This window comes from Lithobates pipiens, unplaced genomic scaffold, assembly GCF_037356315.1.
Source record: "Lithobates pipiens isolate NorthernLeopardFrog02 unplaced genomic scaffold, aLitPip1_a1.2 Scaffold_101, whole genome shotgun sequence".
NCBI classification, from domain to species: Eukaryota; Metazoa; Chordata; class Amphibia; order Anura; family Ranidae; genus Lithobates; species Lithobates pipiens.
In genome coordinates this window covers 642,627-714,715 of record NW_027507688.1, presented here as the reverse complement: position 1 = coordinate 714,715, position 72,089 = coordinate 642,627, and the positions used below count along the sequence as shown (strand labels likewise).

The 72,089-nt window shown below is 48.3% G+C and overlaps 1 protein-coding gene and 1 non-coding gene across 2 annotated transcripts; both read left to right on the top strand.

The window, feature by feature from the left end:
- The first annotated feature begins 33,182 nt into the window (after positions 1 to 33,182).
- Positions 33,183 to 51,453, top strand: LOC143958085 (TOG array regulator of axonemal microtubules protein 2-like). Its single transcript, XM_077467540.1, has 7 exons — positions 33,183 to 33,245; positions 34,596 to 34,705; positions 44,598 to 44,756; positions 45,494 to 45,611; positions 45,958 to 46,064; positions 48,150 to 48,360; positions 50,919 to 51,453. The coding sequence occupies exons 1-7, from the start codon at positions 33,183 to 33,185 to the stop codon at positions 51,225 to 51,227; spliced, it is 1,077 nt and encodes a 358-aa protein (XP_077323666.1). The 3' UTR covers positions 51,228 to 51,453.
- Positions 38,132 to 38,203, top strand: TRNAG-UCC (transfer RNA glycine (anticodon UCC)). The gene has a single exon. It is a non-coding gene; the product is annotated as a tRNA-Gly (tRNA).
- Positions 51,454 to 72,089: the final 20,636 nt, after the last annotated feature.

The following is a 72,089-nucleotide window of genomic DNA, read 5'->3' as shown; positions in this document are numbered from 1 at the left end:
CTGCACAAAGTGTCATTTGTGCAGGAAAAAAAGTCTTTTAAAATCACTTGCGGCTATATTGTCGGCTCCCGTAATACAGAGAACATTCAATGAGTGTTCTCTGTATTAGCCGACAATTCATTCATTGATAAAAAAAAAAAAGCGTGGGGGTTCCCCTAAATTCAATTACCAGGCCCTTCAGGTCTGACATGGATATTAAGGGGAACCCTGTGTCAAATTAAAAAAAAAAATTGACGTGGGGGTCCCCCTAAATATCCATACCAGACCCTTTGGTTCCAGTGACCCCAATTTTGGAGTTATAATTGCTGAGAGTGACCCCAATGTTGGGGGTTATAATTGTTACCAGTGCCCCCAATGTTGGAGTTTTAATTGCTGCCAGTGACCCCAATGTTGGGGGTTATAATTGCTGCCAGTGACCCCAATGTTGTTGGTAATTATTGGTGCCAGTGACCCGAATGTTGGGGGTTATAATTACTACCAGGGACCCCAATGTTGGGGGTTATATTTGCTACCAGTGACCCCAATGTTGGAGTTATAATTGCTGCCAGTGGCCTCAATGTTGTGAGATAAAATTGCTACCACTGACCCCACTGTTGGGGATTATAATTTCTTCCAGAGACCCCAATGTTGGGGGTTATAATTGCTGCCAGTGATCCCAATGTTGGGGGTTATAATTGCCACTAGTGACCCCAATGTTGGGGGTTAAAATTGCTGCCAGTGACCCCAATGTGGGGTGTTATAATATCTGTCAGTGACCCCAATGTTGGAGGTTATAATTGCTGTCAGCGACCCCAATGTTGGAGGTTACAATTGCTGTCAGTGACCCCAATGTTGTGGGTTATTATTGCTGACAGTGACCCCAATGTTGGGGGTTATTATTGCTGACAGTGACCCCAATGTTGGGGGTTGTAATTGCTGCCAGTGAACCCAATTTTGGGGGTTATAATTGCTGCCAGTGACCCTAATGTTGTTGGTAATTAGTGGTGCCAGTGACCCGAATGTTGGGGGTTATAATTGCTACCCTTGACCCCAAAATTGGTGGTTATAATTACTTTGTAACCCCAATGTTGAGGGTTGTAATTGCTGCCAGTGACCCCAATGTTGGGGGTTATAATTGCTACCAGTGACCCCAATGTTGTTGGTAATTATTGGTGCCAGTGACCCGAATGTTGGGGGTTATAATTGCTACCCTTGACCCCAAAATTGGTGGTTATAATTACTTTGTGACCCCAATGTTGAGGGTTGTAATTGCTGCCAGTGACCCCAATGTTGGGGGTTATAATTTCTACCAGTAACCTCAATGTTGGGGGTTGTAATTGCTGTCAGTGACCCCAATATTGGGGGTTATAATTACTGTCATGGGGGGTCCAATCCGGTGGGTGTACAGTAGCTGAAAAAAGTAAGTACACCCCTCAGTAATGTAATTATCACCGGGGGGGGGTATTTTTAACCACTTGAGACCCGTGCTATAGCCGAATGACGGCTACAGCGCGGATCTCCTTTGCCGGGTCTACGTCTATTGACGTCGTCCCGTGCACGAGGGGCGCACGCGGCACGCTCTGTGATCGGCGAGTCTATGAGACTCGCCTGATCACTGATCCGAGCAAGGGGTCGATCCCGACCCCTTATCACATGATCAGCTGTCAGCCAATGACAGCTGATCATGTGATATAACGGAGACGGTAATCGGCTATTATTCCTCCTCGCGCTGACAGCGCGAGGAGAAAAAAAAAGATCCGATCACCAGCGGCCGTGATCGGGACATTAGTCCCGATCACGGCCTGCCCTGCCAGTGCCCACCTGCCCCCTCATCACTGAACATAATAAAAAAATAAGTGCCCCCGTCAGTGCCACCCTGCAGTGCCCACAGTGCCACCCAGCAGTGCCCACAGTGCCACCCAGCAGTGCCCACAACCTGCCTCAACAAAGGTGCTGCACCCCAGGGCCACATATCTGTGCCCATCAGTGTCATCTACCAGTGCCCATCAGTGCTCAGCAGGGCTGCCCATCAGTGCCACCTATCAGTGCCAATCAGTCTCATCTATCAGTGGTACCTATCAGTGCCCCTTAGTGCCACCCATCCGTGCCATCTTATCTGTGCCCATCGGTGCCGCCTTATCTGTGCCCATCGGTGCCGCCTTAACTATGCCTATCAGTGCCCACTAGTGCCGCCTCATCAGCGCACTTCAATGAATGAGAAAAATTACCTGTTTGCAAAATTTTATAACAAACTATTAAACATGATTTTTTATTTTTTTTTGCATCTTTTTTTGTTTGTTTAGCAAAAAATAAATCTCCCAGCTGTAATTAAATACCACCAAAAGAAATATCTATTTGTGGGAAAAAAATGATAAAAATTTCATTTGGGTACAGTGTTGTATGACCGCGTAATTGTCATTCAAAGTGCATCAGCGCTGAAAATTGGTCTGGGCAGGAGGAGGGGTTTAAGTGCCCAGTAAGCAAGTGGTTAAGTAAATAACAAGGTAGATTGATTTCCAATATTTCATCATAGAATTTGATCAGTGATTGTTTATCATCGTCATGGTGATGGGAATAATTGGTGTCAGTCCCCCCATGATGTGTGGGGTTCCGTGCTCCGGATTTCTGTGGGGGGGGTATTGGTTGGTGACCTGAGTGGGGGGTCCTAGCAATACAGACATCCATCTGTGGACTTATAACCCCCAACATTGAGATCACGGGTGAAAATTGCTACCAATAGGGAATCTAATAAAGGGGGTCCGACCTGCTACTAGCAAGGAGGAAATAATAAAGTGGCCGGTGAGTGTACAGTATATGCAGTATGTGACAAAAGTAAGTACACCCCTCAGTGACATTTCTTCTCTCTTTTCATGTGACAACACTGAAGAAATGACACTTGTCTACAATGTAAAGTAGTGAGTGTACAGCTTGTATAACAGTGTAAATTTCCTGTCCCCTCAAAATAACTCAACACACAGCCATTAATGTCTAAACCGCTGGCAACAAAAGTCAGTACAGCCCTAAGTGAAAATCTCCAGATTGGGCCCAAAGTGTCAATAGATGGCACACACATCCAGTGGCGGGAAATGTAAACAGTGTGACGTCCATCACAGGAGGTGGGACTTCGTTACTGCGGCCTCCCGGCCCGAGAAATTCAAATCCAGCTCCATGACACAGCGGGAAATCGCCGCTCTAAACGACCCAGACACTGGTAGGCTGCCTTTGATGGGCGCTGATATTTAAGTAAGGCTGCAGACACGATGCAAGAGAAGGTCAATAGACTGAGGACACGATGCAAGAGACGGTCAGAGACTGAGGACACGATGCATGAGACGGTCAGAGACTGAGGACACGATGCAAGAGACGGTCAGAGACTGAGGACACGATGCAAGAGACAGAGACTGAGGACACGATGCAAGAGACAGAGACTGAGGACACGATGCAAGAGACAGAGACTGAGGACACGATGCAAGAGACGGTCAGAGACTGAGGACACGATGCAAGAGACGGTCAGAGAGGACACGATGCAAGAGACGATCAATAGACTGAGGACACGATGCAAGAGATGGTCAATAGACTGAGGACACAATGCAAGAGACGGTCAATAGACTGAGGACACGATGCAAGAGACGGTCAATAGACTGAGGACACGATGCAAGAGACGGTCAATAGACTGAGGACACGATGCAAGAGACGGTCAATAGACTGAGGACACGATGCAAGAGACGGTCAATAGACTGAGGACACGATACAAGAGACGGTCAGAGAGGACACGATACAAGAGACGGTCAGAGAGGACACGATACAAGAGACGGTCAGAGAGGACACGATACAAGAGACGGTCAGAGACTGCAGACTGCATTTTTCCTGAGCTTTTCTTGCAGTAAAAAGGTGCCAATAATGGGCAACAATAACCTCATATTAATTAATATCCTCAATTTAATAAGTCAAATATAATACAATTGTATATAAAAATAAAGGTTTTCGGTTTTCCACTAAGTGCATCCTGCATTTTCGGTTTCAGCACCCCTAATTTTTCTGAATTATGGAGTGTCCAGAATCAGAGCCTGTCGGTGTCGATCGGACAAGGATCTGTTTCTGGCCACTTACAGGACACGGTGTCCCCGCACATGAAAATAAAACACACATCTAGAAACGGTGACACGAGAGATAATTATTTTATTACACGACTACTGAGAGATTCTACATCACTTCCATTAAACAAACTGCATTTCAATATATAGAATTTTTCTCTTTTATTTTTTTATTTTTTTGCTGATAGAAATCCACACTGCGGCACACCCGGGAGATGGCGAGGGGGTGGGGGCAGGTGGGAGGAGCCTGGCTCACCCGCTAACCCCCCCCAGCTGCTCTATGAGGCGCTGACCAGCGCAAGCTCCCGCAAAACACTGGACCCTGAAAATGCGGCATTACAAGCTGATCCGTATGATAAGAGGCTGCTGAAAGGAGAACAAAGAAGGAATATCGATCGACACATTTATTGTTCCTAAGTGAACAAATAGATTTTACTAGATCACATCCCCGCTTCTGCTCCCTTACCAGGGCTTCAATCAGGGGCGGATCCAGGGGGGGGGCAGCGGGTCAATTGCCCCCTCCGAGAATACCGGCAAAGCCGGTTCCGCGGGTCCAATCGCGGCCGGTTCCGCGGGTACCCGCGGGCCGGTTCCGCGGGTCCAATCGCGGCCGGTTCCGCGGGTACCCGCGCGGCCGGTTCCGCGGGTACCCGCGCTGAGTGGATGGGTGAGGGAGGGCTGCTGGCCAATCAGGCAGCCAGCAGGCAGGGGAGCAGGGAGATGACATCATCTCTCACTGCCCTGCATCCCTCCAGTCCTGCCCTCACTGTGTAGGAAGCTGTGTGCAGCAGAGAGATTGCAACATCTCTCTGCTGCCTATCTTCACTCTGGGACCCAACAAAAGACCACCTTAGCAGAAAAGTGACACAGTAGGTGACAATCCGCAATGTGTGGCAGGCTTCGTGGCAAGTGGCAATCCGCAATGTGTGGCAGACTACGTGGCAAGTGGCAATCCGCAATGTGTGGCAGACTACGTGGCAAGTGGCAATCCACAATGTGTGGCAGACTACGTGGCAAGTGGCAATCCGCAATGTGTGGCAGGTGACCTGGCAAGTGACAATCCGCAATGTGTGGCAGGTGATGTGGCAAGTGACAATCCGCAATGTGTGGCAGGTGATGTGGCAAGCGACAATCCGCAATGTGTGGCAGGTGACGTGGCAAGTGGCAATCCGCAATGTGTGGCAGACTACGTGGCAAGTGGCAATCCACAATGTGTGGCAGACTACGTGGCAAGTGGCAATTCGCAATGTGTGGCAGGTGACGTGGCAAGTGGCAATCCGCAATGTGTGGCAGGCAACGTGGCAAGTGACAATCCGCAATGTGTGGCAGGTGACGTGGCAAGTGGCAATCCGCAATGTGTGGCAGGCAACGTGGCAAGTGACAATCCGCAATGTGTGGCAGGTGACGTGGCAAGTGACAATCCCCAATGTGTGGCAGGTGACGTGGCAAGTGGCAATCCACAATGTGTGTCAGGCAACGTGGCAAGTGACAATCCGCAATGTGTGGCAGGTGACGTGGCAATCCGCAATGTGTGGCAGGCTACGTGGCAATCCGCAATGTGTGGCAGGCTACGTGGCAAGTGACAATCCGCAATGTGTGGCAGGTGACGTGGCAAGTGACAATCCGCAATGTGTGGCAGGCTACGTTGCAAGTGGCAATCCGCAATGTGTGGCAGGCTACGTGGCAAGTGACAATCCGCAATGTGTGGCAGGTGACGTGGCAAGTGACAATCCACATTTGGTGGCAGGCGACATGGCAAGTGACATCCTCAGGGCTCCCACTGATTCTGCATTATGGTGAGATGAACCATTTAATTTTATATTACAATGTATTCATAGAAATAATGCGCTTCAATCATCCTGACACCATAACAACCATGGTGCCGTAATGATTGAAGTGCCAATACCAGCCATTTCCCATATAAATTGCCCCCAAAAAAACATATTTTATAGCAGTGCCCCTCCCGAGACTAGACTCTGGATCCGCCCCTGGCTTCAATTACCATCAATAGAGGGGCCCAGGAGGTGGAAGCAGAAGAGGGACTTTTTTTTTTTTCATTTCTGGGGCGTAGGTGGATAAAGTCAGTGCTGCTGTTCTGCTACACCCCTTTGTAGGCGAGGTTGGGGGGCCTCATCAGGAAGGATATATGGGGCCCCATGATTTCTAAGTGGCCTTGCCTACATATACTTACCTTTCTGGCAGCTTGTTTCTTGAGAAGCCAATAAGTGGTAAAACAAGCCTTTTTTTTTGCACATGTTGTCCCTGTCGGTATCTTTTAATGTGAACAAAATAGGTCCACTTGGAGGTGTAACTCTAGCATTGCAGTATAAGGATGCTGAGAGCCTGGGGGGGATTGGCGTTCCAAAAGAGCCATTTACATGAGGAGCCCGGGCACACTGGCAAAGCTGTGCCCATTAAATGTTGCCATCTCTTGGGGCTCCATAGAGGTATAAGGAGACGTTGATGCCCATTGTGGTCTCCTGAGGTTGTAATTTGTGCCGTTCTCCTCCACAGTCACCGAAACAGCGCAGTGAGGAAATGTACGGCCAAACATCTGCTCAGGGTGATGGAGCTCCTGGGGGCCCAGAAACTTCTGTGTGGAACCAGAGAAAGTACAGACACCTTCCTCCGCACCCTCGTCAGACTGGTTCAGGATGGACAGCAGGACACCAGGTACTTTCATACAGATGTCACCCTCCCACCCATGCCATTTGATGGACTTTGACTTATTATGGGATTATTTTATAGCTCCCTTCCTTGGAGGGGCCCCTTTTCCTCTGCCCAGGGCAACTCACACATGCCATCAGGGCCGCCGATAAGGGGTACCACCAGGCCTCCTGTAGGGGGCCCAGGAACACAGGAGGGCCCAGAGAATTGGCACGGAGGGCTAGAAGGACAAGTACAGAACGATGCACTGTGTCTGTGTCTCTCCCTTCAGCAGCGGAAAGCTGTTTTCTCTCCTCTCCCTCCTGCCAGCTTTTAGCTGCTGGAGGGAGAGACACAGACACAGTGCATCGTTCTGTAATTGTCCTCCCACCATCCCACCGTACTGACCCCCCTCCCTGTGCTGACCACATCTGATTCCCCCATGTACCCCCCTCCTCCCCCTGCAGACCGCCCCCCTGAATCCAAAGAAAATTCAAAGGGTGCGGGGCCAGGGACACTGGATGTCCTCCTCTTAGGAAATGAGGCGGGGTTTATCTGACTTTCTGCAGCTTCTAATGCCCATTGTGAGAAGCTCACAGTGTGCAGTGACATCAGAGTAAGACATTCCAGTCCATGAGAGCCACTACAACTGTGCAAGACTGAAGGGGGGGGGGCGGAGGGAGGATTTAAGTGACCACCTCCCCCACCTACAGTCCTGAGTGTATTCCACACATTGTAATAATGATCACCCGTATTGCAGGTTTTACGGACGTCGGATGTTCAGCCTGGTCATGGCTCATCCCAAGTTCGAGGTGCAGATGGAACGTTTGATCCCATCACATGAGCTCCGTGACCTCATCGCCACTGTGAAGCAGAAAGTATGTGAGCTGTGTGATGTGCCTCATATGCCTCATATTTCAGGTTTTACACCAGGGGTCTCCAAATGTTCTAAAAACAAAGTGCCAGCTTACTGCCCTTCAAATGTGAAGGGGGCCGGACTGTGGCCAATGGGTATAGAAAATGCCCCGGCATCGGAGGGAGTAATCAATGGCACAGGCTTGGTGGTCAGCGGGAGTAAAATAATCATTGGTGTCAGTGAGAGAATTTGTTTCCCATCTCTGGTATCATTGGGAGGGATAGTGCCCACATCCGGCCCACGGGCCGCAGTTTGGAGATCCTTGTTTTACACAAACTTTATAATACATGATATGATGATTATTCCAGGAGCTGAGTGACAGCGTCTCCGAGATCCCGTCCGCTAGAAGCCAGCGTCCTCCTCAGAAGAATAGCGCCGCCGTGATGGCCCAGGATGTCCAGCAACCAGAGGAAAGGTAAAGTGTGTGTGTGTCTGTGTGTATATATATATATATATATATATACAGTGCCTTGCGAAAGTATTCGGCCCCCTTGAACTTTTCAACCTTTTGCCACATTTCAGGCTTCAAACATAAAGATATAACATTTTAATTTTTTGTGAAGAATCACCAACAAGTGGGACACAATTGTGAAGTGGAATGAAATCTATTGGATATTTTAAACTTTTTTAGCAAATAAAAAACTGAAAAGTGGTGCGTGCAAAATTATTCGGCCCCTTTACTTTCAGTGCAGCAAACTCACTCCAGAAGTTCAGCGAGGATCTCTGAATGATCCAATGTTGTCCTAAATGACTGATGGTGATAAATAGAATCCACCTGTGTGTAATCAAGTCTCTGTATAAATGCACCTGCTCTGTGATAGTCTCAGGGTTCTGTTGAAAGCACAGAGAGCATCATGAAGACCAAGGAACACACCAGGCAGGTCCGTAATACTGTTGTGGAGAAGTTTAAAGCCGGATTTGGATACAAAAAGATTTCCCAAGCTTTAAACATCCCAAGGAGCACTGTGCGAGCCATCATTGGAAGGAGTATCAGACCACTGCAAATCTACCAAGACCTGGCCGTCCCTCTAAACTTTCAGCTCAGACAAGGAGAAGACTGATCAGAGATGCAGCCAAGAGGCCCATGATCACTCTGGATGAACTGCAGAGAACTACAGCTGAGGTGGGAGAGTCTGTCCATAGGACAACAATCAGTCGTACACTGCACAAATCTGCCCTTTATGGAAGAGTGGCAAGAAGAAAGTCATTTCTCAAAGATATCCATAAAAAGTCTCGTCTAAAGTTTGCCACAAGCCACCTGGGAGACACACCAAACATGTGGAAGAAGGTGCTCTGGTCACATGAAACCAAAATCCAACTTTTTGCCCACAATGCAAAACGATATGTTTGGCGTAAAAGCAACACAGCTCATCACCCTCAACACACCATCCCCACTGTCACACATGGTGGTGGCAGCATCATGGTTTGGGCCTGCTTTTCTTCAGCAGGGACAGGGAAGATGGTTAAAATTGAGGGGAAGATGGATGCAGCCAAATACAGGACCATTCTGGATGAAAACCTGTTGGAGTCTGCAAAAGACCTGAAACTGGGACAGAGATTTATCTTCCAACAAGACAATGATCCCAAACATACAGCAAAATCTACAAAGGAATGGTTCACAAATAAACGTATCCAGGTGTTAGAATGGCCAAGTCAAAGTCCAGACCTGAATCCAATCGAGAATCTGTGGAAAGAGCTGAAAACTGCTGTTCACAAACGCTCTCCATCCAACCTCACTGAGCTCCAGCTGTTTTGCAAGGAAGAATGGGCAAGAATTTCAGTCTCTCGATGTGCAAAACTGATAGAGACACCCCAAGCGACTTGCAGCTGTAATCGCAGCAAAAGGTGGCTCTACAAAGTATTAACGCAAGGGGGCCCAATCATTTTGCACGCCCCACTTTTCATTTTTTTATTAGTTAAAAAAAGTTTCAAAAATCCAATAGATTTCGTTCCACTTCACAATTGTGTCCCACTTGTTGGTGATTCTTCACAAAAAATAAACATTTTATATCTTTATGTTTGAAGCCTGAAATGTGGCAAAAGGTTGAAAAGTTCAAGGGGGCCGAATACTTTCGCAAGGCACTGTATATATATATATATATTTATAGCAGGGAGGAGATTCCCTTGGACACTGCAAAGTTGCTCCATCTTTATAATGGGGGCCTTGGTGTGCAGCCGGCATTGTCCCCGGAGGGAACGTCATGGACAGCTATGGACAGCCATGGACAGCTATGGACAGCTATGGACAGCCATGGACAGCTATGGACAGCTATGGACAGCCATGGACAGCTATGGACAGCCATGGACAGCCATGGACAGCCATGGACAGCTATGGACAGCCATGGACAGCAATGGACAGCAATGGACAGCTATGGACAGCTATGGACAGCCATGGACAGCTATGGACAGCTATGGACAGCTATGGACAGCTATGACGTATGAGAACTTGTCCTCTCTCTGGATCCTGAGGATCAGTTTGGAATAAATAAAACATTCTTTTCTGTAGCATTACCAGACCTGCAGATGTGGAAGCAGAAGTGCAGGAATCCCCGGTCCCTGGAAGGCCGCCGGTCCGGGCAGCGGAAGTGACGGAGCAACTGAAGGAGCTCAGCAAACTTCTCTCCGCTAAGGAATATCAAAGCAAAATGGAGGGAGTGACGCTTCTCCTGGAGCGCTGCAAGAACAACGTGAGGTTTGTCACCTCCAACATCACTCCAGTAAGTGGAGAAGCAGAAAAAAAAGAACTATTTAGAAATAACGATCAATGAGATAAGAGGCTTCTGATCAGTTCAGTTCTGCAGGAGAAACATTATTGGCATCTTGTTATACATTGTAGATCATTTGTTATCCTGTATACACTTACCTCCGTAACCTCTGCTATTGTGGAGCACCCTGCTCTGTAACCTACCTACTCAATAAGCCTTTATTTTATAAAAAAAGAAACATTGTTTCCTGTGACTATAGTTGTGTAATTACTCATTCATATTCACTTTGCTGAAGAATCTGTTGTAGCATGACCACCAATGAGGTCTGTAGTGACCAATCACATTCCAATCCGGCTCTTCTGTAATCTTCAAGACATTTCGTATCTTCTCCAAGCCGCTCCATTCAAGAATCTCAGCAATGAAAACTTGGCAGAGGAATCCAACCTTTCCCTAATCTATCCAAATAAAAAAGAATAGATTTGGCTGGAGTTATACTGGAATGCAACGTCCACACCATCGCACTTCCCCACAACAAAACCGCGGCTCCAACTTGTCTTGTATACACACGGCCAGGGGCGGACTGACAACCTATGGGGCCCCCGGGCAATAAGAGAAGATTATGGGGCCCCCGGGCAATAGGAGAAGATTATGGGGCCCCCGGGCAATAGGAGAAGATTATGGGGCCCCCAGGCAATAGGAGAAGATTATGGGGCCCCCGGGCAATAGGAGAAGATTATGGGGCCCCCAGGCAATAGGAGAAGATTATGGGGCCCCCAGGCAATAGGAGAAGATTATGGGGCCCCCGGGCAATAGGAGAAGATTATGGGGCCCCCGGGCAATAGGAGAAGATTATGGGCCCCCCAGGCAATAGATTATGGGGCCACACAGTATACACACACACACACACATACATTATATACACACAGACACACAGTATACACACACAGTATACACACACAGTATACACACACAGTATACACACACACACACATACAGTATATACACACAGACACACAACATACACACACAGAATACACATACACACACTGAAAAGGTATTGGAGAGGCGGGGCAGCTATAATCTTGGGATTTTTTTAAAAAAAAACACAGATTTTTACATACTGTCCCTGGTTTTGAGGCTGACAACCCTGATGGGGCCCCTTAGTGGCATGGGGCCCTCGGGCAGAGCCCGAGTGCCCGAATGGTCAGTCTGCCCCTGCACACGGCACACAAATGTTGGCCAACAACTCCGAACGTAGTGGCGTACAAGACGTACGACGAGCTGATAAAAAAGAAGTTCTATAGTCATGTGATCTCTCCATTACCAACGCTAGTTTTTACAAGACCTGGCGCTTCCGGCTCATACTTGATTCCGGGCGTGCGTGAACTTTTTTGCGTCAGACTTGTGCACACACACGATCGGAAATTCCCACAACAAAGTTTTGTTGGTGGAAAATTTGAGAACCTGCTAGCCAACATTTGTTGGCAGAAAAAGTCCGACAACAAATGTCCGATGGAGCGTACACACGGTCCGACTTTCAGCCAACAAGCTCACATCCAACATTTCCCATCGGAAAATCCAACCGTGTGTACGAGGCATAAGCCCTTCCCTCATGAAGGCCAAATCCTGCCCCTTGTCAAATGCCAGCACTTTAGTGGGCAGTAGAGCCTCTGGGGCAAGTACTTATCCTCAGCAGGGGGTGGGGCTTATGCTCTTCTTGGGCAGAAGTCCTGGTCTAGGATCCAAGGGATTCTTCAGGGACCGATTTGAAGACCAATACAGGTACCTTTACCATTTATACGAAGCTGCTAAAAACCGCTCTGACCCAAAAGCGGTATATGGATGTGGAGGCTGAAAGGGTTAATGTTTTCACCCAAGATTCTCACAACTTTCACCCAAGGTTCAAATATTTTCCACATAGGATTCCATTAGAAACGAGTGAATCTTACGTGAAAGTCTTGGGAATTTTAAGAGACAACCTTGACAAATAGACCCCTAGTATGGGGAAGGTGAATTTCCAAGGGTAATGGGGACGCTATAATGGAAGACTCCTATAGAAGGTGTGTAGGAGGAACGTCACAAGCTGATCACTGGGAGATTATAGGTGGCTGTGGAAATGTTTAGTAAATGAACTTTGTTCCAAATTCTCATAACTTCATGAAACCGATTCATATTATACAGGATCCTCGCCAACAACCGTCATTTTATTACATCTTATTTTTATTATATTCACAGATATTTGATGCCTTTAACCCGAGGATGCAGGACGCCAACAAGAAGGTCAATCAGTACGCTCTGGAGTCTGCGGTGGTCATGATCCCGATTCTGAAGGACAGTCTGCACCATGTGTTAGTCCCTATGGTGACCGTCGTCACGGACAACCTGAACTCCAAGCACACCGGTATCTACACGGCCGCAGTGACCGTCCTGGACACACTCATGAAAAATATAGGTAAATCATTGCTGACTGTATCCGGTACTCTTCCTTCCCGATAAAGAGGACCGTCCTCCTCCATCCTATATTCATCATTCCTGGCGTTATAGCTGGTAACCTTTATTGGGGTTTTTTCCTTTTCTTGCAAACACTCCTCTCACATTTTTTGGGATGAATAAATTCTCATTGACTTCAATGGAGTAGAGTATGTAGCAACCTCATGACCTCCAAGGGCATATGAGGAACCTCAGGCCAACATTTCACCTCTGCATTTAGTTCTCAATGGAGTAGTATATGTTGCAACGCCATGACCCCCAAAGACATATAAGGACCCTCAGGCTAGCATTTCACCTCCTAGGTTTAGTCTTCAGTGGAGTAGTGTATGTTGCAGCACCATAACCCCCAAGGACATACGAGGAACCTCAAATGCGGGGCAGGCCAGTATTTTACCCACAGACCTAGTCCTCAATGGAGTAGTGTATGTAGCAATTCCATGACCCCCAAAGATATGTGAAGAACCTCAGACCAGCTTTTTACCCCCAGGACTAGTCCTCAATGGAGTAGTGTGTGTGTTGCCACCCCATGACCCCCAAATACATATGAGGAACCTCAAATGCTGGTCAGGCCAGCATTTCAACCCTAGGTCTAGTACTCAATGGAGTAGCGTATGTTGCTACCCCATGAACTCCAAAGACATATGAAGAACCTCAGACCAGCATTTCACCCCCAGGTCTAGTCCTTAATGGAGTAGTGTATGTTGCTACCCCATGACCTCCAAAAATATATTAGGAACCTCAGGTGCGGGGCAGGTGAGCATTCACGCCAAGGTCTAGTCCTCAGCAGGAGTGAAGCGGTGTGAACAGACGGTCAGTTTTTAGAGCATATAAAGAGTTTATTAGGTTTCACCCAACACTCCCGAAGGAGAGGGCTGGGGCATAGGACACCCATGGACTTGGCATTTCACCTCTACATTTAGTTCTCAATGGAGTAGTATATGTTGCAACCCCATGACCCCCAAAACATATGAGGAACCTCAAATGCGGGGCAGGCCAGTATTTCCCCCCCAGGCCTAGTCCTCAATGAAGTAGTGTATGTAGCAATTCCATGACCTCCAAAGATAAGTGAAGAACATCAGACCAGCTTTTTACCCCCACGACTAGTCCTCAATGGAGTAGTGTGTGTGTTGCCACCCCATGACCCCCAAAGACATATGAGGAACCTCAAATGCAGGTCAGGCCAGTATTTCACCCCCAGACCTAGACCTCAATGGAGTAGTGTATGTAGCAATTCCATGACCTCCAAAGATAAGTGAAGAACATCAGACCAGCATTTCACCCCCAGGACTAGTCCTTAATGGAGTAGTGTATGTTGCTACCCCATGACCCCCAAAGTTATATTAGGAACCTCAGGTGCGGGGCAGGTTAGCATTCACGCCAAGATCTAGTCCTCAGTAGGAGTGAAGCGGTGTGAACAGACGGTCAGTTTTTAGACCAAATAAAGAGTTTATTGGATTTCACCCAACACTCCCGAAGGAGAGGGCTGGGGCATAGGACACCCATGGACTTGGCTGTCACCAGGAGAGTGGCAAAAAGTACTTACAGCCTTCACAGATTGAGAACCTTTAAGCCAACCCAACATTCTGTGAAATTAGATACTAAATAGTTCAGTGACCGCCTCCTAGGGGAGAGACCACCACACTGCAGTCAGGGGCAAAGCGTCTGTCCAGTTTCTCAGATACCCGGATTGAAGTTGAGTTCTTCCATGGTGCTTTTACCCCTCACTTACCTCACCAAGTCCCAATCCTTGGCCTCTATCCAAACAAATGGTCACTCTACCCAGGCAGCGGGCCTAAGAGGTCCAGCCATCTACATCCTCCCACCCTCCATGATTAGTGCAGCCCCCCACACTCCATGATTAGTGCCGCCCCCCACACCATTCTCGGGGGCACTACCCAGCAGCAGGCAGAAGCAAACGAATACCAGAGAGTTCCAAGAACGACGAACTATCAATCTAGCTCTGGCTGACTACAGCCTAGTAACTCTAATTCTAAATCGATGTTCCTGCTCAGGGCGGGGGGGGGCTGCATTTAGATGACAGTTCAGAGGCTGCGTTTGGATTTTGCGTTGCATTTCTTTGCATGCAGTGGCTCCAATTGAGGGGAATTTGGATTGCAGGCAAAGCAAGTCCAACAAAGCCTTTCCTTGCCGACCACTGCGGCCTGCATTGGGACGCATGCATTTGTGCAGCGCTGCGTTAGAATGGAGAAGGTTGCGTTAGACTTGAACTCTTCTTCTGCTGTCAGACAGCGTGATGTAGTCGGGGGCGGGGAGAGACGCAATTTTTGGAATGTCGGTCACATGACTGCAGATTAGCTGCAAAGAAAGGAGAGAAAAGCGTGAACTGTCAGCTTTCCCTACAAACAGGAAATCTTTATTGACCATCATTTTTACATTACAGACAATCTGTGGCTTCTGCAACCATTCGCCAGCCGCATCCGCTTCCTCAGCGGCCGCGCCATGAGTGACGTGACCGAACGATTGTCAGGTAACTCACCTCAACGCAGGAAGTAGATTGACTGGAAGGATTAAAGGGGAACCAATGAGGATGGAGACATGGGAGATGCCGTGGCTTTAGAGTTCCATGTTCCTTCATTTTATAGCAAGAAAGGGAAAAGTAAGAACCTTTGTCAGAGTTTTGGTTGTCCGTCTCTGTCAGGGCGACTTCCAGAGACGTGAAGATCTCTGCGTTCCGAATCGGACACGTTTTTCATTATTTCATGAACCCGAATTTCCAAATTACAAGAGAAACAAATTTAAACTGATCCGAAATAATGAAACAAAATTCAGCCGAAATTCAAATAGAAAATTAATAAAAATTTTTATTTGAAAACAAGAAAGAATAAAATAGAGAAAAAAAAAAAGAATAGAACAGATTAGAAAAGAATAGAATAGAAAAAACAATAGAATAGCATCAGAATAATAGAATAAAAAAAAACAAAAACAAATAGACTATAATCACCTTCCGAAATTTGAATTTTGAATAGAAAAGAATATAATAGAATAAAATAGAAAGAAAGATAATACAGTCTTTCAAATTTAGAATAGAATAAATTCGAATGCCGATTCAAATTTTCCAAATTCGATCAAACTGAATTCAATTCAACAGAATTCGGAAAATTTAAATCGAAAAGTCAATAAACTAAACAAATTCCAAAAATGAGTGAAGCAAATTTATCAAATTTAACTAGATTCAATTATTTAACAAAACAAAACAAAACAATTTTTTTCATTCTGCACATGTCTAGTGATTTCTCCTCACTTCCTGTGACGCCTCTAATCAGGACAGGAAGTGAAGAGAAACCTCTGCAATGGAGACACAGCCAACAATAAAAACCTGCCAGAGGTTCCGACTTTTCTCCACTCTATCCAGATCTTCTCCAGCACTGCACAGTATTCCAAAGAATTCTCACACAGTCATTTATGGATCGTATGTTTTCATTTTAATGCCTAACAAACATACAACACCATCATACAATACAAACATACAACACCATCATACAATACAAACATACAACACCATCATACAATACAAACATACAATACCATCATACAATACAAACATACAATACCATCATACAATACAAACACACAACACCATCATACAATACAAACATACAACACCATCATACAATACAAACATGCAACACCATCATACAATACAAACACACAACACCATCATACAATACAAACACACAACACCATCATACAATACAAACATACAACACCATCATACAATACAAACACACAACACCATCATACAATACAAACACACAACACCATAATACAATACAAACACACAACACCATCATACAATACAATGGAGCCCCCTTCTACTCCACGGCTCTGGGAGGCACTGCTTAGCATCAGCAGGGGTGTAACCACAAATTATGGAGCCTCCTTCTACTCCAGGGCTTTGGGGGCACTGCTTAGCATCAGCAGGGGTGTAACCACAAATTATGGAGCCTCCTTCTACTCCATGGCTCTGGGGGGCACTGCTTAGCATCAGCAGGGGTGTAACCACAAATTAGGGAGCCCCCTTCTACTCCATGGCTCTGGGGGGCACTGCTTAGCATCAGCAGGGGTGGGGCCAGGGGATGTAATTACAAATAATGGGACTCTCTCCTACTCCAAGGATCTAGGGGCACTGCTTAACATCAGCAGGGGTGGAGCCAAGGGTATATAACTATGAAGTTTGGGGCTTCGCCTAATCCCGGGCTCTGGTAGGACTGCTCAGCATCAGCAGGGGTTTAACTAGAAATTATGAAGGCCCCTTCTACTTCAGGGATCTTTGAGACACTGCTTAACATCAGCAGGGGTGGGGCCTGCGGTGTGTAACTATGAATTATGAGGCCCCTTCCACTCCTGGTCCAGGGCTCTGAGGGCACTGCTTAGCATTGGCAGAAGGGCGACTAGGGGCATAACTACAAATTACGGGGCCCCCTTTTACCCCAGGTGCCACATGGGCCACTCTGGCTGTTGGTTATGCCACTGGGTGGAGCTTAATCTCTTTCTGGGCAGAATTCTTCATCTAGAATTCAGGGGGTTCAGCGTGGGGCTGGGACTGATTTGAAGACTGACACTGGTACTTTCATAGCCTACAAGGTGAGGCACATAGTGCTGTTGCTCTAACAAAAATTTTAGGCCACGTCTGATGGCATTTACAAGACGCCCCTGAAGGCGAATACTGTATTATGTGGCGGGTTCTCACCGCATTATTATTATTATTTCTATAATGAACCCCTCAACATTTCTCCATTGCCCCCCCAGGTCTTGTATCCTCTGTCTACCCCCGGAAGCCGCAGGCCGTGGAGCGTCACGTTTTGCCCGTTTTGTGGTTCTTCCTGAGTAATATAACCGGGAACGGAGTGCTGCCCGGCCGAAACGGTAACTTCAAGGACGTCATCACCAAACTTACCAATAACTTACACCGAGTGATGGGGCGGAGCCTGGAGGAGTACGCCTCTGGACAGTCCCAACACGCCACCAAAATGCTGGCCGACATTCTGGGGACCAATAAATAAATACCGACCCCCGATCCACGGTGCCGGAGGAGGCGGAGCACGGTGATGTAATGGGGGCGGAGCCTGCGTTCTCTGTATTTAGTGTAAATTCTGTATTTAAGATTAAAAACTATTATAATAGAAGAAGAAGAAGAAGAACTGATTCTTTCTATAGATTGGGAATTTATTAATACGGGATGTGATGCATCTCCGATATATATAACTGAATGGTAGCCTGTTAAAGAGGACCTGTCATGCAAAAGTTCACTATCCTAGTGACGGTACTGCTGTTAGAAATCACGGGGCCCATACAGCACAGAACCAATCCCCCTGGAGTGCAGCCGGAGGGAGCGAGAAGAGGAGGAGCCAATTTAAGATATTATTCAATGATCTGACACCATAGTAGAGTCTGTCCACATAGCAGCCCATCCTGATGGTAGGTATATATATATATATATATATATATATATATATATATATATATATATATATATATATTGATATGGATATTATATTTTACTATATACTGTAGTTATTAATACAACATGTGAAGTTCTGAAATGAAGACAATCTTATTCCTGAGCTTTCTGTATATTAATTTATAGTCAATATCTGAACAATATGCTGGAATACCCCCATTAAACCCTGATGGAGCTCATGTATGTATATACTGTATTATTGGAATTAGCATTAAATTGTATTTTTATATGTTGTTTTTGTCTTTTTTTTTTTTTTTATAATTCCAAACAATTTGAACTAATTATAAAAAGGTTGAGTTAATCAGATGAGTCAGAGGAATGACTGATCTCCCCCCTTCTCCTTCCCTCCCTGCCCGCTCTCTTCATAGAGGTTTAGGGAGTTTCAATTAGAGAGAGAGAGTCTGAAGGCAAACAGCTTCTGGTTGTTCTTTATAAATGCTCTGTGACACCACTATTGTGTGTGCGTTGGCTATTAATTGCTTACTTGTAAAATGAAGAATATGGTAAGTAAATTAAGATATATATATTTTTTTTTTTTTACCATTAGCAAATCAGTATAAAGACGTATAATTCATACAGAAGTAATACAAAGCAGTGTGCAAAAAAAAAAAAAAAAAAAATCATACATATGAAATAAAACCATTACAGTGAGATACTAAAGTGAGATATAATCACATTACATCGCATATACAAAAAACAAGTGTTGCGCTAAACATACATTTTGCTCATAAAGTGTTAGAAAAAGTACAATTGTGAAAAAACTCAAAAGACACAAATCCGTGAAATTGCAGATGAATCCAGAAGAGCCCCACCTCGTGCAGATACCTCCCCCACAAGCAGCATAGCCTCTTACCAGAGGGCCTGGACCCTTTATTACAGAGGCTTGATGTAATGGTCTTTGCCGGGGTAGTCAGCTGGAGATGTGTCCTCAGATCAAAGTAAGAATTTTCATTGGACAATCGTGGGGCTCCATTCACCCCATGACCTCAATGACGGGTTCCATGGCTTGAATCCAGAACTGCTCAGCTCTTGGCTGGATTGAGGCTTTTCAAGGTCTGAGCAGCAGTAGGGATTGGCGGAGCCGGAAGAGTCTTGTAGAGGGGAGAATTATCGTTTTATCTCTGGAGTTGATCCCTTTTTAATGTCAATATTCTGTTTGCTTTGTTAGCAGCAACTTGGCATTGCTGAGCCTATCGTCTACTAGGACCCCCAGGTCCTTCTCCATCCTACATCCCCCCAGAGGTTCCCCTCCCCCCAGGTCCTCCTCCATCCTAGACCCCCCAGAGGTTCTCCCCCCAGTCTATAGATTGCATTCAGATTTTTGCCGCCCAAATGCATTATTTTATATTTTTCTACATTGAACCTCATTTGCCATGTAGTTGCCCCTCCCCCCATTCATTTGTTCAGATCTTCTTGGAAGGTTTCCACTTCCTGCGGAGAAGTTATTGCCCTGCTTAGCTTAGTATTGTCCGCAAATAGAGAGATTGAACTGTTTCCCCCATACCCATCCTCCAGGTCATTTATATACAAATTAAATAGGATTGGTCCCAGCACAGAACCCTGGGGGATCCCACTACCCACCCCTGACCATTCCGAGTACACCCCATTTATCACCACCCTCTGAACTCGCCCTTGTAGCCAGTTTTCAATCCATGTACTCACTCCTATGGGAGTTATCCAGCCAGGCTTCAGGGGGACAGGAAAGGCCGACAGATCTGACATTTGTAATAAAGAATATTTCTACAAATGGCGCCCTCTATGTGACACTTCAGGGGCCACTTTAATGTAATCGGTGAGCTTAGCCCATGGGCGTCCGCAGCAGGGGGCAAGGGGAGTCAAGTGCCCCCCCCCTGGAATCCCCAAGGTGTTGCAGCAGCCAGCAGCGTCTGCCGCCGCCGCCGCCGCCGCCATGCTGCCTTTTTTTCACTGAGTCCACTGGCAGCTGCATCCTCCGCCCTCTCCTATGGATCACAGCGCTGGCTGGCTGGCTCTGTGTTCGGCGGCCGCGCTGTAACATGGCCCCCCCCCCAAGACCAGCTCGTGTGATAGTAGAGAGAATCAACGTTCCACCTATCACATGAGCCGGTCTGAGGGGGCGGGGCCATGTTACAGAGCGGCCGCCGAACACAGAGCCAGCCAGTGCTGTGATCCATAGGAGGAGATACTGCAGGTACAGCCCGCCTTGTGTGCCACAGTGCCTGGATAGGAGGATCGAAGGGGTGGGGGGGGGGGGCGATTCTCCTATCCAACTTATTTTACTGTCTCCAGTTCACCTTGTGCTCCCTGCCCCCCCCCCCCAGTGCTCTTCTCCACCACCACACTCTCCTGCCCCCCCCACAGTTCTCTCCTCCCCTGTTCTTGCTGCCCGCCCTGCTCTCCAGCTCTCCCCATCCTTCTCTAGCCACCATCCCAGTGCTCTCCCCCCATGTTCCCCCCCAGTCCTATCTCCTCCGTGCTCTTCCCCCGTTCTCCTCCCCAGTGCTCTCCCCCCTGTTTTTCCCCCCCGTGCTCTCCCCCTGTTCTTCCCCCCCCCGTGCTCTCCCCCTGTTCTCCCCCCCAGTGCTCTCCACTCCCTCCAGTGCTCTCCCCCCCAATGCTCTCCCCCTACCCCCACCAGTGCCCTCCACTCCCCCCTGTTCTTTCTCCCCCTTTTCTTTCTCCCCCCGTGCTCTCCACTCCCCCCCCAGTGCTCTCCACTCCCCCAGTGCTCCCCCCGTGCTCTCCCTCCTGTTCTTCCCCGCCACCAGTGCTCTTCAGCTCTCCCCATCACTCTCCAGCCCCCACCCCAGTGCTCTCCAGCCCCCCATTCTCCCCACCCCTGTTCTTTCTGCCCCCCCTGGTGCTCTCCACCCCCCCAGTGCTCTCTACCCTCCGTGCTCTCCACCCCTGTTCTTTTTGGCTCCCCCCAGCACTCTCCACTCCCCACCCCTGTACTCTCCACTCCCCCTGCATTTTGCCCCCACCCATGTGCTCTCCAACCCTACCAGTGCTCTCCACCCCCCATAGTGCTCTCCAGTCCCCCGTGCTTTCCACCCCTGTTTTTTCTGGCCCCCACTGGTGCTCTCCACTCCCCCCTGCTCTTTCTACCCCCCCAGTACTCTCCAGCCCCCATGCTCTCCACCTCGGTTTTTCTACCCCCCCCAGTGCTCTTCACCGCCCCACACTCTTAGCCCCCCCAGTGCTCTCAGCCTACCGTGCTCTCTACCCCTGTTCTTATTGGCCCCCCCAGTGCTCTCAAGTTCCCCCCCAGCGCTCTCTGCTCCCCACCCCTGTGATCTCCACTCCCCCTCGCTCTTTGCCCCCACCCATGTGTTCTCCAACCCTGCCAGTACTCTCTGCCCCCCCTTCTCTCCGACTCCCACCCAGTGCTCTCCACTTCCCCAGAACCAGAGCGCAGGCTGACTGGGGCCGGAAAATGAGGACGGCTGAAGGTGCAGGTGGCCAGGGACCACTCTATCTCACAGCAAACAGATCCTCTGGAAGGAGCACCGTCCCCATCCAAAACGAGAACAGACCCTGCCTGCTGCTGTCCATCATGGATATCCTGATGGCATGCAAGGTACCGTACCGAGCATCAACAACACCCCTTCCCACAGACAGGGACTGCAGACTGGGACATGGGGCACAGGAGGGTCTGCAATGATGGGCACAGTTGAGACTGCATTCACGGCACAGTAAAGCTGCATTTGATGGGCACAGTGAGGCGGCATTGTTGGGCACAGTGAGGCGGCATTGTTGGGCACAGTGAGGCGGCATTGTTGGGCACAGTGAGGCTGCATTGATGGGCACAGTGAGGCTGCATTGATGGGCACAGTGAGGCTGCATTGATGGGCACAGTGAGACTGCATTGATGGGCACAGTGAGGCTGCATGTAAGGGTGGAGTGAATACGATAATGTAAGGGACACTGATATAAAGGGTTTCCTCCTTATATATTTTTTTTTTTTCACGGTGAATAAAGTTCGCTTTATTGATACTTGACACACAGGTTACAATCCAGAAAAAACAGAGTTAAAACATACAGCAAGAAAAGGAATAGGAATATAGTATATTCCACGTGCAATACAAGATTTTTTGTACAAACTTCTCTGACATTAACCAGGTGAGGCCAGTGGACACCCAGATACCGCAGAACAGTCAATGTAACAAGGTAGCCACTGTACCCCCCATCAGACCCTGCAAGGGGGGAAGGGGGGGAGAAGGGAGGGGGGGCAGGTAGGAAAGGGGAAGGCAAAGGGAGAAGGGGAACAAGAGTAGGAGCATGACAAGGGAAAGAAAAGGGAGAAGGGGGAAGGAAGGGGGGAAGGGAGGGAGACCATCCCCTATGGACCCAGCAGTAGCAGTTCTGATTTCTATATACCCTCTCTATCTCCTCCCGTCCAGGGCAACCATATCAAATTTCTTAGGACACTTCCTGCTTATATATGTCATTATGTATAACGGTAGGGCCTTATTAATGATGTCATCCCACAAAGCCACCGACGGGGGGGAAGCAGAAGTCCAGCGAAGGAGAATGGCCTTCTTGGCATAATAAAGCAAAAACGCTACCAGGAGTCTGGAGTAGCGAGACCGCTGGTCCTCCTCCTGAATGCCAAGAAGAGCCAGCTCTGGGGACCGGGGTAAGGACAAGCCAAGACGCTCATGAATGGTGTCAAACACGTCAGTCCAGAAGCCGGCCACAGCCGGGCAGCTCCAGAACATATGGAAGAACGTTCCCATATCTGTTTTGCACCTGGTACAGGCAGGGTCTCTTTGCTGGTACAGTCTGTGCAGCCGCTGTGGGGTATAATAAAATCTATGTAGAAACTTGGTCTGAATTACTTTATCCCTAGATAAAATCACCAGGCCTAGGCTATCCTCAAAGCAGTCATTCCAATCCTCTCTCGCCAGGGTAGGAATATCCCTCTTCCAGGCCTCCCACAATTTCTCCATCTTAGGAGAGTCCACACAAATTAGCGAGATGTATAAGGACGAGAGAGGCTTGGAGTGCTGGTCCTGGGTCAATAGCTCCTCCATGGGGTCCATAGAGAGGCACGTGACTTCTGGCAGATGCGCCCTGGCTGCATGTTGCAGTTGGTGGTAGCGGAAGTACATCCACCCGGGCAATTTAAATTTGGTGGCGAGTTCCCCATACGACCCCAATCTTCCATCTATGATAATGTCTCCTACCGTCTTCACCCCGTAGCGCACCCACACTATCGGGTCAGGTACAGTCCGAAAATGCGGGAACACAGGGTTCTCCCACAGGGGCTGCCGGGGAGACCAGACCCCTGGCCTAATAAACCGTCTCCTAGCCAACCCCCTACACCCTAAGTGTCGTCCTAGTCGGCAGTGGAAGCCCAGGGTGTGCGCCAGGTCCTCTGTACACTAAATTGCCAAGGTTGTCCAAAGAACCCACTCCAGCTGCCTCAATGCAGACCGCGGCGTTTGTCCTAGAACGGGCAAACCACCAACGGACCGACACGAGGATCGCTGCCCAGTAATAGACCCTAAAGTTGGGTAGGGCCAGCCCTCCACCACTCACGGGTAGACACAGAGTGGATCGTGCAAGTCTAGGGTGGAGCCCCCCCAAATAAATGACCCAACACAACTATCTAGATCAGCAAAAAATACACCCGGGATCAAAACGGGGGAGTTCCTGAATAGATAGATGAATTTGGGGAGGAACACCATTTTCAACAGGTTGATGCGACCCAACAAATTCAGGGGAAGCTTCCCCCAGGAGGCACATCTAGCCTTCAGCTGAAGGAGGGCAGGCTTCAAGTTAAGGTCGTAATAGGTCGACGGGTCACTGCCCACCACCACTCCGAGATACTTAAATTCATTGACCCACTGGAGTTGGGTATCCGCTGCAGCCGCTCTCGACCCCAGGTCCAGAGGAAACAGGACAGATTTGGTCCAGTTTATTCTGACCCCAGAAAAACGACCAAACTCGTTAAAAATTTCCAGAGCCGCTCGTAATGAGGAGTCCGCGTCCTTCAAGTAGAGCAGGGCATCATCGGCGTAGAGCGACACCTTCTCCTCAAGGGAGCCAATTCTCAACCCCTCCACCCTCGAGGACGCTCACAGGGCTACCGCCAGAGGCTCCAGCGCCAGCGCAAATAATGAGGGAGAAAGGGGGCAGCCCTGACGGGGACCCCTCTCCAACTGAAACCCTTCCGATAGCCTACCATTAATCCGCAACCGAGCTCTGGGTCGCCTATAAAGCAGCTGCAGCCAACTCAGGTAATGGGAACCAAACCCATATGTGTGCAATACCGCCATAGGTATCCCCATTCCACTGAGTCAAATGCCTTTTCGGCATCCAGTGAGGCAATGACCCTGGTCCCAGCATTATCATGGGGATAGACAAATTAAGAAACAGATGCCGTACATTAATGTCGGTGCCCTTACCAGGCATAAACCCCGTCTGGTCAACATGGACAAGCTCCTCCAGGACCTGCGCCAGCCGATTCGCCAACACCTTTGCCAGCAATTTGGCGTTGACATTAATCAAGGTTATTGGACGGTAGGACGCACAGTCCTCGGGATCCTTACCTGGCTTGGGCACCAACACAATAATCGCCTCTGACATGGAATAGGGGAGCAACCCCCTCTCCAGAGACTGGGCAAAGATACTAGCTTAGGGGCGACCATCTCCTGATAAATGGAATAAAATTCCACGGTAATACCATCCGCCCCTCGGGGACTTCCCTGCCTGCATTTGGGCCATTGCCACCTGAACCTCCTCCAATGATATGTCCCGCTCCAGGTGGTCCACTGCCCCCCGGGACAGGGTAGGAAGTTCCACCCCGTCCAGGAAGGCCAGCAGCGCCGAGTCATTGTAGTCTACCCTAGTGGAATATAAGGCGCTATAATAGCACACAAACCTAGACAGGATCTCTTCCAGGTCCGGGATAGGGGTCCCCCCTCGTCTCTGACCCTGCCAATATGGGCGCTGGTAGAATGTCCCCGGGCTAACCACGAGAGCAGCCTCCCATTTTTATCCCTATACTCAAAGATTTTCTGAGCAGTGCCCAGCATAGAATTCTTAGTCATGTCTATCCTGTGCAGATCGACCGCCCTAAGTGCCATCTGCCATTCCTGATAGCTAGGGGGGGGGGGGGGGGGTGGGGTCCGCCACGTGTCTACTCTCCTTTTCTCTCAACAACCCCTCTAATTCCTCCAGCAACTGCACAGACCGTTTGCGACACCTGACAATTCGGGAAATGTATTCACCCCTCAGCTAGCCCTTGAACGCATCCCAGACCACCAGGGGTTCGGTAGAGTCCGCATTATCCAACCAGTAGTGACACAGGGCCTCCGGCATATCCTCCTGAACCCCAATATCCGCTATCCAATACCCCGACAGCCTCCACAGTCCCCTCCACAAGGGGAGCCCAAGGGACACCCCAAGGAGGAGGGGAGCGTGATTAGACACCCCCCTAGGCAGAATCCGCACGTTCGCCACTCGCTGCAGAATAGCCTGCGAAACATACCCCAGGTCTATACGGGAGAAGGTGCGAAACGTGGAGGAATGGCAAGTAAACTCTCTGCCCGAGGGGTGAAAGTGGCGCCAGACATCCATCAACCCAAAAGTATCAGCCCAACGTGTCAGACCCGGCGCCTCACGGGAGGACCAGTGGAGCCTATCCAGCTCTGAGCACGGGGCCATGTTATAATCCCCTATCAACAGAACATTCTCTACGCCATACCTTATAACTAAGTTCATAATGACAAACAAAAGGTCAGTATCCGCAGGGGGAGGCAGGTATATACCCACCAGGACATAGTCCACATTTGCGATGGTAGCATGCAGAACAACAAACCTACCCAGGGCCGTCTTTAATGTTGATTGGGCCCTGGGCAAACATTTTCTTGGGGCCCCCAACTGCTATTAGACATATAACAAATAGCAGCAAGACCCAAATCAGTTTACTGCAGCAGATCAGGCAGCAATTGCAATTGGTTGCCAGAGGATACAGCATATTAATACCGATCACTGACTGGTTGCTAGAGGTTACAACACATAATTTCTGCTTCCACATTCATTGCTAGAGGTTACTGCACATCATTACTGCTCACTGAGAAACGTAAGACAGGAGATGACCAGAGACTGCGGATCTAATACAGGAGATGACCAGAGACTGCGGATCTAATACAGGAGATGACCAGAGACTGCGGATCTAATACAAGAGATGACCAGAGACTGCGGATCTAATACAGGAGATGACCAGAGACTACAGATCTAATACAGGAGATGACCAGAGACTGCGGATCTAATACAGGAGATGACCAGAGACTGCGGATCTAATACAGGAGATGACCAGAGACTGCGGATCTAATACAGGAGATGACCAGACACTGCGGATCTAATACAGGAGATGACCAGAGACTGCGGATCTAATACAGGAGATGACCAGAGACTGCAGATCTAATACAGGAGATGACCAGAGACTGCGGATCTAATACAGGAGATGACCAGAGACTGCAGATCTAATACAGGAGATGACCAGAGACTGCAGATCTAATACAGGAGATGACCAGAGACTGCGGATCTATTACAGGAGATGACCAGAGACTGCGGATCTAATACAAGAGATGACCAGAGACTGCGGATCTAATACAGGAGATGACCAGAGACTGCGGATCTAATACAGGAGATGACCAGAGACTGCGGATCTAATACAGGAGATGACCAGAGACTGCGGATCTAATACAGGAGATGACCAGAGACTGCAGATCTAATACAGGAGATGACCAGAGACTGCGGATCTAATACAGGAGATGACCAGAGACTGCAGATCTAATACAGGAGATGACCAGAGACTGCGGATCTAATACAGGAGATGACCAGAGACTGCGGATCTAATACAAAAAACATCCCTTGTGACAGTAATAGGTGGTGACAGGTACTCTTTATGGAGGGACCCCTCCTTTACACTTCAAAGTATTCAGATCGCCAAAAACGGCGATTCTGAATACCGTATATATTTTTAAAACCGGCGCCATTGGCAGCCGAGTAAAAGGGAAGGATATAGTCTCACAGCCCCCTCCCCCTTGATGAAAACAGCCAATAGAGTGACAGTATGAGATGAATATATGACCACAACAGATGTATTGCAATGTAAAGAGATGTAGATTCTCTAGGCTATATGGGCCTGGAACACGGCCGCCAGAGTCACTCCCAATACAAAGTGAAGATGAATTATCTCTTATATAACACAAATGTATTACCAGTGGAAAGATTTTCATGAGATTGCTGAAAAGGGGCGGAGCATGAGCGGCCTTAAAATGATGCCCCCCCCTTGGAAAAAGTTCTGCGGACGCCCATGACTTAGCCCATAATAAGGCTGGAGCGGTCACTGTAACCATGGAAACCAAATGTAAGCTGTGGTGAAAAACTGGGATTTCCTATGGCTGCATTCTGTAAACACTTTTCACTAAAACTGAATCTAGAAATCTCTGATCTAGAACTGGAATTTCTATTCTGGGCGGAGCCGGCGAGATTTCTGCATTAAAAGCCCTCTACAGCTCCGGCCCTCGAGGGCCGCCTATGGACAAGGTGTTGGAGGGGACAGAATGATCCCACCGTACCTCCATGCCTGCCGTCCTCCACCTAGAGGAATCCTATGGGAGTGGGCGGAGCCTGGCCCTCGAGGGCCGCCTGTGGACAAGGTGTTGGAGGGGGCAGAATGATCTCACCGTACCTCCATGGCTGCCGTCCTCCACCTACAGGAATCCTATGGGAGTGGGCGGAGCTTGGCCCCCACGGACTGGAGTTCTGCACATCTCATTATGGAGAGTCCATCCGGATTGGATGTAGGCGCCATAACTGGGAGGAGTTATAATCCGCAGCCGTCCTCTCCCCTCCTCCACCTAATGACAGCTAATAGATGATCAATAAAGTCCCAGTACACAGATGGTGACCATAGCAACAGTCCCCGCCCACCCCCTGTGTCTGCAGAGCTCTCATTGGCTGCTGCAGATTACAGTTTTTTTTATAATAAATCCTGAGAGCTAACAGTTTAGACTGACCTTATTAGCATAATAACAGCCCCCCGCTAACAGTTTTACCGTATTTACCATAATATACCGACCTTGTTTTACCTCCCAAAGTGATGTCACAAGATATAAACCACTTGTCTTGGTAAACATGTCCCGCCTATTAGGGTGAATACAACTAACGGCTAACGGCTGACGGTCATATAAAAGGGCTGCAGCAGAGGGCTGGGCATCATTTGTACCGGAGCAATCCTGAAGGTAAGTTCACCTTTTCTCCTCTCCTGAGACCCGGGACAGATTTCCACCCAACATACCCAGAATGACCCCACATCACACATTTCCCACAATCCCCCGCTTCTCATGTATTCAATGTATTCATCCATTTACAAAATATATCAAAAATTTTTTTTTTTTTTTTTTATAAATTTGATAAGAAAAAAAATCCCTCCCGATCTCATTATTGATCATCGTTATTGGAGCTCATTGATATTACAGAGAGGATTTTATATGTTAAATATCAGATTGATCAGAGTCTCCATAACATGATTGATATTTATAAAAATTATATATATATATATATATATATATATATATATATATATTAAAAAAAAAAATATATATATATATATATATATATATATATATATATATATATATATTTCCCACAATTCCCTGCTTCTCATTTATTCATCCATTTACAAAAATATATCAAAATAATTAAAAAAAAATAACTGATGGGAAATAAAATCCCTCCAGACTTATGATTATTGATCATTTTTATTGGAGCTCATTGATATTACAGAGATTGATAAGTCTCCATAACATGATAGATATTATATATATACATATGTATATTTATTAAAAAATGTTCTATCTAATATTTCATACATAGATGTAATAGATTGATTATGTATATATTATATACAGTCACAGGTCACAAAGCTCCCACACAATGGGGGGGTGGGGTGATCTTTGTTATCAGTCATGTGATTTCAGTTACAAACCCCCCTGAATGGGGTCTGTCAGTGGCAGTTTATTTTTAGCTGATCCCAATGATATTTGAAAATGGCAGCCAGCCAGGCCCGGATTGGCCATAGGGCATACCGGACAATTGCCCGGTGGGCCGGGGCCGCTGGGCTGCAAGTCCATGGAGGGCACAAGGCTCTTTGAGCCCGCGCCCCTCATGCAGTCTCTCCGCGGTAGCTCGGCTCAGCCCATCGGTGGCGGGGGACGTACACAAAGGGGGGGTGGAGCTAGATGAGAAGCCTTCGGCCTCTCCGCGGCTGCTTGTATAGGTCAGCCATCCGTACCAGGGGGCGTGACTGCAAACTTGAAGCCAGATAACAGTAAACGTGAGTTCCGCCCGTGCTCTGCGCTCACCCCCCTGTAACCAGGATAGGAGGAGCGGTGGGGGGCGGCTGCATATAGAACAATCATTCTCTCCATCTTCCTCCTGCAGTATTGGAATGCCTGTGAGAGGGAGAGGAGAAGCAGGAGACTGCAGGAGGAAGATGGAGAGAATGATTGTTCTATATGCAGCCGCCCCCACCGCTCCTCCTATCCTGGTTATTTCTGCTGCCCCTCCCGGCTCCCCACACCACCCATGCTCTTTGCCTCCTCATGCTCTCTGCCACCCCCAGTGCTTTCCACCTCCCCCCTGCTCTCTGCCGCCCTCCCTGTGCTCTCCGCCACCCCCCTGCTCTCTGCCACCCCCCATGCTCTTTGCCCCCCCACGTGCTCTTTGCCAACCCCCGTGCTCTCCGCCACCCACCCCGTGCTTTCCGCCACCCACCCCATGCTCTCCGCCACCCACCCCATGCTCTTTTCCACCCCCCATGCTCTTTTCCACTCCCCGTGCTCTTTGCCACTCCCCGTGCTCTTTGCCACTTCCCGTGCTCTCTGCCAACCCCCTTCTTCTCTCCGCCCCCCCCCCCCCTGTGCTCTCTGCCGCCCTCCCCGTGCTCTCTGCCGCCCTCCCTGTGCTCTCTGCTGCCCTCCATGCTCTCCGCCACCCCCATGCTCTCCACAACCCCCCATGCTCTCTGCCGCCCTCCCTGTGCTCTCTGCCATCCCAGCATGCTCTCCACCACCCCCGCATGCTCTCTGCCACCCCCCCATGCTCTCCGCCACCCTCCATGCTCTGCGCTCACCCCCCTGTGCTGTTCATATCCCCCCATGCTCTCCGCTTCCCCCTCATGCTGTTTGCTTTCCCCTGTGCTCTCCACCTTCCCCAGGTGCTCTTCACATCCCCCCATGCTCTCCACCTTCCCTTTGTGCTCTCCCACGCCCTCCCTGTGCTCGCTACCCCCATATGTTCTTCAAATCCACCATGCTCCCCGCCGCCATCCCTGTGCTCTCCACTTCCCCCATGCTCTCCGCCGCCCTCCCTGTGCTCTCCACCAGCCCCCCTGTGCTCTCCACCTCCCCCATGCTCTCCCCCACCCTCCCTGTGCTCTCCACCTCCCCCCCATGCTCCCCACCACCCTCCCTGTGCTCTCCACCTCCCCCCATGCTCTCCACCACCCTCCCTGTGCTCTCCACCTCCCCCATGCTCTCCACCACCCTCCCTGTGCTCTCCACCTCCCCCCATGCTCCCCACCACCCTCCCTGTGCTCTCCACCTCCCCCCATGCTCTCCACCACCCTCCCTGTGCTCTCCACCTCCCCCCATGCTCCCCACCACCCTCCCTGTGCTCTCCACCTCCCCCCATGCTCTCCACCACCCTCCCTGTGCTCTCCACCTCCCCCCATGCTCCCCACCACCCTCCCTGTGCTCTCCACCTCCCCCCATGCTCTCTGCTGCCTCTTGTGTTCTTCTCTTCCTCCCTATGCTCTCGTCCCACCCCATGTTCTCAAGGTTCTTCCCTGTGTTCTCCATCCCCCCATGCTCTTTCCTGGTCTCACCTCACCTCGCCCCCCCCCCCCCACACACACACACACCTCTGCTGGGTTCCCCTCTCACAGGGGATCTGTCAGGGTGAAGAGTGGGGAAGGGGTCGGTTAACATGTCATGGGCTGCTCAATCCAAAATGCCTGGGCCTATTTTTTGTCCCAGTCTGGGCCTGCAGCCAGCTGTGTAATATGAAGGTCCTCAGCCTTGTGTTAGAGCTTTGTGAATGAAGCCTCTCTGATTCAATTGCCCGGGGGATGTGTACATCCGATTTGTACCCGTCTGCACTGACTTAGAAGATCCCATTATTTCCGGTTATACGTCCGCCCCGTTACATAAGCCCATTTCCAGCTGAACTCTCACCCGGCAGTTTCCCTTGACAACGACATCACCCACAATTCTCCATAGGGGGCACTCTGAGAGCCTTTACATTCCATCGGTTTAGAGTTATCTGTGAATGGCGGCCCCAGAACGATCAATGTCATTGGGGTGTGTGCGCCCCATCCCTAATATGTGCACCCCACACCCGCGCTTAAATTGTAGCCCCGCCCCCTATTAGTCTCACTGTTATTTAGCACCTTCAAAATGTTCCTCATTGAAATAATCTGCAACTCTTTATAAGAATTTCGGGGGGGGGGGGGATGGAACCTCAGTTGGTGATAATTACTGGCATCTGTGATGTGGTTGGTAGACTTTCCCTCACTTCTTTTCCTTCTGAGAGGACAGGAAGTGCGGGAAACTTTCCCAGGCAGGTCACAGAAAACAAGGAAAACCTCAGAAAAGTTTGAGCCCCGCCCCCAACTCCATACAAATCTAAAAGAAAATGTTTTGGAGTGAAGTTTTGCTTTACAATCTGAACGTCTACTTACCCTTTCTTTTTTCTTTTTATAGGTTCAAAGTGATTGAGTGATGTATTACAAAACTAAAAATATGATGTCGGAATTAGACGAATGGAGAAGAGTGGAGGAGGATTGGGATTTTATAAGGGTGACCGAAAGACAAGTGAACGAGAGGAGAGAGTTTCTAAACAGAGCTAAAGACATGGTGGCGGAAATTAAGAGAATGGCGGAGGATGAATGGAAGAAATTCCGCGCTCTGAAGGCACTCTCCAGAGGAGAAGCCGAGATGGAGGAGAAGAAATATGAGGAGGGTAAGGTGGAGGAGCAGACAGGCGGGGAGCTGAAGAAAGCAGAGGAGAGAAGACTTTTCCAGAAAGCCTATACACTGAAGGCATACTGGGAGAAGGAAAGAAAGATGCTTACAGCAGAAAGAAAAAGAGAGCTTCTGCAGAAAGTTCGGGCAAGAAAAGCCCAGATAGAGGAGAGTAAGGTGGAGGAGCAGACAGACCTGCAGCTGAAGAAAGAGGAGAGAAGACTTTTCCAGAAAGCCTATACACTGAAGGCATACTGGGAGAAAGAAGGAAAGCAGCTGACAACAGAAAGAAAACGAGAGCTTCTGCAGAAAGTTCGGGCAAGAAAAGCCCAGATGGAGGAGAGTAAGGTGGAGGAGCAGACAGACCTGCAGCTGAAGAAAGAGGAGAGAAGACTTTTCCAGAAAGCCTATACACTGAAGGCATACTGGGAGAAAGAAGGAAAGCAGCTGACAACAGAAAGAAAACGAGAGCTTCTGCAGAAAGTTCGGGCAAGAAAAGCCCAGATGGAGGAGAGTAAGGTGGAGGAGCAGACAGGCCTGCAGCTGAAGAAAGAGGAGAGAAGACTTTTCCAGAAAGCCTATACACTGAAGGCATACTGGGAGAAGGAAGGAAAGCAGCTGACAACAGAAAGAAAACGAGAGCTTCTGCAGAAAGTTCGGGCAAGAAAAGCCCAGATGGAGGAGGGTAAGGTGGAGAAGCAGACAGACCTGCAGCTGAAGAAAGAGGAGAGAAGACTTTTCCAGAAAGCCCATGCACTGAAGGCATACTGGGAGAAAGAAGGAAAGCAGCTGACAACAGGAAGGAAAAGAGAACTCCTAGAGAAAGTGCGGGCAAGAAAAGCCGCGATGGACAATCAAAGATACGGGGATCAATGGGAAGTCGGCCCTGATGAAGGCAGAGACAGACAGGTAAGTACATGTTCTTGCATATAGAATATATAAAGTGAAGGGGGGACATTGCCTTCATGGAGGATTACACATCAGTAGGAGGATATTATGCTGGTTGGGTATAAAATATCCGTATGTTATAGACACGCCCAGATATAGGCAACAGAGATTGTTGGGGGACCTTCTCATGTCCCTCATATGGAAATCCATAGAAGTGATCAGTAGGCAGAGCTCCTCCAATGATCAGATAGATTAGATCTAGAGCAGATATAACCATACAGGAAGGCAATGAATGGACTATATAGAAGGTGATCCTTCCTTCATTGTTGGATAGTGGAGGAATGAGCGGCAGGGAGGCTCCGTACCTAAAGACAATATATCCGAGTGAAATATAGGAAAGTTATCACGTCTGTAAAATAGGGGATAGATTTATAGCATTTTTATTATTGCTCTTTTTTTTTTTACCGGTTATGGCGGCGATCTGCCATTTTTATCGGGACTGCGACATTACGACACATCGGACACTTTTGACACATTTTTGAAACCATTGACAATTATACAGCGATCAGTGCTATAAAAACGCACTGATTACTATGTAAATGTCACTGGCAGGGAAGGGGTTAACACTAGGGGGCAATCAAGGGGTTAACTGTGTTCCCTAGTGTGTGTTCTAACTGTGGGGGGAGGGGACAGACTATAGTAGATGACAGATCGTGGTTCCTAGCTATTAGGACTCACGATCTGCCTCTCCTCTCCTCTCCTCACAGAACAGGGATTTGTGTGTTTTACCCGTTTGGATGCTATTTATGTCATTCCCTGGTGTGCTGGCAAATATCTTCCCTTTACAGACACACATCCCTGTTCTGCCTCTCGTGCCCATGATCGCATGCTGTCATCGCGTCTGCCGGTTTTGAGCATTGGCACCCCCCTGCAATGCAGCGGGCACGCGCATGCCTGCTATCCCGTTTAAAGGAGCCGACGTACAGTGACGACGGCTCGCGGGATCGTGCCGACCTGCCGCAGTATAATGACGGCGGCTGGTTGGCAAGTGGACCAAAAACAGTAACAGTTTGTTCCAGAGGAAGGCAAAAAAAAAACTGCGGTCAGGGATCGGGGGGCAGTTTTGTCTCATAAAGACAGACGGATTCCTCGGTGACCTCACACAGGCAGTTGTCGCAATTCCCTGGATCAAACTATTTCCTCTTCAGCTTAATCAGTCAAGCAATGGGAGAAATGCAGAAACTTCTACCAACCAATCAGAAATCATCTATTGCTTCACCTGCTTTGAACTGAAGGATGTTATATGATAGATCTGTTTTATGTCATCCTGGAGCTTCTATGATAACGAATATGACTTTTTTTTCTCTTTAGTTTTGGATTGAGAGTGAGATCCCCGCTGTCCCACCATCAGAACCCATCGACATAATGATACACCTCGATGATGGGGAATTCCATACAAGCAGCAGATCTCCAATCAACACGTAAGTTTCTTCATTGGAATTTCCTTTGTACAATGTGACATCACCAATGATGGGGCACTGATCTTTAGATCTGGAGGATAATCTGTAGTGATAGTAAAATTGGAAAAACAGGGTCATGGGAGGGATTTTTGCTACTCTTAATGGAAAGGTTATATTGTATTCTTTGCACAAAGCTCATCTAAGATTCCCCTAATGGTAAATGAATTATGTAAAGTGTTGGTGTCCATGGTAACCAAACTGCAATTATCATTCAGTTGGTTTCCCGATTTCTCGAAACTGATTTGGGATCCAGATGATCATTTGATGTTCTGGATTATTGGACGAGGCCAATCACTAATGACTGGAGATGACAAGTCCCATGAGCCCATGATACGAATTCCAGTCACTGGAAGAGAAAACGTCTGGTGGGGAAAAGTGAGAAGAGCCTCTTGGTTAGATGATGATGATTAGTGGTGAAATATGTAACTACCAGCAGCTCACTTTATGAAGAAATAACAAGAGAGCCAGGTCTGCCACCTATGCAGTAGGACCATATAATGTCCTTCCATCCAGCCATTAATGGCATTGCAGATTATGCTGAAGATCCAGATACTAATGTATTCCCCTAGGTGTATATTTGGGTGTGGGGTTAGGAGTGCCGAGTACAAACAGTGTTATTATGTCCTGGGGATTCATTGTACATGTTTTTTAGTTAAGTTGTATACGGCCAAGAAGCCTAGTTTAAGGATAAAATGGCTACATTGTCATGTTCCTTCTAGCCGTATGAGGAGCTATCTCTTTTTCCCTGGAAACACAGACTAGACCCCCGCATGGGCAATATTCAGCCATGTCCATGGAGGGTTCCTTATTTTCTGGCCAGAAGGTGGCAGAGGAAAGGGGGAGGCAAGACTCCAATACAGCACCAAGGCAGCGGCCATGCTTGCTTCCTTCTTGGCCCGGCACATCAGTCCAAGCTCACAAATGATCTCTCCCAGTCCTTCTAATGACATTTTACAACATCTCATAACTTTAGTAGCAAATGATTTACCTTCCAATTTCTCTTACAGGAGTGAAGAAGCTATGGTCACTGAGGATGCATACCCAACTTCATCCCGGCCTGACACAACCACACAACAGACTCACAATGCTGGACTATTCATAAACTTTCTGAGATCCATCCCGATTATCGGGAATATGGCCGGACCATAATAGTAAGTATCCTTTCCTGTAGTTACATAGTTATCTAGGATAAAGTCCCCTGTCTATGAAGTACGATCTCCCATACACGGGGGCAGTTGTGGATTAGAGGAGGGAGAACAAAACCCTTTGGTATCTGGAGGACATTTTAGAGGGGACCAAATCTCAGTTCATATGGAATTTTCCAAAGTTGCAGATCTTTGATGAATGTTCCTTTCCTAGTGTTATGAGGAAGGTGGGGGAGGGGGGTGCTTTGTCCAGGGGGAAGTATAGGGATTAGGAAAGGTTTTCCGGCTTGCTTGGCAGTGGTTGGTCAGCCCAGTTGGGACATCCCATTAAGTGTTCCTCTAACTTCCCTCAGGGATCCCAGTAAAGTAATGTTCTCCTCTATGGCATTTGTTCTCCTCCAGTACCTAAGATGACTTGGCTCATGGCACTAGCTAAACATATAGAGAGGGTTCCTCTACCCAACACCAAAACCTCCGCCAAGTATCTGGCCAGCTGCTTCTGTGGAGAAGACCACCTTATATAAATGGACATTTGGGGAATTGGCATAAACTGATCAGTACTAGAAAACTGAGGGACGTCTTTAATGTAGATGGAAGGCCATAGTCGTGTGTAACATTCTGTAATATCTCTTCTTTTTCTCTTTCCACAGAGCTAGTCCAGTCAAGTGGCCCATTGAACCACCGAATCAGCTCACTGAGGGCTCCATTCAAAGCAGAAGAACCAAAATGCAATGCAGGCCCATTAGGGGCACCAGGGCCCCGCCCCCTCTCTCCTCTCCACCCCCTATATGTATCGTGCTGCAATTCACCTGCTGCCTGACCCACCACTAAGATGGGGTAAGTGGCAGGCATGCAGCAGGCGGGTGTCCTCCCAGATCAGTCCGCACCACTGACCGGGGGGTCTAGGAGGTGGCTGTGTGTCTGTGCTGCTGGCCGTGCATGCCGGAGGGGGTGATTGGTTGGGAAAGTGCACTGGTGGGGGGGAGGGTGTTAGATAAGTCTGCTGGTGGGGGGGAGGGTGTTAGATAAGTCCGCTGGTGGGGGGGAGGGTGTTAGATCAGTCCGCTGGTGGGGGGGAGGGTGTTAGATAAGTCCGCTGGTGGGGGGGAAGGTGTTAGATAAGTCCGCTGGTGGGGAGGAGGGTGTTAGATCAGTCCGCTGGTGGGGGGGAGGGTGTTAGATAAGTCCGCTGGTGGGGGGGAGGGTGTTAGATAAGTAGGCTGGTGGGGGGATGGTGTTAGATAAGTCCGCTGGTGGGGGGGAGGGTGTTAGATAAGTCCGCTGGTGGGGGGGAGGGTGTTAGATAAGCCCGCTGGAGGGGGGGAGGGAGTTAGATAACTTCGCTGGTGGGGGGGGTGTTAGATAAGTAGGCTGGTGGGGGGGAGGGAGTTAGATAAGTCCGCTGGTGGGGGGGAGGGTGTTAGATAAGTCCGCTGGTGGGGGGGAGGGTGTTAGATAAGCCCGCTGGAGGGGGGGAGGGAGTTAGATAAGTTCGCTGGTGGGGGGGTGTTACATAAGTAGGCTGGTGGGGGGGAGGGTGTTAGATAAGTCCGCTGGTGGGGGGGAGGGTGTTAGATAAGTCCACTGGGGAGTAGGGTGTTAGATAAGTAGGCTGGTGGGGGGGAGGGAGTTAGATAAGTCCGCTGGTGGGGGGAGGGTGTTAGATAAGTTCGCTGGTGGGGGGGAGGGTGTTAGATAAGTCCGCTGGCCCAGCCCGCCCCTGTTGGGGGAGGTGCATGCTCACCCCCTCTTTCCTGGCCTGCCAGGCTGGGTGCACGGATGGGGGTCTGGTATAGATTTTGGAGGTCATTTTGTTTGCATGGAGTTCCCCCTTTACAGGTGAGTAGAAATTTTTCGAATGTTGTTGAAGTTGTGCTGTGTGAAGGGGAAGACACAACAAATATAAAGCAGTATTGTCAGTGGACTGTCTCCACCATCTATTAGGAGCAAGCCTTCCATTCCCAGGTGAGGTGTCCTGTCCCCGCCCCTTCAGGGTTCAGGTTGAAGATGCGGAGGAGGAGCGAGGGAGGAGGAGGAGGGGAACTTCCCTTTTTAGGTGAAGTTCCACATTAAGATGGGGCAGCACAGAGGCTTAGCGGTGAGCCTTGCAGCACTGGGGTCCTCGGTTCAAGACCTGACCAGGACACCATCTGCATGGAGTTTGCATGTTCTCCCTGTGCTTGCGTGGGTTTTCCCCGGGTACTCCGGTTTCCCCCCACACAACAAAAACATGCAACTTTTTGTGTTGGTGGTGCAGTGGTGAGCACAGCTGCTTTCCAAGCAGACGACCCGGGTTCGATTCCCGGCCAACATAATGGCCAAGATTCTCCCCAGAGACTGGAATTATATGTGGAGTGCAGATTAGCGATGGGATAAAATGTAAAGGAATGAAGTGAATGTCGTGGGTTTGTATGGATTTTATTACACACCTTAGAATAGATTTCTTGCAGGTAGGTGTGATTGTTGTGTATTCTCAGTGTCAGCCAGTAGGTGGAGCACTCGGCTACCTTTCAGGTATTTTCTAGGCTCTTCTTCACAACTTTGCTGAAGAAAGGCCGGCTATGTACTATATACAGTGGGGGAAAAAACACCTACCAACCAACAATAACCCTCCCCCCACAGACTGGCTCCACTAGGTGCTCATGTGGTACACAGATTAGTCCTGTCAATGTAAGAAGGTTCTCCTAACGACAACTCGTTATGTGTATAGAAGACGCCTGTCCACAGAATCCCTTCCCTCCAATCCTCACCATCATGGGGAAGACCAAAGAGCTGTCAGAGGACGTCGGGGAGAAGATTGGGGACCTGCACAAGGCTGGAATGGGCTACAAGACCATCAGCAAGAAGCTTGGTGAGATGAAGAAGACAACTGTTGGATCGATTATTCACGAATGGAAGAAATACAAAATAACCATCAATCGCCCTCAATCTGGAGCTCCATGGAAGATTTCACCTTCATGGGGTGAGGATGGTCATGAGAAAAAGTGAGGGATCCGCCCAGAACTACACAGGGGGGAGCTTGTGAATAGGGATGAGCCGAACACCCCCCTGTTCGGTTCGCACCAGAACCTGCGAACAGACCTAAACTTCGTGTGAACTTTAGAACCCTATTAAAGTCTATGGGACTCGAACGTTCACAATCTAAAGTGCTAATTTTAAAAGCTTATATGCAAGTTACTGTCCTAAAAAGTGTTTGGGGACCCGGGTCCTGCCCCAGGGGACATGGATCAATGCAAAAAAAAGTTTTAAAAACGGCAGTTTTTTCAGGAGCAGTGATTTTAATAATGATTAAAGTGAAACAATAAAAGTGTAATATTCCTTTAAATTTCGTGCCTGGGGGGTGTCTATAGTATGCCTGTGAAGGGGCGCATGTTTCCCGTGCTTAGAACTGTCCCTGCACAAAGTGTCATTTGTGCAGGAAAAAAAGTCTTTTAAAATCACTTGCGGCTATATTGTCGGCTCCCCGTAATACAGAGAACATTCAATGAGTGTTCTCTGTATTAGCCGACAATTCATTCATTCATTGATAAAAAAAAAAAAAGCGCAGGGGTTCCCCTAAATTCAATTACCAGGCCCTTCAGGTCTGACATGGATGAACCCCGTGTCAAATTAAAAAAAAAAATTGACGTGGGGGTCCCCCTAAATATCCATACCAGACCCTTTGGTTCCAGTGACCCCAATTTTGGAGTTATAATTGCTGAGAGTGACCCCAATGTTGGGGGTTATAATTGTTACCAGTGCCCCCAATGTTGGAGTTTTAATTGCTGCCAGTGACCCCAATGTTGGGGGTTATAATTGCTGCCAGTGACCCCAATGTTGTTGGTAATTATTGGTGCCAGTGACCCGAATGTTGGGGGTTATAATTACTACCAGGGACCCCAATGTTGGGGGTTATAATTACTACCAGGGACCCAAATGTTGGGGGTTATAATTGCTGCCAGTGGCCTCAATGTTGTGAGATAAAATTGCTACCACTGACCCCACTGTTGGGGATTATAATTTCTTCCAGAGACCCCAATGTTGGGGGTTATAATTGCTGCCAGTGATCCCAATGTTGGGGGTTATAATTGCCACTAGTGACCCCAATGTTGGGGGTTAAAATTGCTGCCAGTGACCCCAATGTGGGGTGTTATAATATCTGTCAGCGACCCCAATGTTGGAGGTTACAATTGCTGTCAGTGACCCCAATGTTGGGGGTTATTATTGCTGACAGTGACCCCAATGTTGGGGGTTATTATTGCTGACAGTGACCCCAATGTTGGGGGTTGTAATTGCTGCCAGTGAACCCAATTTTGGGGGTTATAATTGCTGCCAGTGACCCCAATGTTGGGGGTTATAATTGCTACCAGTGACCCCAATGTTGTTGGTAATTATTGGTGCCAGTGACCCGAATGTTGGGGGTTATAATTGCTACCAGTGACCCCAAAATTGGTGGTTAGAATTACTTTGTGACCCCAATGTTGAGGGTTGTAATTGCTGCCAGTGACCCCAATGTTGGGGGTTATAATTTCTACCAGTAACCTCAATGTTGGGGGTTGTAACCTCAATGTTGGGGGTTATAATTTCTACCAGTAACCTCAATGTTGGGGGGGGGGGGGTATTTTTAACCACTTAAGACCCGTGCTATAGCCGAATGACGGCTACAGCGCGGATCTCCATTGCCGGGTCTACGTCTATTGACGTCGTCCCGTGCACGAGGGGCGCGCGCGGCACGCTCTATGATCGGCGAGTCTATGAGACTCGCCTGATCACTGATCCGAGCAAGGGGTCGATCCCGACCCCTTATCACGTGATCAGCTGTCAGCCAATGACAGCTGATCATGTGATATAACGGAGACGGTAATCGGCTATTATTCCTCCTCGCGCTGACAGCGCGAGGAGAAAAAAAAAGAGCCGATCACCGGCGGCCGTGATCGGGACATTAGTCCCGATCACGGCCTGCCCTGCCAGTGCCCACCTGCCCCCTCATCACTGAACATAATAAAAAAATAAGTGCCCCCCTCAGTGCCACCCTGCAGTGCCCACAGTGCCACCCAGCAGTGCCCACAGTGCCACCCAGCAGTGCCCACAACCTGCCTCAACAAAGGTGCTGCACCCCAGGGCCACATATCCGTGCCCATCAGTGTCATCTACCAGTGCCCATCAGTGCTCAGCAGGGCTGCCCATCAGTGCCACCTATCAGTGCCCATCAGTCTCATCTATCAGTGGTACCTATCAGTGCCCCTTAGTGCCACCCATCCGTGCCATCTTATCTGTGCCCATCGGTGCCGCCTTATCTGTGCCCATCGGTGCCGCCTTATCTGTGCCCATCGGTGCCGCCTTATCTGTGCCCATCGGTGCCGCCTTAACTATGCCTATCAGTGCCCACTAGTGCCGCCTCTTCAGCGCACTTCAATGAATGAGAAAAATTACCTGTTTGCAAAATTTTATAACAAACTATTAAACATGATTTTTTTTTTTTTTTTGCATCTTTTTTTGTTTGTTTAGCAAAAAATAAATCTCCCAGCTGTAATTAAATACCACCAAAAGAAATATCTATTTGTGGGAAAAAAATGATAAAAATTTCATTTGGGTACAGTGTTGTATGACCGCGTAATTGTCATTCAAAGTGCATCAGCGCTGAAAATTGGTCTGGGCAGGAGGGGGGTTTAAGTGCCCAGTAAGCAAGTGGTTAAGTAAATAACAAGGTAGATTGATTTCCAATATTTCATCATAGAATTTGATCAGTGATTGTTTATCATCGTCATGGTGATGGGAATAATTGGTGTCAGTCCCCCCATGATGTGTGGGGTTCCGTGCTCCGGATTTCTGTGGGGGGGGGGTATTGGTTGGTGACCTGAGTGGGGGGTCCTAGCAATACAGACATCCATCTGTGGACTTATAACCCCCAACATTGAGGTCACGGGTGAAAATTGCTACCAATAGGGAATCTAATAAAGGGGGTCCGACCTGCTACTAGCAAGGAGGAAATAATAAAGTGGCCGGTGAGTGTACAGTATATGCAGTATGTGACAAAAGTAAGTACACCCCTCAGTGACATTTCTTCTCTCTTTTCATGTGACAACACTGAAGAAATGACACTTGTCTACAATGTAAAGTAGTGAGTGTACAGCTTGTATAACAGTGTAAATTTCCTGTCCCCTCAAAATAACTCAACACACAGCCATTCATGTCTAAACTGCTGGCAACAAAAGTCAGTACACCCCTAAGTGAAAATCTCCAGATTGGGCCCAAAGTGTCAATAGACGGCACACACATCCAGTGGCGGGAAATGTAAACAGTGTGACGTCCATCACAGGAGGTGGGACTTCGTTACTGCGGCCTCCCGGCCCGAGAAATTCAAATCCAGCTCCATGACACAGCGGGAAATCGCCGCTCTAAACGACCCAGACACTGGTAAGCTGCCTCTGATGGGCGCTGATATTTAAGTAAGGCTGCAGACACGATGCAAGAGAAGGTCAATAGACTGAGGACACGATGCAAGAGACGGTCAGAGACTGAGGACACGATGCAAGAGACAGAGACTGAGGACACGATGCAAGAGACGGTCAGAGACTGAGGACACGATGCAAGAGACAGAGACTGAGGACACGATGCAAGAGACAGAGACTGAGGACACGATGCAAGAGACGGTCAGAGACTGAGGACACGATGCAAGAGACAGAGACTGAGGACACGATGCAAGAGACAGAGACTGAGGACACAATGCAAGAGACGGTCAGAGACTGAGGACACGATGCAAGAGACGGTCAGAGACTGAGGACACGATGCAAGAGACAGAGACTGAGGACACGATGCAAGAGACGGTCAGAGACTGAGGACACGATGCAAGAGACAGAGACTGAGGACACGATGCAAGAGACAGAGACTGAGGACACAATGCAAGAGACGGTCAGAGACTGAGGACACGATGCAAGAGACAGAGACTGAGGACACGATGCAAGAGACGGTCAGAGACTGAGGACACGATGCAAGAGACAGAGACTGAGGACACGATGCAAGAGACGGTCAGAGAGGACACGATGCAAGAGACGATCAATAGACTGAGGACACGATGCAAGAGATGGTCAATAGACTGAGGACACGATGCAAGAGACGGTCAATAGACTGAGGACACAATGCAAGAGACGGTCAATAGACTGAGGACACGATGCAAGAGACGGTCAATAGACTGAGGACACGATGTAAGAGACGGTCAATAGACTGAGGACACGATGCAAGAGACGGTCAATAGACTGAGGACACGATGCAAGAGACGGTCAATAGACTGAGAACACGATGCAAGAGACGGTCAGAGAGGACACGATACAAGAGACGGTCAGAGAGGACACGATACAAGAGACGGTCAATAGACTGAGGACACGATGCAAGAGACGGTCAATAGACTGAGGACACGATACAAGAGACGGTCAGAGAGGACACGATACAAGAGACGGTCAGAGAGGACACGATACAAGAGACGGTCAGAGACTGCAGACTGCATTTTTCCTGAGCTTTTCTTGCAGTAAAAAGGTGCCAATAATGGGCAACAATAACCTCATATTAATTAATATCCTCAATTTAATAAGTCAAATATAATACAATTGTATATAAAAATAAAGGTTTTCGGTTTTCCACTAAGTGCATCCTGCATTTTCGGTTTCAGCACCCCTAATTTTTCTGAATTATGGAGTGTCCATAATCAGAGCCCGTCGGTGTCGATCGGACGAGGATCTGTTTCTGGCCACTTACAGGACACGGTGTCCCCGCACATGAAAATAAAACACACATCTAGAAACGGTGACACGAGAGATAATTATTTTATTACACGACTACTGAGAGATTCTACATCACTTCCATTAAACAAACTGCATTTCAATATATAGAATTTTTCTCTTTTATTTTTTTATTTTTTTGCTGATAGAAATCCACACTGCGGCACACCCGGGAGATGGCGAGGGGGGCGGGGGCAGGTGGGAGGAGCCTGGCTCACCCGCTAACCCCCCCAGCTGCTCTATGAGGCGCTGACCAGCGCACGCTCCCGCAAAACACTGGACCCTGAAAATGCGGCATTACAAGCTGATCCGTATGATAAGAGGCTGCTGAAAGGAGAACAAAGAAGGAATATCGATCGACACATTTATTGTTCCTAAGTGAACAAATAGATTTTACTAGATCACATCCCCGCTTCTGCTCCCTTACCAGGGCTTCAATTACCATCAATAGAGGGGCCCAGGAGGTGGAAGCAGAAGAGGGACTTTTTTTTTTTTCATTTCTGGGGCGTAGGTGGATAAAGTCAGTGCTGCTGTTCTGCTACACCCCTTTGTAGGCGAGGTTGGGGGGCCTCATCAGGAAGGATATATGGGGCCCCATGATTTCTAAGTGGCCTTGCCTACATATACTTACCTTTCTGGCAGCTTGTTTCTTGAGAAGCCAATAAGTGGTAAAACAAGCCTTTTTTTTGCACATGTTGTCCCTGTCGGTATCTTTTAATGTGAACAAAATAGGTCCACTTGGAGGTGTAACTCTAGCATTGCAGTATAAGGATGCTGAGAGCCTGGGGGGGGATTGGCGTTCCAAAAGAGCCATTTACATGAGGAGCCCGGGCACACTGGCAAAGCTGTGCCCATTAAATGTTGCCATCTCTTGGGGCACCATAGAGGTATAAGGAGACGTTGATGCCCATTGTGGTCTCCTGAGGTTGTAATTTGTGCCGTTCTCCTCCACAGTCACCGAAACAGCGCAGTGAGGAAATGTACAGCCAAACATCTGCTCAGGGTGATGGAGCTCCTGGGGGCCCAGAAACTTCTGTGTGGAACCAGAGAAAGTACAGACACCTTCCTCCGCACCCTCGTCAGACTGGTTCAGGATGGACAGCAGGACACCAGGTACTTTCATACAGAGGTCACCCTCCCAGCCATGCCATTTGATGGACTTTGACTTATTATGGGATTATTTTATAGCTCCCTTCCTTGGAGGGGCCCCTTTTCCTCTGCCCAGGGCAACTCACACATGCCATCAGGGCCGCCGATAAGGGGTACCACCAGGCCTCCTGTAGGGGGCCCAGGAACACAGGAGGGCCCAGAGAATTGGCACGGAGGGCTAGAAGGACAAGTACAGAACGATGCACTGTGTCTGTGTCTCTCCCTCCAGCAGCAGAAAGCTGTTTTCTCTCCTCTCCCTCCTGCCAGCTTTTAGCTGCTGGAGGGAGAGACACAGACACAGTGCATCGTTCTGTAATTGTCCTCCCACCATCCCACCATACTGACCCCCCTCCCTGTGCTGACCACATCTGATTCCCCCATGTACCTCCCCTCCTCCCCCTGCAGACCGCCCCCCCGAATCCAAAGAAAATTCAAAGGGTGCGGGGCCAGGGACACTGGATGTCCTCCTCTTAGGAAATGAGGCAGGGTTTATCTGACTTTCTGCAGCTTCTAATGCCCATTGTGAGAAGCTGACAGTGTGCAGTGACATCAGAGTAAGACATTCCAGTCCATGAGAAGAGCCGCTACAACTGTGCAAGACTGAAGGGGGGGGGGCGGAGGGAGGATTTAAGTGACCAACTCCCCCACCTACAGTCCTGAGTGTATTCCACACATTGTAATAATGATCACCCGTATTGCAGGTTTTACGGACGTCGGATGTTCAGCCTGGTCATGGCTCATCCCAAGTTCGAGGTGCAGATGGAACGTTTGATCCCGTCACATGAGCTCCGCGACCTCATCGCCACTGTGAAGCAGAAAGTATGTGAGCTGTGTGATGTGCCTCATATGCCTCATATTTCAGGTTTTACACCAGGGGTCTCCAAATGTTCTAAAAACAAAGTGCCAGCTTACTGCCCTTCAAATGTGAAGGGGGCCGGACTGTGGCCAATGGGTATAGAAAATGCCCCGGCATCGGAGGGAGTAATCAATGGCACAGGCTTGGTGGTCAGCGGGAGTTAAATAATCATTGGTGTCAGTGAGAGAATTTGTTTCCCATCTCTGGTATCATTGGGAGGGATAGTGCCCACATCCGGCCCACGGGCCGCAGTTTGGAGATCCTTGTTTTACACAAACTTTATAATACATGATATGATGATTATTCCAGGAGCTGAGTGACAGCGTCTCCGAGATCCCGTCCGCTAGAAGCCAGCGTCCTCCTCAGAAGAATAGCGCCGCCGTGATGGCCCAGGATGTCCAGCAACCAGAGGAAAGGTAAAGTGTGTGTGTGTCTGTGTGTATATATATATATATATATATATACAGTGCCTTGCGAAAGTATTCGGCCCCCTTGAACTTTTCAACCTTTTGCCACATTTCAGGCTTCAAACATAAAGATATAACATTTTAATTTTTTGTGAAGAATCACCAACAAGTGGGACACAATTGTGAAGTGGAATGAAATCTATTGGATATTTTAAACTTTTTTAGCAAATAAAAAACTGAAAAGTGGTGCGTGCAAAATTATTCGGCCCCTTTACTTTCAGTGCAGCAAACTCACTCCAGAAGTTCAGCGAGGATCTCTGAATGATCCAATGTTGTCCTAAATGACTGATGGTGATAAATAGAATCCACCTGTGTGTAATCAAGTCTCTGTATAAATGCACCTGCTCTGTGATAGTCTCAGGGTTCTGTTGAAAGCGCAGAGAGCATCATGAAGACCAAGGAACACACCAGGCAGGTCCGTAATACTGTTGTGGAGAAGTTTAAAGCTGGATTTGGATACAAAAAGATTTCCCAAGCTTTAAACATCCCAAGGAGCACTGTGCAAGCGATCATTTTGAAATGGAAGGAGTATCAGACCACTGCAAATCTACCAAGACCTGGCCGTCCCTCTAAACTTTCAGCTCAGACAAGGAGAAGACTGATCAGAGATGCAGCCAAAAGGCCCATGATCACTCTGGATGAACTGCAGAGGACTACAGCTGAGGTGGGAGAGTCTGTCCATAGGACAACAATCAGTCGTACACTGCACAAATCTGCCCTTTATGGAAGAGTGGCAAGAAGAAAGACATTTCCAAAAGATATCCATAAAAAGTCTTGTCTAAAGTTTGCCACAAGCCACCTGGGAGACACACCAAACATGTGGAAGAAGGTGCTCTGGTCACATGAAACCGAAATCCAACTTTTTGCCCACAATGCAAAACGATATGTTTGGCGTAAAAGCAACACAGCTCATCACCCTCAACACACCATCCCCACTGTCACACATGGTGGTGGCAGCATCATGGTTTGGGCCTGCTTTTCTTCAGCAGGGACAGGGAAGATGGTTACAATTGAGGGGAAGATGGATGCAGCCAAATACAGGACCATTCTGGATGAAAACCTGTTGGAGTCTGCAAAAGACCTGAAACTGGGACGGAGACTTATCTTCCAACAAGACAATGATCCCAAACATACAGCAAAATCTACAAAGGAATGGTTCACAAATAAACGTATCCAGGTGTTAGAATGGCCAAGTCAAAGTCCAGACCTGAATCCAATCGAGAATCTGTGGAAAGAGCTGAAAACTGCTGTTCACAAACGCTCTCCATCCAACCTCACTGAGCTCCAGCTGTTTTGCAAGGAAGAATGGGCAAGAATTTCAGTCTCTCGATGTGCAAAACTGATAGAGACACCCCAAGCGACTTGCAGCTGTAATCGCAGCAAAAGGCGGCTCTACAAAGTATTAACGCAAGGGGGCCCAATCATTTTGCACGCCCCACTTTTCATTTTTTTATTAGTTAAAAAAGTTTCAAAAATCCAAAAGATTTCGTTCCACTTCACAATTGTGTCCCACTTGTTGGTGATTCTTCACAAAAAATTAAAATTTTATATCTTTATGTTTTGAAGCCTGAAATGTGGCAAAAGGTTGAAAAGTTCAAGGGGGCCGAATACTTTCGCAAGGCACTGTATAGCAGGGAGGAGATTCCCTTGGACACTGCAAAGTTGCTCCATCTTTATAATGGGGTCCTTGGTGTGCAGCCTGCATTGTCCCCGGAGGGAACGCCATGGACAGCCATGGACAGCCATGGACAGCCATGGACAGCTATGGACAGCCATGGACAGCCATGGACAGCCATGGACAGCCATGGGCAGCCATGGACAGCTATGGACAGCCATGGACAGCCATGGACAGCCATGGACAGCTATGGACAGCCATGGACAGCCATGGACAGCTATGGACAGCCATGGGCAGCCATGGACAGCTATGGACAGCCATAGACAGCTATGGACAGCTATGACGTATGAGAACTTGTCCTCTCTCTGGATCCTGAGGATCAGTTTGGAATAAATAAAACATATTTTTTTTTTCTGTAGCATTACCAGACCTGCAGATGTGGAAGCAGAAGCGCAGGAATCCCCGGTCCCTGGAAGGCCGCCGGTCCGGGCAGCGGAAGTGACGGAGCAACTGAAGGAGCTCAGCAAACTTCTCTCCGCTAAGGAATATCAAAGCAAAATGGAGGGAGTGACGCTTCTCCTGGAGCGCTGCAAGAACAACGTGAGGTTTGTCACCTCCAACATCACTCCAGTAAGTGGAGAAGCAGAAAAAAAAGAACGATTTAGAAATAACGATCAATGAGATAAGAGGCTTCTGATCAGTTTAGTTCTGCAGGAGAAACATTATTGGCATCTTGTTATACATTGTAGATCATTTGTTATCCTGTATACACTTACCTCCGTAACCTCTGCTATTGTGTAGCACCCTGCTCTGTAACCTACCTACTCAATAAGCCTTTATTTTATAAAAAAGAAAAATTGTTTCCTGTGACTATAGTTGTGTAATTACTCATTCCTATTCACTTTGCTGAAGAATCTGTTGTAGCATGACCACCAATGAGGTCTGTAGTCAGTGGCGTAACTAGAACCTTCAGGGCCCCGATGCAAGAAACCATGAAGGGCCCCCCCTTTAGGTGCCCTATTGGGGGACTGTCCCTAGGCAGGATTGGGTCCCCACCCCAGAAGAGATGAGGTCCTTTTCTCCAGGGCAGATGAAGTTACTGCCCACAGGTGAGAAGGGGTCCCTGTCCCCAGGGGAGATGGGGGTCCCTGTCCCCACGTGAGAAGGGGCCTCTGTCCCCTGGGGGAGATGGAGGGGGTAAGTAATGGTGTGTGGGGGATGGGGTCCTCTCACTCACCATGACCAAGCTGTAGGCTGCGCACTCATCCATGTTGGCCTGGGGAGAACAGACATCGGACTGAGAGGCAATGCATGGAGCAGGAGAGGGGTACTCTGAGGAGCCGGCCGAGGACACAGGTCATGTGGGGAATTCACAACTAAAGAGCAGCCAGTGCGATAGTCAAGCATGGAGCTCTGCTAGTCACCCTCCACCTCCAGCCACCCGTGTGCATGGTGCACTGGTACCCCTAGCTGCCTATGCTGCTGCCGGCCATATGTAGAGGGGGTTGCATGGGCCCCCTGCATCACATGGCCCAGTTGCGGTCGCAACTGCTGCACCCCCTATAGTTACGTCCCTGTCTCTAGTGGCCAATCACATTCCAATCTGGCTCTTCTTCTGTAATCTTCAAGACATTTCGTATCTTCTCCAAACCGCTCCATTTAAGAATCTCAGCAATGAAAACTTGGCAGAGGAATCCAACCTTTCCCTAATCTATCCAAATAAAAAAGAATAGATTTGGCTGGAGTTATACTCGAATGCAACGTCCACACCATCGCACTTCCCCACAACAAAACCGCGGATTATTGTTGGAAGGCTGTTGGCTCCAACTTGTCTTGTATACACACGGCCAGGGGTGGACTGACAACTCATGGGGCCCCCAGGCAATAGGAGAAGATTATGGGGCCTCCGGGCAATAGATTATGGGGCCACACAGTATACACACACATACAGTATACACACAGACACACAATATACACACACAGAATACACACACACACCCTGAAAAGGTATTGGAGAGGCGGGGCAGCTATAATCTTGGGATTTTTTTAAAAAAAAACACAGATTTTTACATACTGTCGCTGGTTTTATTGAGGCTGGCAACCCTGATGGGGCCCCTTAGTGGCATGGGGCCCTCGGGCAGAGCCCGAGTGCCCGAATGGTCAGTCCGCCCCTGCACACGGCACACAAATGTTGGCCAACAACTCCGAACGTAGTGGCGTACAAGACGTACGACGAGCTGATAAAAAAGAAGTTCTATAGTCATGTGATCTCTCCATTACGGACGCTAGTTTTACAAGACCTGGCGCTTCCGGCTCATACTTGATTCCGGGCGTGCGTGAACTTTTGTGCGTCAGACTTGTGCGCACACGATCGGAAATTCCCACAACAAAGTTTTGTTGGTGGAAAATTTGAGAACCTGCTAGCCAACATTTGTTGGCAGAAAAAGTCCGACAACAAATGTCCGATGGAGCGTACACACGGTCCGACTTTCAGCCAACAAGCTCACATCCAACATTTCCCATCGGAAAATCCAACCGTGTGTACGAGGCATAAGCCCTTCCCTCATGAAGGCCAAATCCTGCCCCTTGTCAAATGCCAGTACTTTAGTGGGCAGTAGAGCCTCTGGGGCAAGTACTTATCCTCAGCAGGGGGTGGGGCTTATTCTCTTCTTGGGCAGAAGTCCTGGTCTAGGATCCAAGGGATTCTTCAGGGACCGATTTGAAGACCAACACAGGTACCTTTACCATTTATACGAAGCTGCTAAAAACCGCTCTGACCCAAAAGCGGTATATGGGTGTGGAGGCTGAAAGGGTTAATGTTTTCACCCAAGATTCTCACAACTTTCACCCAAGGTTCAAATATTTTCCACATAGGATTCCATTAGAAACGAGTGAATCTTATGTGAAAGTCTTGGGAATTTTAAGAGACAACCTTGACAAATAGACCCCTAGTATGGGGAAGGTGAATTTCCAAGGGTAATGGGGACGCTATAATGGAAGACTCCTATAGAAGGTGTGTAGGAGGAACGTCACAAGCTGATCGCTGGGAGATTATAGGTGGCTGTGGAAATGTTTAGTAAATGAACTTTGTTCCAAATTCACATAACTTCATGAAACCAATTCATATTATACAGGATCCTCGCCAACAACCGTCATTTTATTACATCTTATTTTTATTATATTCACAGATATTTGATGCCTTTAACCCGAGGATGCAGGACGCCAACAAGAAGGTCAATCAGTACGCTCTGGAGTCTGCGGTGGTCATGATCCCGATTCTGAAGGACAGTCTGCACCATGTGTTAGTCCCTATGGTGACTGTCGTCACGGACAACCTGAACTCCAAGCACACCGGTATCTACACGGCCGCAGTGACCGTCCTGGACACACTCATGAAAAATATAGGTAAATCATTGCTGACTGTATCCGGTACTCTTCCTTCCACATTAGGAGGACCTTCCACCTCCATCCTATATTCATCATTCCTGGCGTTATAGCCGGTAACCTTTATTGGGGTTTTTTCCTTTTCTTGCAAACACTCTTCTCACATTTTTTGGGATGAATAAATTCTCATTGACCTCCAAGGGCATATGAGGAACCTCAGGCCAACATTTCACCTCTGCATTTAGTTCTCAATGGAGTAGTATATGTTGTAACGCCATGACCCCCAAAGACATATGAGGAACCTCAGGCTAGCATTTCACCTCCTAGGTTTAGTCTTCAGTGGAGTAGTGTATGTTGCAGCACCATAACCCCCAAAGACATATGAGGAACCTCAAATGCGGGGCAGGCCAGTATTTCACCCCCAGGCCTAGTCCTCAATGAAGTAGTGTATGTAGCAATTCCATGACCCCCAAAGATATGTGAAGAACCTCAGACCAGCTTTTTACCCCCAGGTCTAGTCCTCAATGGAGTAGTGTGTGTGTGTTGCCACCCCATGACCCCCAAATACATATGAGGAACCTCAAATGCTGGTCAGGCCAGCATTTCAACCCTAGGTCTAGTACTCAATGGAGTAGTGTATGTTGCTACCCCATGAACTCCAAAGACATATGAAGAACCTCAGACCAGCATTTCACCCCCATGACTAGTTCTCAATGGAGTAGTGTATGTAGCAATTCCATGACCTCCAAAGATAAGTGAAGAACATCAGACCAGCTTTTCACCCCCAGGACTAGTCCTTAATGGAGTAGTGTATGTTGCTACCCCATGACCCCCAAAGGTATATTAGGAACCTCAGGTGCGGGGCAGGTTAGCATTCACGCCAAGGTCTAGTCCTCAGCAGGAGTGAAGCAGTGTGAACAGACGGTCAGTTTTTAGACCAAATAAAGAGTTCATTACGTTTCACCCAATACTCCCGAAGGAGAGGGCTGGGGCATAGGACACCCATGGACTTGGCATTTCACCTCTACATTTAGTTCTCAATATAGTATTATATGTTGCAACCCCATGACCCCCAAAGACATATAAGGAACCTCAGGCTAGCATTTCACCTCCTAGGTTTAGTCTTCAGTGGAGTAGTGTATGTTGCAGCACCATAACCCCCAAAGACATACGAGGAACCTCAAATGCAGGTCAGGCCAGTATTTCACCCCCAGGCCTAGTCCTCAATGAAGTAGTGTATGTAGCAATTCCATGACCTCCAAAGATAAGTGAAGAACATCAGACCAGCTTTTTACCCCCAGGTCTAGTCCTCAATGGAGTAGTGTGTGTGTTGCCACCCCATGACCCCAAAGACATATGAGGAACCTCAAATGCAGGTCAGGCCAGTATTTCACCCCCAGACCTAGTTCTCAATGGAGTAGTGTATGTAGCAATTCCATGACCTCCAAAGATAAGTGAAGAACATCAGACCAGCTTTTCACCCCCAGGACTAGTCCTTAATGGAGTAGTGTATGTTGCTACCCCATGACCCCCAAAGTTATATTAGGAACCTCAGGTGCGGGGCAGGTTAGCATTCACGCCAAGATCTAGTCCTCAGTAGGAGTGAAGCGGTGTGAACAGATGGTCAGTTTTTAGACCAAATAAGGAGTTTATTAGATTTCACCCAACACTCCCGAAGGAGAGGGCTGGGGCATAGGACACCCATGGACTTAACTGTCACCAGGAGAGTGGCAAAAAGTACTTACAGCCTTCACAGATTGAGAACCTTTAAGTCAACCCAACATTCTGTGAAATTAGATACTAAATAGTTCAGTGACCGCCTCCTAGGGGAGAGACCACCACACTGCAGTCAGGGGCAAAGCGTCTGTCCAGTTTCTCAGATACCCGGATTGAAGTTGAGTTCTTCCATGGTGCTTTCACCCCTCACTTACCTCACCAAGTCCCAATCCTTGGCCTCTATCCAAACAAATGGTCACTCTACCCAGGCAGCGGGCCTAAGAGGTCCAGTCAGCCATCTACATCCTCCCACACTCCATGATTAGTGCCGCCCCCCACACCATTCTCTGGGGCACTACCCAGCAGCAGGCAGAAGCAAACGAATACCAGAGAGTTCCAAGAACGACGAACTATCAATCTAGCTCTGGCTGACTACAGCCTAGTAACTCTAATTCTAAATCGATGTTCCTGCTCAGGGCGGGGGGGGGGGGGGGGGGCTGCATTTAGATGACAGTTCAGAGGCTGCGTTTGGATTTTGCGTTGCATTTCTTCGCATGCAGTGGCTCCAATTGAGGGGAATTTGGATTGCAGGCAAAGCAAGTCCAACAAAGCCTTTCCTTGCCGACCACTGCGGCCTGCATTGGGACGCATGCATTTGTGCGTTAGAATGGAGAAGGGTGCATTTGACTTGAACTCTTCTTCTGCTGTCAGACAGCGTGATGTAGTCGGGGGCGGGGAGAGACGCAATTTTTGGAATGTCGGTCACATGACTGCAGATTAGCGGCAAAGAAAGGAGAGAAAAGCGTGAACTCTCAGCTTTCCCTACAAACAGGAAATCTTTATTGACCATCATTTTTACATTACAGACAATCTGTGGCTTCTGCAACCATTCGCCAGCCGCATCCGCTTCCTCAGCGGCCGCGCCATGAGTGACGTGACCGAACGATTGTCAGGTAACTCGCCTCAACGCAGGAAGTAGATTGACTGGAAGGATTAAAGGGGAACCAATGAGGATGGAGACATGGGAGATGCCGTGGCTTTAGAGTTCCATGTTCCTTCATTTTATAGCAAGAAAGGGAAAAGTAAGAACCTTTGTCAGAGTTTTGGTTGTCCGTCTCTGTCAGGGCGACTTCCAGAGACGTGAAGATCGCTGCGTTCCGAATCGGACACGTTTTTCATTATTTGATGAACCCGAATTTCCAAATTACAAGAGAAACAAATTTAAACTGATCCGAAATAATGAAACAAAATTCAGCCGAAATTCAAATAGAAAATTAATAAAAAATTTTATTTGAAAACAAGAAAGAATAAAATAGAGAAAAAAAAAAAGAATAGAACAGATTAGAAAAGAATAGAATAGAAAAAACAATAGAATAGCATCAGAATAATAGAATAATAAAAAAAAAACAAATAGACTATAATCACCTTCCGAAATTTGAATTTTGAATAGAAAAGAATATAATAGAATAAAATAGAAAGAAAGATAATACAGTCTTTCAAATTTAGAATAGAATAAATTCGAATGCCGATTCAAATTTTCCAAATTCAACCAAATTGAATTCAATTCAACAGAATTCGGAAAATTTAAATCGAAAAGTCAATAAACTAAACAAATTCCAAAAATGAGTGAAGCGAATTTTAGCAAATTTAACTAGATTCAATTATTTAACAAAACAATTTTTTTCATTCTGCACATGTCTAGTGATTTCTCCTCACTTCCTGTGACGCCTCTAATCAGGACAGGAAGTGAAGGGAAACCTCTGCAATGGAGACACAGCCAACAATAAAAACCTGCCAGAGGTTCCGACTTTTCTCCACTCTATCCAGATCTTCTCCAGTACCGCGCAGTATTCCAAAGAATTATCACACTTAGTCATTTATGGATCGCAAGTTTTCATTTTAATGCAAAACAAACACACAACACCATTATACAATACAAACACACAACACCATCATACAATACAAACATACAACACCATCATACAATACAAACATACAACACCATCATACAATACAAACATACAACACCATCATACAATACAAACATACAACACCATCATACAATACAAACATACAACACCATCATACAATACAAACATACAACACCATCATACAATACAAACACACAACACCATCATACAATACAAACATACAACACCATCATACAATACAAACACACAACACCATCGTACAATACAAACACACAACACCATCGTACAATACAAACATACAACACCATCATACAATACAAACACACAACACCATCATACAATACAAACATACAACACCAACATACAATACAAACATACAACACCATCATACAATACAAACATACAACACCATCATACAATACAAACATACAACACCATCATACAATACAAACACACAACACCATCATACAATACAAACACACAACACCATCATACAATACAAACACACAACACCACCATACAATACAAACACACAACACCACCATACAATACAAACACACAACACCATCATACAATACAAACATACAACACCATCATACAATACAAACACACAACACCATCATACAATACAAACACACAACACCATCATACAATACAAACACACAACACCATCATACAATACAAACACACAACACCATCATACAATACAAACACACAACACCATCATACAATACAAACACACAACACCATCATACAATACAAACACACAACACCATCATACAATACAAACACACAACACCATCATACAATACAAACACACAACACCATCATACAATACAAACATACAACACCATCATACAATACAAACACTCAACACCATCATACAATACAAACACACAACACCACCATACAATACAAACACACAACACCATCATACAATACAAACACACAACACCATCATACAATACAAACACACAACACCATCATACAATACAAACACACAACACCACCATACAATACAAACACACAACACCATCATACAATACAAACACACAACACCATCATACAATACAAACACACAACACCATCATACAATACAAACACACAACACCATCATACAATACAAACATACAACACCATCATACAATACAAACACTCAACACCATCATACAATACAAACATACAACACCATCATACAATACAAACACACAACACCATCATACAATACAAACAAACAACACCATCATACAATACAAACATACAATACAATCATATGATACAAACACAAAATACAAATACATGATACAAACAAACAATACAATCATATGACACAATCACACGATACAAACGCACATAGTATACTTTATTTATGGGGAGCCTGACCTCCCCAACATGTTTATAGGGGAAGAACACAACCATCTGGTTCCTGTAAGTCTTTGTGTCGGTCGGCACACGGCTCCTCGGCTGTTCTGCCTCAAATGTCGCTTTGTGTAGAAGACAAACCTCCTATGACCCAGTCTGTGTGTACAGTGTTGCAATTTGCTGACTCAACAAGATCCACAGCCAGTCTTAGCTCACCAAGAAGACTCAGAGTAAAATCCATGGTGGATCCCTTTTCAGAGGGTGGTAGAGCAACGGCTTCCAAATAGGCCGTGAATCTCCCCAGCGGGCACACGCCACAGAAAAAAGCTGATCAGGATTTCCTTCTCTAAGTTTTGGTTAGACATACACTTTAAGCCCCACCCCCTGCAGTGCTAAACCCCGCCCATCACTAAACTGTCATATACCAGCACTTCAATGGGCAGTAGAGGCTCTGGGGGGCAACGGTTAACATCAGCAGGGGTGGGGCCAGGGGTGTAACTATGAATTATGGGGCTCCTTCTACTCCAGGGCTCTGTGGGGCACTGCCTAGCATCAGCAGGGGTGAACCAAGGAATAATGGGGCCCCTTCTATGCCGGGCTCAGGGGACACTGCTTACCATCAGCAGGGGTGTAACTACAAATTATAGAGCCCCCTTCTAGTCCAGGGCTCTGGGGGCACTGCCTAACATCAGTAAGGATGGGGCCAGAGGTGTAATTACAAATAATCCAAAGATCTGAGGGCACTGGTGGAGCCAGGGGTGCAACTATGAATTCTGGGGCTTCTTTTTCTAAAGGGATCTGAGGGGCACTGCTTAGCATCAGCAGGGGTGTAACCACAAATTATGGAGCCTCCTACTCCACGGCTTCGGGGGCACTTCTTAGCATCAGCAAGGGTGTAACCACAAATTAGGGAGCCCCCTTCTACTCCATGGCTCTGGGGGGCACTGCTTAGCATCAGCAGGGGTGTAACCACAAATTATGGAGCCCCCTTCTACTTCACGGCTCTGGGAGGCACTGCTTAGCATCAGCAGGGGTGTAACCACAAATTAGGGAGCCCCCTTCTACTCCATGGCTCTGGGGGGCACTGCTTAGCATCAGCAGGGGTGTAACCACAAATTATGGAGCCTCCTTCTACTCCAGGGCTTTGGGGGCACTGCTTAGCATCAGCAGGGGTGTAACCACAAATTATGGAGCCTCCTTCTACTCCATGGCTCTGGGGGGCACTGCTTAGCATCAGCAGGGGTGTAACCACAAATTAGGGAGCCCCCTTCTACTCCATGGCTCTGGGGGGCACTGCTTAGCATCAGCAGGGGTATAACCACAAATTAGGGAGCCACCTTCTTCTCCATGGCTCGGGGGGGCACTGCTTAGCATCAGCAGGGGTGGGGCCAGGGGATGTAATTACAAATAATGGGACTCTCTCCTACTCCAAGGATCTAGGGGCACTGCTTAACATCAGCAGGGGTGGAGCCAAGGGTATATAACTATGAAGTATGGGGCCTCGCCTAATCCCGGGCTCTGGTAGGACTGCTCAGCATCAGCAGGGGTTTAACTAGAAATTATGAAGGCCCCTTCTACTTCAGGGATCTTTGAGACACTGCTTAACATCAGCAGGGGTGGGGCCTGCGGTGTGTAACTATGAATTATGAGGCCCCTTCTACTCCTGGTCCAGGGCTCTGAGGGCACTGCTTAGCATCGGCAGAAGGGCGACTAGGGGCATAACTACAAATTACGGGGCCCCCTTTTACCCCAGGTGCCACATGGGCCACTCTGGCTGTTGGTTATGCCACTGGGTGGAGCTTAATCTCTTCCTGGGCAGAATTCTTCATCTAGAATTCAGGGGGTTCAGCGGGGGCTGGGACTGATTTGAAGACTAACACTGGTACTTTCATAGCCTACAAGGTGAGGCACATAGTGCTGTTGCTCTAACAAAAATTTTAGGCCACGTCTGATGGCATTTACAAGACGCCCCTGAAGGCGAATACTGTATTATGTGGCGGGTTCTCACCGCATTATTATTATTATTTCTATAATGAACCCCTCAACATTTCTCCATTGTCCCCCCCAGGTCTTGTATCCTCTGTCTACCCCCGGAAACCGCAGGCCGTGGAGCGCCACGTTTTGCCCGTTTTGTGGTTCTTCCTGAGCAATATAACCGGGAACGGAGTGCTGCCCGGCCGAAACGGTAACTTCAAGGAAGTCATCACCAAACTTACCAATAACTTACACCGAGTGATGGGGCGGAGCCTGGAGGAGTACGCCTCTGGACAGTCCCAACACGCCACCAAAATGCTGGCCGACATTCTGGGGACCAATAAATAAATACCGACCCCCGATCCACGGTGCCGGAGGAGGCGGAGCACGGTGATGTAATGGGGGCGGAACCTGCGTTCTCTGTATTTAGTGTAAATTCTGTATTTAAGATTAAAAACTATTATAATAGAAGAAGAAGAAGAACTGATTCTTTCTATAGATTGGGAATTTATTAATACGGGATGTGATGCATCTCCGATATATATAACTGAATGGTAGCCTGTTAAAGAGGACCTGTCATGCAAAAGTTCACTATCCTAGTGACGGTACTGCTGTTAGAAATCACGGGGCCCCATACAGCACAGAACCAATCCCCCTGGAGTGCAGCCGGAGGGAGCGAGAAGAGGAGGAGCCAATTTAAGATATTATTCAATGATCTGACACCATAGTAGAGTCTGTCCACATAGCAGCCCATCCTGATGGTAGGTATATAATATATATATATATATATATATATATATATATATATATATATATATATATATATATATATATTGATATGGATATTATATTTTACTATATACTGTAGTTATTAATACAACATGTGAAGTTCTGAAATGAAGACAATCCTATTCCTGAGCTTTCTGTATATTAATTTATAGTCAATATCTGAACAATATGCTGGAATACCCCCATTAAACCCTGATGGAGCTCATGTATGTATATACTGTATTATTGGAATTAGCATTAAATTGTATTTTTATATGTTGTTCTTGTCTTTTTTTTATTTTTTATAATTCCAAACAATTTGAACTAATTATAAAAAGGTTGAGTTAATGAGATGAGTCAGAGGAATGACTGTTCTCCCCCCTTCTCCTTCCCTCCCTGCCCGCTCTCTTCATAGAGGTTTAGGGAGTTTCAATTAGAGAGAGAGAGTCTGAAGGCAAACAGCTTCTGGTTGTTCTTTATAAATGCTCTGTGACACCACTATTGTGTGTGCGTTGGCTATTAATTGCTTACTTGTAAAATGAAGAATATGGTAAGTAAATTAAGATATATATATATTTTTTTTTTTACCATTAGCAAATCAGTATAAAGACGTATAATTCATACAGAAGTAATACAAAGCAGTGTGCAAAAAAAAAAAAAAAAAAATCATACATATGAAATAAAACCATTACAGTGAGATACTAAAGTGAGATATAATCACATTACATCGCATATACAAAAAACAAGTGTTGCGCTAAACATACATTTTGCTCATAAAGTGTTAGAAAAAGTCCAATTGTGAAAAAACAAAAAAAAAACAAATCTGTGAAATTGCAGATGAATCCAGAAGAGCCCCACCTCGTGCAGATACCTCCCCCACAAGCAGCATAGCCTCTTACCAGAGGGCCTGGACCCTTTATTACAGAGGCTTGATGTAATGGTCTTTGCCGGGGTAGTCAGCTGGAGATGTGTCCTCAGATCAAAGTAAGAATTTTCATTGGACAATCGTGGGGCTCCATTCACCCCATGACCTCAATGACGGGTTCCATGGCTTGAATCCAGAACTGCTCAGCTCTTGGCTGGATTGAGGCTTTTCAAGGTCTGAGCAGCAGTAGGGATTGGCGGAGCCGGAAGAGTCTTGTAGAGGGGAGAATTATCGTTTTATCTCTGGAGTTGATCCCTTTTTAATGTCAATATTCTGTTTGCTTTGTTAGCAGCAACTTGGCATTGCTGAGCCCATCATCTACTAGGACCCCCAGGTCCTTCTCCATCCTACATCCCCCCAGAGGTTCCCCTCCCCCCAGGTCCTCCTCCATCCTAGACCCCCCAGAGGTTCTCCCCCCAGTCTATAGATTGCATTCAGATTTTTGCCGCCCAAATGCATTATTTTATATTTTTCTACATTGAACCTCATTTGCCATGTAGTTGCCCCTCCCCCCATTCATTTGTTCAGATCTTCTTGGAAGGTTTCCACTTCCTGCGGAGAAGTTATTGCCCTGCTTAGCTTAGTATTGTCCGCAAATAGAGAGATTGAACTGTTTCCCCCATACCCATCCTCCAGGTCATTTATATACAAATTAAATAGGATTGGTCCCAGCACAGAACCCTGGGGGATCCCACTACCCACCCCTGACCATTCCGAGTACACCCCATTTATCACCACCCTCTGAACTCGCCCTTGTAGCCAGTTTTCAATCCATGTACTCACTCCTATGGGAGTTATCCAGCCAGGCTTCAGGGGGACAGGAAAGGCCGACAGATCTGACATTTGTAATAAAGAATATTTCTACAAATGGCGCCCTCTATGTGACACTTCAGGGGCCACTTTAATGTAATCGGTGAGCTTAGCCCATGGGCGTCCGCAGCAGGGGGCAAGGGGAGTCAAGTGCCCCCCCCCTGGAATCCCCAAGGTGTTGCAGCAGCCAGCAGCGTCTGCCGCCGCCGCCGCCATGCTGCCTTTTTTTCACTGAGTCCACTGGCAGCTGCATCCTCCGCCCTCTCCTATGGATCACAGCGCTGGCTGGCTGGCTCTGTGTTCGGCGGCCGCGCTGTAACATGGCCCCCCCCCCAAGACCAGCTCGTGTGATAGTAGAGAGAATCAACGTTCCACCTATCACATGAGCCGGTCTGAGGGGGCGGGGCCATGTTACAGAGCGGCCGCCGAACACAGAGCCAGCCAGTGCTGTGATCCATAGGAGGAGATACTGCAGGTACAGCCCGCCTTGTGTGCCACAGTGCCTGGATAGGAGGATCGAAGGGGTGGGGGGGGGGGCGATTCTCCTATCCAACTTATTTTACTGTCTCCAGTTCACCTTGTGCTCCCTGCCCCCCCCCCCAGTGCTCTTCTCCACCACCACACTCTCCTGCCCCCCCCACAGTTCTCTCCTCCCCTGTTCTTGCTGCCCGCCCTGCTCTCCAGCTCTCCCCATCCTTCTCTAGCCACCATCCCAGTGCTCTCCCCCCATGTTCCCCCCCAGTCCTATCTCCTCCGTGCTCTTCCCCCGTTCTCCTCCCCAGTGCTCTCCCCCCTGTTTTTCCCCCCCGTGCTCTCCCCCTGTTCTTCCCCCCCCCGTGCTCTCCCCCTGTTCTCCCCCCCAGTGCTCTCCACTCCCTCCAGTGCTCTCCCCCCCAATGCTCTCCCCCTACCCCCACCAGTGCCCTCCACTCCCCCCTGTTCTTTCTCCCCCTTTTCTTTCTCCCCCCGTGCTCTCCACTCCCCCCCCAGTGCTCTCCACTCCCCCAGTGCTCCCCCCGTGCTCTCCCTCCTGTTCTTCCCCGCCACCAGTGCTCTTCAGCTCTCCCCATCACTCTCCAGCCCCCACCCCAGTGCTCTCCAGCCCCCCATTCTCCCCACCCCTGTTCTTTCTGCCCCCCCTGGTGCTCTCCACCCCCCCAGTGCTCTCTACCCTCCGTGCTCTCCACCCCTGTTCTTTTTGGCTCCCCCCAGCACTCTCCACTCCCCACCCCTGTACTCTCCACTCCCCCTGCATTTTGCCCCCACCCATGTGCTCTCCAACCCTACCAGTGCTCTCCACCCCCCATAGTGCTCTCCAGTCCCCCGTGCTTTCCACCCCTGTTTTTTCTGGCCCCCACTGGTGCTCTCCACTCCCCCCTGCTCTTTCTACCCCCCCAGTACTCTCCAGCCCCCATGCTCTCCACCTCGGTTTTTCTACCCCCCCCAGTGCTCTTCACCGCCCCACACTCTTAGCCCCCCCAGTGCTCTCAGCCTACCGTGCTCTCTACCCCTGTTCTTATTGGCCCCCCCAGTGCTCTCAAGTTCCCCCCCAGCGCTCTCTGCTCCCCACCCCTGTGATCTCCACTCCCCCTCGCTCTTTGCCCCCACCCATGTGTTCTCCAACCCTGCCAGTACTCTCTGCCCCCCCTTCTCTCCGACTCCCACCCAGTGCTCTCCACTTCCCCAGAACCAGAGCGCAGGCTGACTGGGGCCGGAAAATGAGGACGGCTGAAGGTGCAGGTGGCCAGGGACCACTCTATCTCACAGCAAACAGATCCTCTGGAAGGAGCACCGTCCCCATCCAAAACGAGAACAGACCCTGCCTGCTGCTGTCCATCATGGATATCCTGATGGCATGCAAGGTACCGTACCGAGCATCAACAACACCCCTTCCCACAGACAGGGACTGCAGACTGGGACATGGGGCACAGGAGGGTCTGCAATGATGGGCACAGTTGAGACTGCATTCACGGCACAGTAAAGCTGCATTTGATGGGCACAGTGAGGCGGCATTGTTGGGCACAGTGAGGCGGCATTGTTGGGCACAGTGAGGCGGCATTGTTGGGCACAGTGAGGCTGCATTGATGGGCACAGTGAGGCTGCATTGATGGGCACAGTGAGGCTGCATTGATGGGCACAGTGAGACTGCATTGATGGGCACAGTGAGGCTGCATGTAAGGGTGGAGTGAATACGATAATGTAAGGGACACTGATATAAAGGGTTTCCTCCTTATATATTTTTTTTTTTTCACGGTGAATAAAGTTCGCTTTATTGATACTTGACACACAGGTTACAATCCAGAAAAAACAGAGTTAAAACATACAGCAGGAAAAGGAATAGGAATATAGTATATTCCACGTGCAATACAAGATTTTTTGTACAAACTTCTCTGACATTAACCAGGTGAGGCCAGTGGACACCCAGATACCGCAGAACAGTCAATGTAACAAGGTAGCCACTGTACCCCCCATCAGACCCTGCAAGGGGGGAAGGGGGGGAGAAGGGAGGGGGGGCAGGTAGGAAAGGGGAAGGCAAAGGGAGAAGGGGAACAAGAGTAGGAGCATGACAAGGGAAAGAAAAGGGAGAAGGGGGAAGGAAGGGGGGAAGGGAGGGAGACCATCCCCTACGGACCCAGCAGTAGCAGTTCTGATTTCTATATACCCTCTCTATCTCCTCCCGTCCAGGGCAACCATATCAAATTTCTTAGGACACTTCCTGCTTATATATGTCATTATGTATAACGGTAGGGCCTTATTAATGATGTCATCCCACAAAGCCACCGACGGGGGGGAAGCAGAAGTCCAGCGAAGGAGAATGGCCTTCTTGGCATAATAAAGCAAAAACGCTACCAGGAGTCTGGAGTAGCGAGACCGCTGGTCCTCCTCCTGAATGCCAAGAAGAGCCAGCTCTGGGGACCGGGGTAAGGACAAGCCAAGACGCTCATGAATGGTGTCAAACACGTCAGTCCAGAAGCCGGCCACAGCCGGGCAGCTCCAGAACATATGGAAGAACGTTCCCATATCTGTTTTGCACCTGGTACAGGCAGGGTCTCTTTGCTGGTACAGTCTGTGCAGCCGCTGTGGGGTATAATAAAATCTATGTAGAAACTTGGTCTGAATTACTTTATCCCTAGATAAAATCACCAGGCCTAGGCTATCCTCAAAGCAGTCATTCCAATCCTCTCTCGCCAGGGTAGGAATATCCCTCTTCCAGGCCTCCCACAATTTCTCCATCTTAGGAGAGTCCACACAAATTAGCGAGATGTATAAGGACGAGAGAGGCTTGGAGTGCTGGTCCTGGGTCAATAGCTCCTCCATGGGGTCCATAGAGAGGCACGTGACTTCTGGCAGATGCGCCCTGGCTGCATGTTGCAGTTGGTGGTAGCGGAAGTACATCCACCCGGGCAATTTAAATTTGGTGGCGAGTTCCCCATACGACCCCAATCTTCCATCTATGATAATGTCTCCTACCGTCTTCACCCCGTAGCGCACCCACACTATCGGGTCAGGTACAGTCCGAAAATGCGGGAACACAGGGTTCTCCCACAGGGGCTGCCGGGGAGACCAGACCCCTGGCCTAATAAACCGTCTCCTAGCCAACCCCCTACACCCTAAGTGTCGTCCTAGTCGGCAGTGGAAGCCCAGGGTGTGCGCCAGGTCCTCTGTACACTAAATTGCCAAGGTTGTCCAAAGAACCCACTCCAGCTGCCTCAATGCAGACCGCGGCGTTTGTCCTAGAACGGGCAAACCACCAACGGACCGACACGAGGATCGCTGCCCAGTAATAGACCCTAAAGTTGGGTAGGGCCAGCCCTCCACCACTCACGGGTAGACACAGAGTGGATCGTGCAAGTCTAGGGTGGAGCCCCCCCAAATAAATGACCCAACACAACTATCTAGATCAGCAAAAAATACACCCGGGATCAAAACGGGGGAGTTCCTGAATAGATAGATGAATTTGGGGAGGAACACCATTTTCAACAGGTTGATGCGACCCAACAAATTCAGGGGAAGCTTCCCCCAGGAGGCACATCTAGCCTTCAGCTGAAGGAGGGCAGGCTTCAAGTTAAGGTCGTAATAGGTCGACGGGTCACTGCCCACCACCACTCCGAGATACTTAAATTCATTGACCCACTGGAGTTGGGTATCCGCTGCAGCCGCTCTCGACCCCAGGTCCAGAGGAAACAGGACAGATTTGGTCCAGTTTATTCTGACCCCAGAAAAACGACCAAACTCGTTAAAAATTTCCAGAGCCGCTCGTAATGAGGAGTCCGCGTCCTTCAAGTAGAGCAGGGCATCATCGGCGTAGAGCGACACCTTCTCCTCAAGGGAGCCAATTCTCAACCCCTCCACCCTCGAGGACGCTCACAGGGCTACCGCCAGAGGCTCCAGCGCCAGCGCAAATAACGAGGGAGAAAGGGGGCAGCCCTGACGGGGACCCCTCTCCAACTGAAACCCCTCCGATAGCCTACCATTAATCCGCAACCGAGCTCTGGGTCGCCTATAAAGCAGCTGCAGCCAACTCAGGTAATGGGAACCAAACCCATATGTGTGCAATACCGCCATAGGTATCCCCATTCCACTGAGTCAAATGCCTTTTCGGCATCCAGTGAGGCAATGACCCTGGTCCCAGCATTATCATGGGGATAGACAAATTAAGAAACAGATGCCGTACATTAATGTCGGTGCCCTTACCAGGCATAAACCCCGTCTGGTCAACATGGACAAGCTCCTCCAGGACCTGCGCCAGCCGATTCGCCAACACCTTTGCCAGCAATTTGGCGTTGACATTAATCAAGGTTATTGGACGGTAGGACGCACAGTCCTCGGGATCCTTACCTGGCTTGGGCACCAACACAATAATCGCCTCTGACATGGAATAGGGGAGCAACCCCCTCTCCAGAGACTGGGCAAAGATACTAGCTTAGGGGCGACCATCTCCTGATAAATGGAATAAAATTCCACGGTAATACCATCCGCCCCTCGGGGACTTCCCTGCCTGCATTTGGGCCATTGCCACCTGAACCTCCTCCAATGATATGTCCCGCTCCAGGTGGTCCACTGCCCCCCGGGACAGGGTAGGAAGTTCCACCCCGTCCAGGAAGGCCAGCAGCGCCGAGTCATTGTAGTCTACCCTAGTGGAATATAAGGCGCTATAATAGCACACAAACCTAGACAGGATCTCTTCCAGGTCCGGGATAGGGGTCCCCCCTCGTCTCTGACCCTGCCAATATGGGCGCTGGTAGAATGTCCCCGGGCTAACCACGAGAGCAGCCTCCCATTTTTATCCCTATACTCAAAGATTTTCTGAGCAGTGCCCAGCATAGAATTCTTAGTCATGTCTATCCTGTGCAGATCGACCGCCCTAAGTGCCATCTGCCATTCCTGATAGCTAGGGGGGGGGGGGGGGGGTGGGGTCCGCCACGTGTCTACTCTCCTTTTCTCTCAACAACCCCTCTAATTCCTCCAGCAACTGCACAGACCGTTTGCGACACCTGACAATTCGGGAAATGTATTCACCCCTCAGCCAGCCCTTGAACGCATCCCAGACCACCAGGGGTTCGGTAGAGTCCGCATTATCCAACCAGTAGTGACACAGGGCCTCCGGCATATCCTCCTGAACCCCAATATCCGCTATCCAATACCCCGACAGCCTCCACAGTCCCCTCCACAAGGGGAGCCCAAGGGACACCCCAAGGAGGAGGGGAGCGTGATTAGACACCCCCCTAGGCAGAATCCGCACGTTCGCCACTCGCTGCAGAATAGCCTGCGAAACATACCCCAGGTCTATACGGGAGAAGGTGCGAAACGTGGAGGAATGGCAAGTAAACTCTCTGCCCGAGGGGTGAAAGTGGCGCCAGACATCCATCAACCCAAAAGTATCAGCCCAACGTGTCAGACCCGGCGCCTCACGGGAGGACCGGTGGAGCCTATCCAGCTCTGAGCACGGGGCCATGTTATAATCCCCTATCAACAGAACATTCTCTACGCCATACCTTATAACTAAGTTCATAATGACAAACAAAAGGTCAGTATCCGCAGGGGGAGGCAGGTATATACCCACCAGGACATAGTCCACATTTGCGATGGTAGCATGCAGAACAACAAACCTACCCAGGGCCGTCTTTAATGTTGATTGGGCCCTGGGCAAACATTTTCTTGGGGCCCCCAACTGCTATTAGACATATAACAAATAGCAGCAAGACCCAAATCAGTTTACTGCAGCAGATCAGGCAGCAATTGCAATTGGTTGCCAGAGGATACAGCATATTAATACCGATCACTGACTGGTTGCTAGAGGTTACAACACATAATTTCTGCTTCCACATTCATTGCTAGAGGTTACTGCACATCATTACTGCTCACTGAGAAACGTAAGACAGGAGATGACCAGAGACTGCGGATCTAATACAGGAGATGACCAGAGACTGCGGATCTAATACAGGAGATGACCAGAGACTGCGGATCTAATACAAGAGATGACCAGAGACTGCGGATCTAATACAGGAGATGACCAGAGACTACAGATCTAATACAGGAGATGACCAGAGACTGCGGATCTAATACAGGAGATGACCAGAGACTGCGGATCTAATACAGGAGATGACCAGAGACTGCGGATCTAATACAGGAGATGACCAGACACTGCGGATCTAATACAGGAGATGACCAGAGACTGCGGATCTAATACAGGAGATGACCAGAGACTGCGGATCTAATACAGGAGATGACCAGAGACTGCGGATCTAATACAGGAGATGACCAGAGACTGCGGATCTAATACAGGAGATGACCAGAGACTGCGGATCTAATACAGGAGATGACCAGAGACTGCGGATCTAATACAGGAGATGACCAGAGACTGCGGATCTAATACAAGAGATGACCAGAGAGTGAAAATCTAATACAGGAGATGACCAGACACTGCAGATCTAATACAGGAGATGACCAGAGACTGCGGATCTAATACAGGAGATGACCAGAGACTGCGGATCTAATACAGGAGATGACCAGAGACTGCGGATCTAATACAGGAGATGATCAGAGACTGCGGATCTAATACAGGAGATGACCAGAGACTGCGGATCTAATACAGGAGATGACCAGAGACTGCGGATCTAATACAGGAGATGACCAGAGACTGCGAATCTAATACAGGAGATGACCAGAGACTGCGGATCTAATACAGGAGATGACCAGAGACTGCGGATCTAATACAGGAGATGACCAGAGACTGCGGATCTAATAGAGGAGATGACCAGAGACTGCGGATCTAATACAGGAGATGACCAGAGACTGCGGATCTAATACAGGAGATGACCAGAGACTGCGGATCTAATACAGGAGATGACCAGAGACTGCGGATCTAATGCAAGAGATGACCAGAGACTGCGGATCTAATAGAGGAGATGATCAGAGACTGCGGATCTAATATAGGAGATGACCAGAGACTGCGGATCTAATGCAAGAGATGACCAGAGACTGCGGATCTAATACAGGAGATGATCAGAGACTGCGGATCTAATACAGGAGATGATCAGAGACTGCGGATCTAATACAGGAGATGACCAGAGACTGCGGATCTAATACAAGAGATGACCAGAGACTGCGGATCTAATACAGGAGATGACCAGAGACTGCGGATCTAATACAGGAGATGATCAGAGACTGCGGATCTAATACAGGAGATGACCAGAGACTGCCGATCTAATACAGGAGATGATCAGAGACTGCGGATCTAATACAGGAGATGACCAGAGACTGCGGATCTAATACAGGAGATGACCAGAGACTGCGGATCTAATTCAGGAGATGACCAGAGACTGCGGATCTAATACAGGAGATGACCAGAGACTGCGGATCTAATACAGGAGATGACCAGAGACTGTGAATCTAATACAGGAGATGACCAGAGACTGCCGATCTAATACAGGAGATGACCAGAGACTGCCGATCTAATACAGGAGATGACCAGAGACTGCGGATCTAATACAGGAGATGACCAGAGACTGCGGATCTAATACAGGAGATGACCAGAGACTGTGAATCTAATACAGGAGATGACCAGAGACTGCGGATCTAATACAGGAGATGACCAGAGACTGCGGATCTAATACAGGAGATGACCAGAGACTGCGGATCTAATAGAGGAGATGACCAGAGACTGCGGATCTAATAGAGGAGATGATCAGAGACTGCGGATCTAATATAGGAGATGACCAGAGACTGCGGATCTAATGCAAGAGATGACCAGAGACTGCGGATCTAATACAGGAGATGATCAGAGACTGCGGATCTAATACAGGAGATGATCAGAGACTGCGGATCTAATACAGGAGATGACCAGAGACTGCGGATCTAATACAGGAGATGACCAGAGACTGCGGATCTAATACAGGAGATGACCAGAGACTGCGGATCTAATACAGGAGATGACCAGAGACTGCAGATCTAATACAGGAGATGACCAGAGACTGCGGATCTAATACAGGAGATGACCAGAGACTGCAGATCTAATACAGGAGATGACCAGAGACTGCAGATCTAATACAGGAGATGACCAGAGACTGCGGATCTATTACAGGAGATGACCAGAGACTGCGGATCTAATACAAGAGATGACCAGAGACTGCGGATCTAATACAGGAGATGACCAGAGACTGCGGATCTAATACAGGAGATGACCAGAGACTGCGGATCTAATACAGGAGATGACCAGAGACTGCGGATCTAATACAGGAGATGACCAGAGACTGCAGATCTAATACAGGAGATGACCAGAGACTGCGGATCTAATACAGGAGATGACCAGAGACTGCAGATCTAATACAGGAGATGACCAGAGACTGCGGATCTAATACAAAAAACATCCCTTGTGACAGTAATAGGTGGTGACAGGTACTCTTTATGGAGGGACCCCTCCTTTACACTTCAAAGTATTCAGATCGCCAAAAACGGCGATTCTGAATACCGTATATATTTTTAAAACCGGCGCCATTGGCAGCCGAGTAAAAGGGAAGGATATAGTCTCACAGCCCCCTCCCCCTTGATGAAAACAGCCAATAGAGTGACAGTATGAGATGAATATATGACCACAACAGATGTATTGCAATGTAAAGAGATGTAGATTCTCTAGGCTATATGGGCCTGGAACACGGCCGCCAGAGTCACTCCCAATACAAAGTGAAGATGAATTATCTCTTATATAACACAAATGTATTACCAGTGGAAAGATTTTCATGAGATTGCTGAAAAGGGGCGGAGCATGAGCGGCCTTAAAATGATGCCCCCCCCTTGGAAAAAGTTCTGCGGACGCCCATGACTTAGCCCATAATAAGGCTGGAGCGGTCACTGTAACCATGGAAACCAAATGTAAGCTGTGGTGAAAAACTGGGATTTCCTATGGCTGCATTCTGTAAACACTTTTCACTAAAACTGAATCTAGAAATCTCTGATCTAGAACTGGAATTTCTATTCTGGGCGGAGCCGGCGAGATTTCTGCATTAAAAGCCCTCTACAGCTCCGGCCCTCGAGGGCCGCCTATGGACAAGGTGTTGGAGGGGACAGAATGATCCCACCGTACCTCCATGCCTGCCGTCCTCCACCTAGAGGAATCCTATGGGAGTGGGCGGAGCCTGGCCCTCGAGGGCCGCCTGTGGACAAGGTGTTGGAGGGGGCAGAATGATCTCACCGTACCTCCATGGCTGCCGTCCTCCACCTAGAGGAATCCTATGGGAGTGGGCGGAGCTTGGCCCCCACGGACTGGAGTTCTGCACATCTCATTATGGAGAGTCCATCCGGATTGGATGTAGGCGCCATAACTGGGAGGAGTTATAATCCGCAGCCGTCCTCTCCCCTCCTCCACCTAATGACAGCTAATAGATGATCAATAAAGTCCCAGTACACAGATGGTGACCATAGCAACAGTCCCCGCCCACCCCCTGTGTCTGCAGAGCTCTCATTGGCTGCTGCAGATTACAGTTTTTTTTATAATAAATCCTGAGAGCTAACAGTTTAGACTGACCTTATTAGCATAATAACAGCCCCCCGCTAACAGTTTTACCGTATTTACCATAATATACCGACCTTGTTTTACCTCCCAAAGTGATGTCACAAGATATAAACCACTTGTCTTGGTAAACATGTCCCGCCTATTAGGGTGAATACAACTAACGGCTAACGGCTGACGGTCATATAAAAGGGCTGCAGCAGAGGGCTGGGCATCATTTGTTCCTGAGCAATCCTGAAGGTAAGTTCACCTTTTCTCCTCTCCTGAGACCCGGGACAGATTTCCACCCAACATACCCAGAATGACCCCACATCACAAATTTCCCACAATCCCCCGCTTCTCATGTATTCAATGTATTCATCCATTTACAAAATATATCAAAAATTTTTTTTTTTTTTTTTTATAAATTTGATAAGAAAAAAAATCCCTCCAGATCTCATTATTGATCATCGTTATTGGAGCTCATTGATATTACAGACAGGATTTTATATGTTAAATATCAGATTGATCAGAGTCTCCATAACATGATTGATATTTATAAAAATTATATATATATATATATATATATATATATATATTAAAAAAAAAAAAAAAAATATATATATATATATATATATATATATATATATATATATATATTTCCCACAATTCCCTGCTTCTCATTTATTCATCCATTTACAAAAATATATCAAAATAATTAAAAAAAAATAACTGATGGGAAATAAAATCCCTCCAGACTTATGATTATTGATCATTTTTATTGGAGATCATTGATATTACAGAGATTGATAAGTCTCCATAACATGATAGATATTATATATATACATATGTATATTTATTAAAAAATGTTCTATCTAATATTTCATACATAGATGTAATAGATTGATTATGTATATATTATATACAGTCACAGGTCACAAAGCTCCCACACAATGGGGGGGTGGGGTGATCTTTGTTATCAGTCATGTGATTTCAGTTACAAACCCCCCTGAATGGGGTCTGTCAGTGGCAGTTTATTTTTAGCTGATCCCAATGATATTTGAAAATGGCAGCCAGCCAGGCCCGGATTGGCCATAGGGCATACCGGACAATTGCCCGGTGGGCCGGGGCCGCTGGGCTGCAAGTCCATGGAGGGCACAAGGCTCTTTGAGCCCGCGCCCCTCATGCAGTCTCTCCGCGGTAGCTCGGCTCAGCCCATCGGTGGCGGGGGACGTACACAAAGGGGGGGTGGAGCTAGATGAGAAGCCTTCGGCCTCTCCGCGGCTGCTTGTATAGGTCAGCCATCCGTACCAGGGGGCGTGACTGCAAACTTGAAGCCAGATAACAGTAAACGTGAGTTCCGCCCGTGCTCTGCGCTCACCCCCCTGTAACCAGGATAGGAGGAGCGGTGGGGGGCGGCTGCATATAGAACAATCATTCTCTCCATCTTCCTCCTGCAGTATTGGAATGCCTGTGAGAGGGAGAGAGAGAAGCAGGAGAC

Bases quoted from the DNA above. Each gene is read 5' to 3' on its own strand.
- LOC143958085 (XM_077467540.1), top strand. From the start codon at position 33,183: ATGGACAATCAAAGATACGGGGATCAATGGGAAGTCGGCCCTGATGAA. The intron at 33,246-34,595 runs GTAAGTACATGT...TTTTCTCTTTAG, and splicing joins ATGAAGGCAGAGACAGACAG to TTTTGGATTGAGAGTGAGAT. The intron at 34,706-44,597 runs GTAAGTTTCTTC...TCTCCTCCACAG, and splicing joins AGCAGATCTCCAATCAACAC to TCACCGAAACAGCGCAGTGA.